A 71899-nucleotide genomic window follows, 5' to 3' on the forward strand; every position below is an offset into this window, starting at 1 on the left:
CCCCACACATTAATTAAAGAAACTTTTTTGACTGAGTGTGCACACACACACACACTCCAAAGGAATCCTATTCCAGGGTGGAAGATTCTTCTTGTTTTTCCCAGAAGACCAGAGGCATGAATTATGGCTCCTGGGAGCAGCTAAATCTCTTGTGTAATGATAAGTTAGCTGACCAATTTGTCTCGGCTAATTCTTGGACTATCACCAGTCATGGGAGGTAAGTTTGTGGCAAGATTCTTGCTGTTTTTAGGGAGACAGCGTCACCCTGCCAGCCTGGCTTGGCTGCGGCCTTGTTTGTGCCCCAGATCCTCAGCTCCCAGGAGAAGAAAATCCTAAAACCACCTGGACAGCCCTGAAGCTATTGTCAATGCATCTAGATGATCAAAAAATGGATTTGATTTGCATAAAGCCTGTGATTTTAAGGAAAATCAAGTAACACTTCTATACAGTGTCACACTTGAAACTTGATAAGATGGTCTTATGTTCCTCTCACAGGAATCTCAGAGGCAGCCTGGTCACCTACCACAGCTGTCCCTTGTGGGGAGGGGGTGGTGAAATACAAAGGGGAAGATTCATCTCTCCTGGTCACCTGCTGAGTGATGGAGGGTGGGTTACAATTCAGGTCTTCCGTCTCCTGGTTAGTGCAGTTTCCTCATCTGCAAGGTTACCTCATTTCCACTGGAAACACCCTTGTTCACGTTCACTTATTAAAAATAAGATGTATTCAGGACCACACCGTGCCGGCGTCCAAGGGAATAAACAAGTGATAGAAAGGATTTCTGGTCCTTCAGGGTTTACAATCTCCTTGGGGAGCCTGATAGAAAAGGAAAATTTAGTAATGATGCAAACAATGCTGCTTCTTCAGAGAACTCTCTTCATACTCCTGTGATTTTATGAGGAACAGCTAAGTGGTATGGGGTGGGGCAGAGAGGGTGGAACTGTGAGGAAGCCAGTGACTCCTTTGGCTTCTGGGTTGTGAAGTTGATGGTTTTGGCTTGTGTGTTACATACAGACTGGCAGGCACTTTGGTCTCCAGTATTCAAACTACATGTGTGGAAAAAGCCAGATGACTATTCACCCCGAATACTCATCTTTCTCAGGCTACTGCATAGAAAAGCTCTTTCAGCTGCCATGTGTGTGGCGTGCTAAGTCACTTCAGTCATGTCTGACTGTCTGCAACCCGATGGACCATAGTCTGCCAGGCTCCTCTGTCCATGAGGTTCTCCAGGTAAGGATACTGGAGTGCGTTGCCATTTCTTTCTTCATTAGTTGCCATAGTCAACTGAAAAGACAGAAGAGTCCAGATTGCTGTCTATTAAAAATAATCCAAGTTCAAAGTGTTTTTTTCAGTCCTAGATTCTGGAAATGTTCTGCGTCTTTAGTTCACATAAGATGGGCCACCTTTATTTGGTTACATTAAGTTTTTATTTTATTTTTTTAATTTTTGAAATTTGGACATTTTTCAAGTTTGATTTCTTTAATTACTTTTTCTGAGCCCCTCTCCTGGAATTTTGGTTACATGTATGTTAGACTGCTGGACAGTAACCACAGGGGCACTGAGGCTCTGTTCTTTTTTTTTTTTCGGCTGTGCTGTGCAGCATGTGGGATCTTAGTGCTCTGACCAGGGATTGAAACCGTGCCCCTTGCAATGGAAGTGAGGAGTTTTAACCACTGGACTGCCAAGGAAGTCCCTTAAGTTTATTTTTGATGAAGGAGTTCCTTGGCAGTTCAGTGGTTAGGGCTTGGCTCTTTCACTGCTGGGGCTGGGGTTTCATTTCTAATCAGGGAACTAAGATCCTGACGGCAGCAAACACTAAAGTGATAAATTCACAAATTAATACTTGAAAGGAATAAGCTTAATTCCACTCACTCATACTTTTCTTATTTAAAAGGTGCATTAAATGTGAGGGGAAAGTTTCTCTTTACAGAAGTGTTCCAGCCAATAAATGAAGCAAAAACAATAGAATATCGTTGTTTTGCATCCCCCAATGAAACAGTGAATCTAGGCAATGGTTATAAATAACTTCATATCACACAAATATGCAACAGACAGAGTGAACTTCTGAGAGACATGCATATCATCACCTAGGAGACAGTCTTGCCAATTGAGTCTAAATCTGCTCAAGCCTTTTGATCTAACAACCAATTCACAGGAAATAACAGCAGGAAAGGGGAACATGTTAAGTGACACCATGGAGATGCAATCTCATGGAGAAGCAGATTCCAGACCACAGAAAACTCTGTAGCACATGTGATTTGATTTTTTCAATAAGTAACCAGCAAAGAAAAGAGGAGGGGAGGTGCAACTGATAACTGTAAAGAGTTTTAAGGACATATCAATCAGTCACAATGTATGAATCTTTTTTCAAGCCTAATTCTAACAGCAACAAAATAAAAATAAAAAGGAGAGTTAAATGATAACCTCATTTGTATCTGTGCATCATATATATATATATGTCATATGGCAGGCCAGCACCATAAGGCATAGTATGGCATATGTATGTGATATACCCTCTAGTCTTCCTGGTCCATGACCTTGATGAGGGGCAGCAGCTGTGGGCTTTTTCTTTTTTTCAGCCATCCTTGATATTAGCCAGTACCCTGTCCTAGCTGATCGTACCAAAAACTAAGCATTTTGAAATTGTCTCTCCATAAACTGAACAGCAACCTCTCTAACGGGGGCTTCTGATTGTATAAAAGCAAACAGAAGTTATGAAGTGCAAAAACTAGAAATGGGGGAAGGATGCCAGCTGTCCGTTAGAGAGGCAAGAAGCAAGGAGAACCCTGGGAAAAGGAGACCCAAAATGTTCTAATTTCCGGTTTCAGCGTTACTGGCTTCCAGGGAAGATAAGTAATGCTTATAAATGACCGACTAGCCATATACTTACAATAAACCTATTGTGTCTTCCCAAGAAACCCCTCCTAAAAGAACGCATCTTTAAGTGTGTCTCTTATTCTTCTAATTTAACAAATTTGACTGAATTATAAATGTGCACATTTTAAATGATATCTTTGAAATCATAGGCTAAAAATCTAGGCAAGTGACCCCAAACTATGAATGGGCCAGTGCTGGGGGGAGTTACTTGTGTTTAAACAAATGCACAGCAGAATAGGAGCTGATGTGTTAGGTGACCAAGGGGAACAAAGGAAGACTATTGAATATGGGGGAAAACGCATTGTAAGTTCTTCCTCTGATATCAAGGATGTGAGCAAGAATTGTTCAGTGATGTTCTTAGGGCAGCTCAGGGCTCTCTTCACAACCTCTGCCCATAGGGTACATTTCCCTGAAATGCATTAAATATTAGAAGATATGTTCATCTGGATGGCATTCCATTTCACGGGTTGAAGGCATACATCATATTTAATGTGTATCTTAATACTTTGTAAATGGTAAGACAAATGCTGTATAGCTCATTATTTCCTTGGAAACCGTTATGAAATAAGAACAGTGGCAGGGACAGAAACATGATGGCAAATATTAGTCATTTCAAAGTTCCACGGCAAAAGACATCATTCTGTTCTGGCAATGAGATTTCAGTTTGGAAGATCCAGCATTAGAGGAGAATAACTGGAGGAGAGACGTCATTAATGTAGTCCCCGCCTTGTCTGCAATTCTGATATCCACCCAAGGTTTTAGTTACCTGCTGAATTGTCCAAAAATATTAAATGGAAAATTCCAGAAATAAACAATTCAAAAGTTTTACCTTGCATGCCATTCTGAGCAGTGTGATGAAATCTCCTGCTGTCCTTCTCACCCTGGGATCATTCCTGTGAATTATCCTCTAGTTCAGGGTGTCCTGTCTCTTAGTTACTTAGTAGCCCTCTCAGGGCTTCCCAAGTGGCACAGTGGTGAAGAATCTGCCTGCCAATGCAGGAGATATGGGTTTGATTCCTGACTCAGGAAGATCCCTTGGAGTAGAAAATGGCAACCCATTCTAGTATTCTTGCCTGGAAAATTCCATAAACAGAGGAGCCTGGCAGTCTAAAGTCCATGGAGTTGCAAAAAGTTGTACACAATTCAGTGACTGAGCACACACACATACACACAGCCCTCTCAATTATCGAATGGACTGTCATGGTCCCAGTACTTGTGTTCAAGTGATGCTTACTCTTAATAATGGCCCCAAAGTGCAATGAGAGTGATGCTGGCAATTCAGATATTCTCTTACTGTGCCTAAATTATACATTAAACTCTTTTCTAGGTATGTATAAAGAGGAAAAAAATCCCCATAGTCTATATTGAGTTTGGTACTATCTAAGGTTTCAGGCATTCACTGAAAGTCTTGGAAGCTATTCCCCATGTATAAGTTTGAATAAATGTAGAACCGTGGAAATACAGGCGGGTTTTGGAGAGTAGGCAAGGATGCCAAACGTCAAGCAAGAGTCTAAATGTTGGATTGTCTAATGAAAGTATCAAAGCTTTGAATTTCAGTGTTTTGCTATTGTTGTTTAGTTGCTCAGTCATGTCTGACTGTTTTGTGACCCCATGGACTGTAGCCCTCCAGGCTCTTGTGTCCATGGGATTTCCCAGGTGAGAATACTGGAGTGGGTTGCTATTTCCTTCTCCAGGGGATCTTCCCAACCCAGGGATTGAACCTGCGTCTCCTACATTGCAGGAGGATTCTTTACTGACTGAGCCAACAGGTAAGCCCTCAGTGTTTTGTACATGAACAGTAAAAAGAAAAAAGAAAATCCCCCAAAAAGGCAAATGAAGTATTGCCAGTTGAGAAGATAGAACCCCAAATACTATTCATTGAATGAATTTGAACAGCGTTCTGGGTCAAGGATGTTCCTTTAAGCAGGAATTTAAGGTAATTTCTCTGCTTTAAAAGATTAACTTACCATTTTAGTTAAAAGAACAAAAGGGATCAGTCTGGTTATTTGACATCAGGTAGGCAAAACCAGTATAAATTATTGAATAACTTCCAGAAGTTCTACTGGCTGAAGTGGAGACTATATTAATATAAGTCAATAGAACAAAGACTGTATCAAGGATCACACAGAATATATTTGATACTATTTGATTATAAACGATGTCCACTGTTAAATTCATAATGTTCTTTTAATCTGTTTCTCACTGTATTCTTTCCTGTAAGTCTTTATTGAATTTGTTACAATACTGCTTCTGTTTTATGTTTGGAATGTTTGGTCTTGAGGCATGTGGGATCTCAGCTCCCCAACCAGGCATCGAACCCTCATCCTCTGCACTGGAAGAAATCTCAGCCACTGTATGACCAAGGAAGTCCCTGTTACTTACTGTATTCTAAACTTAGTTGCCTTAAATTTTTTTTAAGAAAACCTCAACTCAACAGATACTCCATGGATACTTTATAGAAATAAAGTAGACAGTTAATGTAATGCACTTGAATATTCTGGAAACCATCCCTGCCCCGGCCCGTGGAAAAACTGTCTTCCACCAAACCAGCCTCTGGTGCCAAAAATGCTGGGGACTACTGCTCTAGATTATCTGTAAGATCTATGGTGTTTGTAAGACTCGACAGCATTTTTGCTAGTTTGTGGGAGAATGGACGTTTGGGAATCTTCTTCTTTTTGTCTAGGCCCTATCACACTACCTCCTGGACTCTGCACCCTATTCTTTATCTCCTTTTCCATTTTGAAAGAAAAAAGAAAAGAAAAACTTTACACTAGACAGTCATTCCTTTGAGCTGGGCTAATCTCTCACCTTTGACCATATTCCAAAGAAAGTAAATTTTAGCCCTGCCCTCCTAACTTCTGAGAACAAAACTTCAAAAAAAACCCTGCTACTGGGAATTCAAAGTGTTATCTAACCTCCGTGGATTGTTGGTTGGTAGGAGATTTGTATAACAGGCAGAAATGTTAGATTCTATCTCTAGACTGCAATAGTTTGCATGCTAGCCAGGAGCTTGAACACACTGCTTCTGGATAAAATGTACGAAGTTATTTTTCATCTGCATCTTGGAGAAAGGCATTGCTGAAATGGGGAATCTCGTATAATTTTGGGAAATAATGGCATTATTTGTGTAAGCAGAGATTGCAAGGGTACTTATATCTTTGTTAAAATGAGTTAGGACATAAAAACCCTCGAGGTTTTTTTTCTTTTTTCTCCTATTTAATATAAGAAAAAATTGTTTTAGTGTTTTTCTGTGGTATAGGACAACCATGAAAATGTATCATAGTGGCATATTGTGATTATATAGTATATAGTTCATATATATCACATTTAGAACACTGTTAGAAAGTATAAAACTATTATAATGTTTAATTAGTGCAAGTTTTCCATCTCAAATCAGCTTTCTGTTCTTGGGTATAGATAGCTGGTTCCCAGCTTATATTTTCAGAATTCTCTTCATAAGGGTAAAAAGAATTTTGGTCACTGATTTCATTTGTTGATTTAAATAAAAGAAAAAGCCCATTAGAGTTTACTATTTTCTCCTTATCAACCTACATGTGGGAAAGTAATAACCAAATTATATACAAAACAAGTAAAATTCTGTAGAGAAGCAATTTTTCTTGAGCCTTAAATTAAATTAAAATTGTTGTTCATCCTCTCAACTATTGATATAGCCTCATAATTGACATATTATTCCTAAACTGATTTTGATTTTCCATATTGATTCAAACACAAGTTCATTTAGTTGAAAAGTCCATGTCTGCTCCAAAACCATTAAAGAGCAGACTTGTTTCTCTTAAAACTAATTTTTAGCCATTTAAAAAGCTTGCCCATTAAGCTAATAATGAAAGCAAAAGAAGTAGAATCATTGCCTGATCATGACGTTCTCATTCTGAATTGTACTTGGAACAAAAAAATTATACATCCTGGAATAACAATTGATATTAATTCAGCAAAATATAAATATCAGTGTTTGAACCCTTTGGGTCAAAAGTAAAAGAGCTTAAGTAACAAGAGGACCTTATAGTTAACATCTGTGCCACCTTACATATCTCTGTCATTTTTTTTTCCTCTTGCTTTGCACACAGATGGACTCTGAATTTGTATTCCATGAAGTGACCTCTAGAGATTGACTAGCATCTCAGTCTAAAGACCCAGAAGAGAGAACCTAATTTGTCCAACTGTCATGTGACAAGCTATCGTCAGAGGGGCAGAGGGCCCTAGGCTGGCGGCCAATGCCCACTCCAGAGAAAATGGACAGTCTCTGAACAGGGCTGGGAAGGCACTCAGAAAGTGTTTACTACAATATGACTTTCATCAACACATCCCCCTACACCCTCTTCCATTAAAAAGTTATTTTTATCTGTATCACAGGTAAATATGGTTATTTCCTGGTGCATCTCTGTCCACTCCTTGCTCCACGTTTCATGCTCCAGCAATAAAGAATTGCTTGTCCACCCATCCACCTACCCCCTCCTTACCACCCACACGCTCCAGTGCGATCAATGAAAATCATGCCCAAGTTCCTGGAGTCCCCTGTGCTTGTAATGGTCCCCTCCCAATTCTTTCAGTCTTTAGGAGTCATGGTGCATGTCACTGCTTCCAGTAGAACTTCTGGACTTGTTTGTCTTCCTGGGCTGATTCCCTCTGCTTTCTTTATGCATCACCACTGTGCTCATAATCTCTATTATCTGCCAGCTCCATTGTTTGTGATTTACTTTTTAGTTTCTGACTTTTAACGCACAAACTGTGAGGCTGAACTACAATGGGTGGTCCAAAAGTTGAATGAATATACTCCAAGTTTCCTGTTAGCTAATAATTGACTCTAGAGTTAAAGGGAGTGTGTCATTACAAGAACAGTATTGTCTGCATAAACCCCTTAGAACTGTTAACTTGTCAAGGAATTAGATGTCAGGAAGTGCTAATCAAACTCCTTCTCAGGGCTGCTGGGCAGCTCCCCTCCTCGACCACTCCCCCAACTAAAGAACCGCCTGCTGTTTACCTGGTGCCCTAACCAGTTTAATTTCCTCTTTGACCTTCTGCTGGACCAGCCCTCTCCTCTTTTAGATGCAATTTTGATCTAGTGAAGTAATGGGCAGAACATCAGTTTATGAAATTATTTTATTTTTCTACATATAGACATTCTTTTTCAAAGGCAATTTCATTAACTACATTCTGAAGCTCTGTGGACTTCCAGCAACTTTTCAAGGTTCGCCTGGATTTTCAGTCCTAGAGACATATATACATAAATATATATAGTTTTTCTTAGTCTTAAAGCTCATTTCTGCACTCTAGTCCTCAAGGTTTGACTGCTCCTCCTGCCTTAACTTTAAATGCGCCTTTCTTCCCCGCCCCACTCCTTGACATTGTTATCAGGTCGCAAAATGTTGGCTGATCCTAAAAGGAAATTTCGCTAATGGTTGACTTTTGTTAATCCCAGGTTTTGGGGAGAGAGGAGGAAAGAGCTGCCCTCAGATAAGAGTTTTAAACTGAATTTCACTTCCACAAAAATAAAAAACAGCATCCTGCCACCCCCCCAACCGCCTTTGGGTACGCTGGGGCGGGCAGCCCCCCAAGTTCTAATAAATGAATTAGCATCTCAGAAAGATCACCGCCAGGCTGATATTGATCAGGGTCAGCCGCTGTGTTTGCCTGCGACTGTTTGGGGGGTGGTTAATTGAGTGTCAGTCTCGGCCTGTGTCGTCTCGCTGGCGCCGGGTGCTTTTGGATTTGCTAATTTTCGTTAAGTGTCTGTAGCCAGCTACTCGTCCCGTCTACCCAGGAGAACTCGGCGGCTCCTGCTGATCAACAGTCTGTCTGTCTGGGCTTTATTGATCACAGGGCGGGCGAGCGAGGCGGATGCGCAGAGGGGAGGGGGAGAAAGGCGGAGAGCGCCCCGCGCCCTGAGGCCCTCCCCGGGCACAAGCAGGCCGGCAGGGCTCACTCTAGGGTCCGCCACGGCTTTCCCCGGGCTCCCGAGGCAGCCGCGCGGCGGGACGGGTCCAAAGGCGGCCACGCGGGTCCCTCGCGAGTTTCGGGGAAACGAAGAGGAAGCCACACGTTGGGGCGCGCCGGCCTGAGGCCGGGTGGGGAGGATCCCTGAAGCAGGGGCCAAAGGCAGGGCCAGAGGCCGAGCTCGACCCGCGGCTCCCTAAGGTCACGGACGCCCGGCCTCCGCGAGGGGGAGCGCGGGAGACGGCCGGCGCCGCCCGCAGCCCAGACGCCGGCGCCGCTCGGAGCCGCGGGGCAGAGCTCTCCGCCCGCGCCCGGCCCGCCCCCCGGCGGAGCGGCTGGAGCCCTGCGGCCAATCGCACGGCGCCAGGGGCGGGGCCCGGGCGGAGTCGGAGTGGGGCGGGGCCTGCTGGCTCCCCGCGCGGGGCGCTATTTACGGCGCGGAGCCGGTCGGACCCAGGCCGGCCCAGGCGGGAGCTCGCGGCGGGCGGTGTCTGCGCACTGGGTTGCTGGTTCCTTCTGCCGAGTGGCCGACCGACGAGAGCAGAGCCTGAAGCCCATCCAGCTGTCGGGCCGAGCGGAGGGAGCCAGGATTGCGGAACCGGACTGTGCCCCTCGCGCCCCTCCAGCCGCTCTCCATGCTCCGGCCGCGGCCCGGCCCCGCGCCCCGGGCATTACCCATGCACTACGCGCGCCGGGAGCCGTAGGCTGCAGCTGAGCCGCGGCTCCGGGAGCCGACGGGGGCGCCGGGGCCGTGGAGGGGGGCGTCCATGGATCGCCACTCCAGCTACATCTTCATCTGGCTGCAGCTTGAACTCTGCGCCATGGCGGTCCTGCTCACCAAAGGTGGGTGCCCGCCGGCCGGCGGGGCGCGAGCTCCCCGGGGAGGGCCGCGGGGTCCCGGGGCTTTGTTAGCGGCGGGAGAGGCGGCCTCCCGCGCCGAGCCAGCAGGTCGCGACAAGTTGTCTGTTCTTAGAAGTCGCGGCGGTGGCTTCGGGTCCACCCGCCCACCCCGGTGTCCCGAGGCCGGGCGCGTGGAGGTGGTGTGAGACCTCGGGGCGAGTGGTTGTCAAACTGTTTGTGCGAGTCTGTCGGTCGTTAACTTCTGAGCGTTTGCAGCCGCGGCGTGGGGCGGGAGTGGCCGGGAGGGACCGCAGTCTCCCGCCCCCCGTTGCACCGTGCCCGAGTGTTTCGTGTGTGTGTCCCGGTTTGAGTCCGAGTGTCTCGGTTTGTGTGCGCGACTCTGTATTTGAATGTGTCTCTGCTGTGAACGTGTGTCTGTATTTGAGTGTTTTTGTCCATGAGTGCACTTGTGTGTCTGTTGTGTGTCTCTCTGTATTGGAACATCTTCACTTGGGAATGTCTCCGTGTTTAAATGTCTCTGTCTGTGAATGTCCGTGTGTGTGTGTCTTACTGTCTTTGTGAGCCCTCGAGTGGTGCCTCCCCGCGTGTAGGTGTCCCAGGTGTGTGTCCGCGTGCAGCGGTGTGGGCAGCGCTACTGCTTGGGGGCTGGAAGGTGTGGACTCCGTCAGCGGTCCCTTTTCCCACTCACATCATATTTTATAAACGCTACTCAAAAAAAAAAAAAAAAAATTGCAGCGGTCAGTTTCTTTTTTTTTTCCTTTGCAGGCTTTCGCCTTTTAGGTGGAAATAACCCAGACAACTCTCTTTTGAATTTCAAGGGCCCTCCACCTCCCCTGCCACGAACTCTGCCTACTGTTTGTCCTGTGAACAGATAATTTTTCTAAAAAATAGGAGGCATTTTTAGCTTTTGCACCACCAACCCCCCCGCCCCCTTTTCTCTAATTGCCATGTAGCAGGCATGAGGTTGAAGGATCAGCCGGGCCAGCAGAGATGATGTGCTACAGTATTTATTTATTTTGGAAGAAAGGCTGTAATTAACCCTAAATAACAGCCCTCGTAGCAGCCTGCAGAGGGAAGCCTCCCGGTCTATCAAAGACCGGCCGAACGGGGCCGGACCGCGGCTGACATAAGTCACAGATACCGAAACTATGCGCCTGATAATGATATAATTAGGGGATCAGAGGTTTCTGACTGCTGCGGACTTCAAAAGCTTTAAAAGAAGCCAGCAGCCTCTCCTGTAGCCGTCCTGACTGAAGCAGACATTTTTGTTTAATCACCACGTACAGTAACCAGAAAGGGGGGCAGACAGAAGAGCATTGTTCCCTGCTTCAAAATACCAGTCCCCTCCTGGCCTTTTCGCATGCCACAGGAAGAAACTTTATGAAACGGCAGAAATATAGTTTTAATACAGTAACACAAAAGTCTATTCAACTTGCTCCAATGTGGCTCCAATTAAAAAAAAAAAAGTTGTTAGAACTTTCCTAGTTACCTGTCAAATTTTTATTAGACTGTTTTAGGTCATTGAAAATATAGTCTTTAAAATAGGCTCTCATAAACATTTAAGCAGCATTTTGCTTGTATTCAGCTTTCTTTTTTTCTGCATGAGGTCTGAAGTGCATGGAATCAACATGGACTTTTAATCTGTTTTATTTCTTCTTTCAACCTATATGTGGAATTTGTCAGACTTAGGGATATTCAGTCATCACCCGCTTAAAATCAGTGAGCTTTCTGCAAAAAAAGCGGGTAAGCTTGGAGAGAGGAGTAAAGAACTTGTGCAAAGCAGGATTCTAACTGGAAGGTCTTATTTACTGGAGAAGGGAAGGGACCCTGGCCCAGACCTAGGACAGGAGGAGGACCTCTGGCTTTGCACGGTGAAACTCAAGTTGGCAAAGATCTGTGTTTAGTTGGCTGGGTTTTCTTTCTTTCTTTTTTTTTTTTTAAAGAACTGAAGCACTAGGAGCCTTATGGTGGCATGGAATTTGGACAGATAATTAAATGAGACATCTTACTCAGGCATTCACGAAAGGAGGAGAAAGAAGAAAGGTGAGGCTGGGAGGAGATTTGTAGAGCAGCAGTGCCTGGTGTTGGTGTTTAGTTTCAGAGCTTTGGTTTCAGAGCTTTGGTTTCTGTAACTAAGACTTCAGATGGAGAAGCTGGGGAGAGGCATGTACCTGAGTTCAGTTCACAGCAGGCTACAGCCGTGGCCTGTGACAGTGGCCGAGGTCCACCAGGTCAAGTATCATGTGAGTGATCTTTCCCAGCCCCAGATTGTTTCAACCAGAAATTGACATGGAAGTCTCAGATCTTGTGGCAGAATGTTAACCCGCTTGCAACTCACAAACTAAGTTTTATAAAGGAAACTTTTAATCACTTCCTGTAGAAAAATTTGAGGTTTCCTTAAGGATTTTTCATTCAAGCAGCAGAGGATTTTCAGTTTCAATGTTTCCCGTTTTAGATCCCATGTTGAATTACACATAAAACTGGGGAGTTGAGGGGTGGGGGGAGGAGGGAGCCTTGCAGTTTCACCCCCTCCTCCCTGCCCCCAGTTTTATGACTTTCCATTTGGGCTGAAAGAAATTGACTTTGGCAAGCAAACCACTAATTGTAAACTGCCTAGTTCCTGTTTTACAATATCTGACTAAAAGCTCCCCTGCATGAACAGATCTTTATAGGCAAAGTTTGCCTTTTCTAGAGAGGTTGCAAATAGCTGCCCAGTTTCATAGTTTTAAAACCTCCTGACCAGAGCAATTTCTAGATTGTTGTGTTTCTAGTTAATAACTTTATAAGGTGTTAGCGAAAGCTCTTAAACCTTGGCACAGCCCTTCGAGGTAGTAAACAATTCAGCAGTTCCGATCAAATATTTATACTGACAAAATCAAAAAGCCTAGCATTTTACGTTGTATGGTCATGTAGGATTAAAACAAGTCAATAATGTAATTTACCTTACGGTAGGAGAAATCCTGGTGATGATTATTTTGCTTCAAAGACAAAAGTGTTTTTAATTACTTGCTAGCTTATCCTACACTGAACTTTCATCCTCTGCTATGTGGATTAATACATTTCTAAGATGATATTTACCTGACTTGGGATTCGAGCACTGACTTGCACAAGGGGCTCTAGGGATCCATGTGGTCAGCCCTTCTAAGCCCTCAGCTGAATATTCCCTAAAGTGAATGTCTTCGAAATTTGGGGTCTGGTGGCGCTAGCGGTAAAGAACCCACCTGTCAATACAGAAGACTTTAGAGACACAGGTTCAGTCCCTGGGTCGGGAAGATCCCCTGGGGGAGGGCATGGCAACCCACTCCAGTATTCTTGCCTGGAGAACCCCATGGACAGAGGAGCCTGGTGGGCTACAGTCCATGGGATCTCAAAGGGTCAGACATGACTGAGCGACTTAGCACAGCACAGTTGTTGAAGCTGATGCTTTATCTGGTCTCTGAAGCCATTTGATGCAATTGCCCATCATTTTCAGGTGAAATCAGATGCTACTGTGATGCAGCCCACTGCGTGGCTACTGGTTACATGTGTAAATCTGAGCTGAGCGCCTGCTTCTCCAGACTTCTGGATCCTCAGAACACCAATTCCCCGCTCACCCATGGCTGCCTGGACTCCCTGGCAAGCACAGCGGACATCTGCCAAGCCAGACAGGCTCGCAACCACTCCGGCAGCCCCTTGCCCTCTTTGGAGTGCTGTCACGAAGACATGTGCAACTATAGGGGGCTACAGGATGTCCTCACCCCGCCCAAGGGGGAGGCCTCAGGTAGGAGTGGCACCCCCCTGACCAAACCCTCGCTTGGCCTCTAGGCTTGTGACAGCCGTGGCTTTGTCTGTCTGCTATTGATTTTGTTGTTGATGTAATTAGAGACGGCTGAGGGAGAAGCCAGGCTGGGTGCAAAGATGCATCTCCATTGAGTGACTTTCATGTCTGCCTGAGCCCTAGATATCTGTCTGCATAATAGGTTTTGCCTGTTTTTTTTCCCAATATTTTGAAGCCATTAAAAGGCCATTAATAATCAAAATAAACAAATGTTTTTGGAAGCACCTCTGCCTCGTTGGGCAGCATTTCTGTTCTAAATGTTGATTGAATCGGAAACCTCTGTTTAAAGGGATTGCTGTTGTTCAGTCACTCAGTTGTGTCCAACAGTTTGTGACCCCATGGACTGCAGCACGCCCGGCTTCCCTGTCCTTCACCACCTCCTGGAGTTTGCTCAAACTCATGCCCATTGAGTTGGGGATGCCATCCAACCATCTCCTCCTCTGTCATCCCCTTCTTCTGCCCTCAATCCTTCGAAGCATCAGGGTCTTTCCCAGTGAGTCAGCTGTTTGCATCAGGTGGCCAATATATTGGAGCTTCAGCTTTAGCATCAGTCCTTCCAATGAATATTCAGGGTTGATTTCCTTTAGGATTGACTGGTTTGATCTCCTTTAAGGGGGGGTACTGCATTTAAAAGGAGAGATGCTCTCACAAAGCTCCAGGAAAGGGTGACCATGTTTGATGGGTTTGCTTTTGCCCCCTCTAGGACAAGGGAACAGGTATCAGCACGATGGTAACAGAAACCTCATCACCAAAGTGCAGGAGCTGACGTCCTCCAAAGAGCTGTGGTTCCGGGCAGCAGTGATCGCAGTTCCCATCGCTGGGGGGCTGATCCTGGTGTTGCTAATTATGCTGGCCCTGAGGATGCTGCGGAGCGAGAACAAGAGGCTGCAGGAGCAGCGGCAGCAGATGCTCTCACGTTTGCACTACAGCTTCCATGGACACCACTCCAAAAAGGGGCAGGTGGCGAAGTTGGACTTGGAGTGCATGGTGCCCGTGAGTGGCCATGAGAACTGCTGTCTGACCTGCGATAAGATGAGACAAGCCGACCTCAGCCACGACCGCATCCTGTCGCTTGTGCACTGGGGCATGTACAGCGGGCACGGGAAGCTGGAGTTCGTATGACTGGGCCTCACGGAACTGGATGTCTGGGACCCTCTTGAGTTCTGCTGGGTGGGAGCACTTTATCTGAAGAAAAAACTAACTCGCGTCATCATCTGCGAGAGATGGAATGACCTCTGCAAACAGCATCTTGGCTATTTCTTCTGAAGGATTATTTGCACAGACTTAAATACAGTCAAAATGTATTATTTCCTTTAAAATTATTAAAAAGCAAAGAGAGGACTCTGTACACTGTTACCAGGGTTATTTGCATCCAGAGGGAGCTAGAATTGAGTACCTAAATAAACAAATGTGTTCTCTGTAAGCTCCTACATCTGGATTTATTGTAAAGATTTAAAATATATATATATATATATTTTGTCTGAAATTTAGTGGTGTCTTGTCATAAATTAAAAACTAAGCCGGAAGGGCAAGGAACTACATGTTAATTATACAACTGAAGACCTATGATTGCTCAGTGTAGGATCTCAACTATAGATTTTGGCTTGACTCTTTTTTTCTTAACAAGACCAAGATCTTGTTTGTTCTTACATGGCCAATGTGTCATTTTCTTACAGCGTGGAGAATTTCTAAATGTGTACTGCCCATCATTCAGTGTCTTACCCACAGTTTTTTGTTAGGATAATTCTGGTTTTAGCTTTCATCAAAGAGAAATTGGAAACTTATTTATACCTGAGTCAGATATCATTGATCAATTTCCGAAGTTGCCTTAGCAAAAGGTGATATTTATCAGCTTGGTCCAAGTGCTCTGGAATTTGTTTTTAAATGTGTCTCTACCTCCCATCAGAAAAGGAAAAAAGCCTACTAAATGAATCTTTTTTTTTTTTTTCAAAGTTAATCACTGTCTACTTTTACTGTTAATTAATTCATCAGTTTATTCTGGACTTAATTAAATATTTTGGACCCCAAATTAGCCAAACATTATTGTCTCATGCTTGTAGTTTTTAAACCTTCCTTCAACAGAGTGTTATAATGATAAATTTTTTTTACTTCTCAATCTTAGAGTTTCAATAGTGAACATTATACGTCAGTTAAGATTTAAATAATAATTTCTCCCCCAAATGATTCTTTTATTAATATAATCAAATAGACTGTTGATTTTAGCCACTAACACACTAAATAATAGTGTTTCCACTCCTGGAGGACTTTGGCAATAAAGCCCAGCCTGAATTTAAAGCTATGCCAGATGTGTACTTTTCCTCTAAAATGGGTCTTTATTATTATCTTAAATATGAGAATAATTTGTAGGTTCTTTTCTTGATTCTTTTGTATATTTGAAACTTTTGCTTAAAAATTAACCTATAGCCTGCATATTTGAGTACCTGTGGGGTTTCCTTTTATGAATGTTAAAAAGGATTTTTTGCATATATTCGGGGATATTTTATGATCAGCATACTTTGGGTCCCTTAAGACAGGTGCCGTCACTCAGTTGATGGAAGAATCTGAGTTGAAATGAGTAGTCTAAAAATGAATACCTAGGTTATTTAATAACTAATAAGCCACAGCCCCAAATAAATTAGGCTATGGAATAAATACGCGTTTTAATAAATGACGGCATTCATATTGTGCTTTTTGAGACTGAGAATTCTTGCATGTGTGACTTACAGTTCATAAAGTGTTACATTTTCTGTGCATCCATTTTTTTTGAGAGAGTTAAAGAATTTGGGGGCCTAACTCTCCAAACCTAAGGGAAGAGAAGGAATCAAAATGGCCAGTTAGTGAAATTTTTGCCCTCACCATCTCTTTCAAGCTTTAGATCAAATTACAGTAGTTTTGGGGCTTGAAGATTAAAAGGCTTCTTGTCTCTTCTGTGTTCTTATGTCATGAGTGCATCGTGCAAGTACCATGGATTCTAAAGTGGCCTCTCCTTGCTCACCCTGCTGTTTCTTATTCATCACATTTCTTCCCAATACCAGTTAATTAGGAGCTCAGGAATTCATTAGGAAATAAAACCATGAAGGATTGAAATTCATCCTCTTTGAAACAATTTGACAACAGTGAACTCCAGGGAAGTTACAGGAACTTCCTCCGGAGAAGACCCAGGGAAGCCCTGGTGTGTGTGGGTGCTAAGATCACAGACCTTTAATAGATGAATAGAAAAGCCTCCACCTGGTTCTTTTGGGCTGAGCTTAAATCTGCAAGGCTGTTCACACTTCCCTGTTGGGTAGGCTGCTGGCTCTGTGCCCACAGTGGGGCTCTAGTTGTAGCCACGTAATAGGTGGGCCCTGTCTCTTTTCCTAACAAATCCTCTCCCTTATTTAATATTTGTGTATTGCTGCCACCAGTTTTAAAGTCAAATCTGCACATAACTTGGCCTTTCAGCAAAAATATTGTAGGTTTCTCCACTTTGATTTTTCTAAGAGCTAAATATAAAGTCTACTTTTGGTTCCCTGTGAGAATGTAGAGGTTGCCAAGAGTGGAGATAAAAGACCCTTCATGAAATTGCGACCTACCTGATTCGGTGATGTAAGGAGGATGACGGGTTTGTTTGTTTTTCCCTCGTAGAGATGTTTGCCGTTCCTTGGAGGTGTCAGTGCATGGCTGGGCTGATCAGGAACAGTCCTTGTTTAATGTGGACATAGAACTCCCCCGAAAAGTGATTTTCCCTTTTTAAGCGGAAATTTGCCCAAACCAGAGATAAATGGTTGTCATGATATTTCTGTATCTGCACCCCTTAAACATTCTGCCCCTTCTGAAAAAACTCTGTCTGTGGTTACATCTTTTATGTTATTCCCCCCTCCCCCTCCCCGTCCCGTCCCTTCCCTTATTTTGAATGGCTCCGAGGCTTCCTAGAAATTGACTGGTGTGTCTCTAATTTCTGCTGAACTGATTTTATTAAAAACACTGCACCATAGGGGGTTTGACCTCCCTCCTAAAATACCAAACATGTCTGCTTTAGAAAATCACAAAGGTCTCTTCTGAAGATCTTGTAAATCTGGTTTCAATATGGCTTGATTATAGACTAAAAGCTTGAAAGCGGTGGCATCTAGTATCGAGTCTGGAAGTAGCCTTTTTGGGGCCAGGACAGCTTTTTTCTTTAAAGCCTTTAATTGGTCCTCTTCTGTGTCTCTTCACCCACATAACTTTAAACCTTCAAAAGCTACATGGTGTGATGAGGTTGAACTTAGCCAAGGGAGCAATCAAGAGCACTTGGGCATCTCGCAGCCTGGATTCCTATGTAGACTCCATTCCCATCAGCTGTGTGAACTTGGGCACTTAGGCTCTTTGGCTACTCAAGTTTGGTTCCCCATACCATGGGGGCAGTAATTACACTTTATATGACAGTTGTGGGGAGGTATGGAAGTAGGTCGGAGAAGGCGATGGCACCCCACTCCAGTACTCTTGCCTGGAAAATCCCATGGATGGAGGCACCTGGTAGGCTGCAGTCCATGGGGTCGCGAAGAGTCGGACATGACTGAGCGACTTCATTTTCACTTTTCACTTTCATGCAGTGGAGAAGGAAATGGCAACCCACTCCAGTGTTCTTGCCTGGAGAATCCCAGGGATGGGGGAGCCTAGTGGGCTGCCTTCTATGAGGTCGCACAGAGTCTGACACGACTAAAGCGACTTAACAGCAGCAGCAGCAGCTGCATGGAAGTAGGTATTCCTACCAATACAAGAGTCTTGGATGAACTCAAGTGGCCCCTAAATCCTCAAAATTGTCCTGACAAGTTTTTATTTGTCCCTACTATTTATACAGTGAATATTTTTGTTTGACTTTTTAGTGTTTCAGATAACACATTTGAGGTTTGCAAGCCCTTCAGTCACCTGCAGACTGGATTTAACTTTTTAAAAATTTGTTTTCAATTGACTGCTTTTATTGAATGGCATCACAGACTCAATGGGCATGAATTTGAGCAAACTCTGGGAGATAGTGAAGGACAGGGAAGCCTGGTGTGCTACAGTTCATGGGGTTGGTCATAAAGGGTCGGACTCGACTGAGTGACTGAACAACAGTCTCTCCTAGGTACAAATTATGTTGGTTTGTAACTATTTACTTTTGGAATAATCTATATGGCTACTTAGACGCTTACTTCTTGGAAGAAAAGTTATAACCAGCCTAGATAGCATATTGAAAAGCAGAGACATTACTTTGCCAACAAAGGTCCATCTAGTCAAGGCTATGGTTTTTCCAGTGGTCATGTATGGATGTGAGAGTTGGACTGTGAAGAAAGCTGAGCGCCGAAGAATTGATGCTTTTGAACTGTGGTGTTGGAGAAGACTCTTGAGAGTCCCTTGGACTGCAAAGAGGTCCAATCAGTCCATTCTGAAGGAGATCAGCCCTGGGATTTCTTTGGAAGGAATGATGCTAAAGCCGAAACTCCAGTACTTTGGCCACCTCATGCGAAGAGTTGACTCATTGGAAAAGACTCTGATGCTGGGAGGGATTAGGGGCAGGAGGAGAAGGGGACGACAGAGGATGAGATGGCTGAATGGCATCACTGACTCGATGGACGTGAGTCTGAGTGAACTCCAGGAGTTGGTGATGGATAGGGAGGCCTGGCGTGCTGTGATTCACGGGATTACAAGGAGTCGGACACGACTGAGCAACTGAACTGAACTGAACTGATAGAACCTTTCCATTGTGTGTACCTATTCTGTTTTTCCATATTTGACAGAATGAAGTTCTGTTAGAATTTCAGCTGCTCCGGGTGGTTAGTCCATTGAGAAGATCACAGGAGCCAGGTTAGGTGAGAGAAGGTGTCAGAACTGCTTGAACAGTATGTGTCTGATTGATGCATTCAATTACATTTGGCCTCATAGGTAGTCCCAACAAAATCCAATGATTCTGTTGGCTTGGGGGACTTTCTGAATTTTGGGGGGGCACCCTACTTAGTGAGCAACTTAATTTCCCTGGATGAAGTTAATTTAGTTACTCTGTGGATCATAGTCATCATGAGAAAATAAGTTGCTCCAACATCCACATGCTCCCTCCCCACCTCACCTCCTGCAACTCATTCAGTGCATGTTGCCCTCACTCTGCAGACTTAAAAAAAATCAGATCATTGATCTGAGAATTTGAGATCCAATGAAATAATGAAATTAAACACTTTCAAGTTTTGACATCTCTTTACTGGAAGTACAGTTTTAGACTTTAAACACACCCTTGTTGATTTGCTAACACTGCTAACAGTTCTGTGGTGTGGTGGTATCGTTCCCTGGTCTGCCATTCCAGAAGTTTGGAGATGGAACTGAGAAGGGGGAAGGACTGAGTTTAACCAGATAGGGGTTTACTTTTAACAAGGCAGCAATTTTCCAATGGTTCTGCTTTGTAGAGTTTACAAGTATTTGTTACTAAGGGAGGGCTACCAACCATTCCATTCGGCTGCAAACTTTCCCCTTTGTATGAATATGAACGGTGGTAACCAGATAGGCATTGATGAGCAATCTTGGAAGATTCTTTGGATAAGCAGTTAGATAGTGTCTCAAGGCATTTAAGGAGATTGTCAAGACTTTAAGGAGATTCATTCTTCCTGGTAGCCAGTGGCCAGATGGCCTCTTGGGGGCTATTTCAAATTTGTATTTAGCTGCCTGTATCTTGCAGATTAGATTGATATTGGACTAAGCCTGAACAGAAGCCTGAGAAGATGAGTTGATAACTATTAGTATTTATCACACACTGTATGTATAAACAAAGGCCATTCCAGCCAAGGGTCTTAGTAATCCTGGAATGATTTTATGTTTAACAAATTTCAAGACAGTGTGAAAAAAAAAAAAAAAAGACAGTGTGTAAGTAGATGTTGGAATTTGTCAGCGGTTTGTTTTTAGACATGTGAAGACTGAAAGATCTTGCGTTACAAACCTAATGGAACAAAAATTGTTTAAGCAGTGAAAACCAAGCGAAATGCATGAAGCTCCTTATCCTGGGTCTCTCCCTCTCGGAACTGCCCTGGGTCTGATGAGAACAGTGGAGAAACACCACACTTCAAGCAGTTTATCTCTTTTCAAGTGTTAGATGTTCAGGTGGAAACATGTTTTACTAAATGTAGTGGATGTGATTTTTTAAAAAAATTATTTATTTTTAATTGAAGGATCCTTGCTTTGATACCACAGATTTTAACTCACTGTTGCCTTGGTGAACTGGGTATTTCTCACCTGGACTTAAGGCTTAAACTGTGAACTCCCAGCAGGGAGGATCTAGGATTAGTCACCTATGTAGATTTCCAAAATCCAAGGGGAGAAGGAGATGAAGGAAAGATCAAGGCTTCTTGTCAACAGGTGCCTGAGTTTAGATTGTCAGTAAATAAACATTGTCTTTCTGTTTGTTTCTTTACCCCAAACTATTGTTTCTACCGGCAGCCTAAAGGAAAACGAATTACTTATGAAGGGTTTGAGGTGTGGCCAGCTTGTAAAGTTAGCGCAGCCTCTAAGCTCACTGAAGGAAACAGACTCACCAAGAAGTACGTCCTCACTGCGCATGAATCCAAGAGTTGTATTTTCATCTTATTATTTTAAAATATTCAAAGTTTCGTCAAACATGGTTTCTCTCAGGAGTTAAGAACAAGCCCCTGAGAGCTGTGGTCGTCACAAAGTTCAAGGATCCGGAATGTGCGGGCAGACACACCATTTCATCTTTAATGGTTCGTCTCAGCCCCACTGGGGCAAGTTCAGCAAGTGCTTTTTTCTTCTCTTGGAAATGAGCCTCTGACCAGAGGCTGTAATGAAAGCAGTGTATAGTTTGCTGAGTCTTTCATTCAAGAGCACACCAAAAGTTATAAATAAATCCCCTGCCCCCCTCAAACATTTAGCATTTTGATTTGAAAATGCTTTCACTTCAAAACTCAAGTGGTTCTGGTGCATCCATTTACAGTTTTATAATTTAGACTTTTGCAGGGCTTTCTTTTATTGTATTATTATATAGTTTATATTATTTTAATATAATTATTATATCACTATGATGATATAATTAATATAATATCATAATGTGCGTGTTCCGTCACTTAAGTTGTATCTGACTCTTTTGTGACCCCATGGACTATAGCCCACTATGCTCCTCTCTCCGAGATTTCCCAGGCAAGATTACTGGAATGGGTTGCCATTTCCTTCTCTAGGGGATCTTCCTGACCCAGGGATTGAACCCATATGATAAAATTGATAGAACATCAATAGCATTAATTTATTGATATTGTTTATGTATTTCTACATATATCAATAACTTATTGATATTTATAATTTATATATAAATATACCAATAATTTATTAATCATATTAATATAATACCATAATATATAATATAATTTATATATACCGAGTGTAGCCAAAAATATTCTATGTGTGTGTGTTAGCTGCTCAATTGTGTCTGACTCTTTGTGACCCCATGGATTGTAGCCCACTAGGCTCCTATGTCCATGGGATTCTCCAGGCAAGGATACTGGAGTCGCTTGCCATTCCCTTCTCCAGGGAATCTTCCTGACCCAGGGACTGAACCTGGATCTCCTGAATTGCAGACAGATTCTTTACTGTCTTAGCCACCAGGAAATCTGTAAAAAACAATTCTATATTATATTATTATTTTATTATCATATCATTTATTATATATATATAATTTTTCTTAAGAAATAAATAACCAAAGGTAAATTTAAAAAAATGTATGGGTAGAGGATGATCATTTGTGCCTTTCCAATCTTTGCATTATTTCTAGTTTCCCACAGTCCCTTTATTTATTTAGCAATATTTTGTATGTACATGTATTTACATTTTCCATGAGACCTGGCTCAAACCAAAGTCAACCTGCCTCCAGTAGTGTTTGCTAAAAATACAGATAAAGTGTGGAAAGGAGAAACCCCATTTCTCCAAAAGCAGCACTGTTGTTGTCTGTCAACATTTTCAAAGGCAAACTTCCCTGCAAACCTGGTGTGGCTGCCAGCCCGCTGGACTCCCCCGGACTCTTCCTGTCCGTAAGCTTGGAGGGGGCACTGCTGTCGGAGGCTGCCTGAAGGCAGATAGTCCGTCCCTCTGGGATGCTAATGTCAAGGGTCATTTCCCAGGCCTGACACTTGATTGTGAAGCAGGTTCGGAGGTCAGCCTTTTCTGGCGCTGGTTTGTGACAAGCACTAGGAGTGGACCATAAACCCCCTCGTCCTTACCCATCTTGTTTAACCACAGGAGGCTGTCGGTTGGTATTTATATGCAAATTGGGGTGAGTACCTAACAGGTGGCTTTGAAATGTTCAATTTGTTTATCTCATCGTGGGAAGCCCCGCCTTTTCTCGATGGGGGAAGATTTATGGGGCTGTTTTTCCTGGCTCTCAGCAGTGAATTAAGTCCAGCGGGGCCCTTGGCGTATTCATTCACTCAAGCTGGCCATCAGGAGTGGAAGCTCTGCTGGCCCTGGGGACTGACGTGGACAGAGGGGCCCCTGGGAAGGCACTTGCTCTCAGGTGGGGACAGCAGGCAATGGAAAAAGAAAAAACTCCTATTTTCAGAATACTACCACACAAATATCTCATCTGGAAAAAAAATAAACTGGCCATTTCCCTTGGCCTCCTCTCCACACCTGTTCCGGGAAAACGTCCGTCCTTCCTGGGCTTGAAGAAGGTCTGCCAGAAGTCTCTCTCTAGGAGGGTCTATGTAGGAACTTGTTTTAGTCAGAGGTTCAAAGTGCTCATTGTTACGTGTTAACAGTCCTTGTGGACCTAGGAGCCTGGTGGGCTACAGTCCACAGCGTCGCGGAGTTGGACACGACTGGAGTGACTGAGCGGACACACACACAGGGGTCAGGGTGGGTATGGTTTTGGCTCAAGGGACCTGGCTTGTCACGTGTGGTGTGGTCTCAGCCTAACCGTGAGCTCTGTTTCCTCACTGACACAATGAGGATGGTAATGTTATCTTACATAGATTGAGATTGGGTTGTTGGGAGGATTAACTAAGATAAAGATTTAGCTCCATTCCTTGCAGAGTTGTAAATGTTAGCCATTACTGCAAGGTATTGTTCCTTCACAAACCCTCTCAAAGATTAGAGTGCCCTGGGGAACCCCACGCCTACTCTACAGACCTGGAGCCAGACTGGATGAATTCACAGATCTAGTGATGTTTAATCATTTGTATTACTGAGTGTCTTTAATTTATCCAAGTTAGCCTTCCGTGTTTATAGTTTGCTCGAGACAGTAGGAAAGGGGCTTCCCTTTTCCTGGCGGTCCAGTGGTGCTCCGGCCACTGCAGTGAGAAGTCCATGCACTTCATCTGGGGAGTAGCCTTTGCTCACCACAACGAGAGAAAGCCTGAACGTAGCAATGAAGTCCCAGTGTACGGAAAGAAAAAAAAAAAAAAAGAGTAGGAAAGCAACCTCATTTTGATGTAAAAATATTGAAACTACAATATCCTTGGTAGGAAAAGGTGACTTATTAGGAACCACTGTGATGTCCGCATTAGCCCAGAGCCCATTGTGGGAACACTCCCCACAGTCAGGAAGGGCATGTTACCTGCTCCCTTGGACAACATACGCCTGTTTTTGCATTTGCATTCTGTTAATGAATACACACCTGTCGACTGTGCGACTTTGCCCTGCTGACCTGTTGACGGGTGACCAGCCGCAGTTCACCGCTTCAAGCCCAGGTAACTCAGACTCGTGGCCCAACCCCCTGTCTTGCCACTTGGGAGTCCATGTGCTGGTCTGGTGAGGGTCACTCCTATCAAGGCAAGAGGTGAACTAAAATGTTGTACTGGAACATTCCTGGATTCTGTAAATAGAGTAAGGACTGTTCTCATGAGAATCCGTGTTTTTTTTTAATTTATTTTTTAATTGGAGGATGATTGCTTTACAGTATTGTGTTGGCTTCTGCCATACATCAACATGAAGAATCCGTTTCTACGAAATCTGTTGGTCCGACACCATACTGCAGTTTTGATGACGGGAGTGCTCAGTCGCTTCAGTTGTATCCGACTCTTGGCAACTTCAAGGCTGCTCTGAATTCATAGGCCTATGAATGACTAGCTGGGCCTTGTGGCATGAGATGTTACAGGTTTTCTGACCAAACGGTTGGCCCACGAAGGCAGCTGGTCAGGGCTGACAGCTACTTGCTCACCTGCAGAGGGTGAGCGGGGGGCTCCACCCAGCCTGTCAGAGAGGGTCATCGCCTCCCTGGCCAGGCCGAGTGGGGATGTGCAACCCCTAGTGGTGGTCTCTGGTTGGTTGAGGATGCGTCACAGCCTTGGTTGCACATGGGGAAGAGTTGCAGAGCCTTCCTGCACGTTCTGGCCAGTTCCTAAATCCCCTGCATTGGCAGGCAAATACTTAACCACAGGACCATCAGGCAAGTTCAAAGTCAGTTTTCAGTGTTTGAAAAAGAAGCCATTTGTTCAAAGATTCCATACTGACTAGTGAGACTGAGTTAATCATGCCACCTTTTGCCTTCATGTTTTTCATTTGTAAAATGAGAGTCACAGTAACACTGTTTTCCTCCCAGCTCAAAAGTGAACTATGGGAAGTCTGTGCTGCTAGCAAGGTCCTCTGAGCTCCCTGGAAAGGCAATGAAAAATAAAAGTTATGGTGAAGATACTATTTTGAAATAAGGATAAGCTGTTTCTTGTGTTTCTGTATTTTTATTTCCTTTGTACTTTTCATTCTGTTACTCTTTCAGTCTTGGTTTTGATTCATTTCTCCTCTCCCTAATGTTTATAGTGGTTTAGGGGGTAAGTTGTGTTCCATCTCTTTGCAACCCCGTAGACTGTAGCCCACCAGGATCCTCTGTCCATCTCCAGGCAAGAATACTGGAATGGGTTGCCACTTCCTCCCCTGGGGGATCATTCTGACCCAGGAACAGAACCTGCATCTCCTGAGTCTCCTGCTTGGCAGGCGGAATTTTTACCACTGAGCCACCTTGGAAGCCCAGTTGTTTATAGTGAAACTATAAAGCTTACTTTATGAAGACACAACATGGTTTACACAGCAGTTACAAGGTTAAGGCCATCCTTCCTTTTTTTTCTACCAATATAAGCATTACCTGTTTGGAATAGTGTTTGAAATTGAATTTACATTCACCGAAAAACCTCAGGCTTAGAATTTGGGCCAGGGTAGGTAAAGAGAGAAGAGAGAAAAGTCCAAAGAGTATGATTATCAAAAGTTGCGTGGACTTCCCTGGTGATCCAATGGCAAAGACTCTGTGCTCCCAATGCAGGGGGCCAGGGTTCAACTCCTGGGCAGGGAATTAGATCCTAAATTCCTCAACTAAAGATCCTGAGTGCCTTGACTAATACCTGGCACAGTCAAATAAATAAATATTTTTTAAAAAATGAATTGACTTCTAAAAGAAAATTGGCAGGAGCACTGTTGAATATTGTTGAAAACAAACATGCCGAGTTTTCTTAATGTCCTGAATGAAAATGAAGCAAAAGAAAACATCAAGTTCAACAATAACAGCAACAACAAAAAAAGAAGGAAGGAAAGATAAAGAAAATGACACAGCAAAATTAAAGACCTTAGAATTCTGCTTTAAAATGACCTTAACCTTTGTACTTTTTCACTACTTAAGACAAATATTATATACTGATGAAATGGTTTTTTGTTTTTGAAAAATTTGTACATTAGCTGAAATGTTAAGATTGGTAACCTGTGTCATGGTTAGAGCATCAAGAAGAAGTATTTATGTTTCTTGTTCACCTAGGCCTTGTGTTTAATATTTAAATATTGCAAATGGGGGCCTTTTTCTGCCTACCCCACAGTGGGAAGAAATTGGCTAAGTGATTTGCCTGAGGCAATGCTGTGAACAGGGATTTCTGCCTCAGACTACATTCCTGGGCTACATTCTCCTAATAGAGCCTGAAAGCTTGTGAGAAAAATAAAATCAAGTTCACAACATTTTATTTCTGAATGGAAACTGGACAATGGCACTTTGTCTGAAATCGGGTCTCTACCTTTCAAGAGGGCGAAACCACGTTAAACCCAAACCACACTCTTTCTGCCAAGTCTCACCTCATTCCTCCCAGTGGGGCCAGAAAGGAATTGTCTGCCTAGCTGACTTCTGGTGCTTGTAGGGGGCGGAGTGGGTGGAGGTTGAGAAGAAATTTCTTCTCTTCTTTCCAGGTTTATTTCCTCAAGGGAAAAGCCCATGTTTTATATGTTGTTCTGGCAGCAGTGGGGAAAAATTTTCATTCTTTTCTCTGATGACCGCCTGACGATGGAAAGAAGGAGAGGCCGTTCCTCACTTGCCTTTTTCTGGCCTTTGGGTGAGGCAGAGAGAGGGAGTGAAAATACAGTCTCATCCGTTCTCTTACTTCTGGTTGCCTCTTACCTTTTTGCAAACCACCCTTCTAGCCAAAAGGAGCAGAAATCAATTGATTTGTGTGACCTTTTGTGGTTACTATGAGTGAACCTTTCTGAAAGATCTCTTTTTGTTTGAGAGAGAGAGTAATTTTTCCCTTGGAAGCATAGATGTAGAAAAAAAATGATGTGTTGAATTTACTCTCTTACTAGTCTTGATTTTTAATTCTTTGTTAAGAACCGGGAGTTCCTGGTATGATTTCAATAAAAAGTATCTGAATATATTTTGCAAAGTTGTAAAATGTCAAACTTCATGCAAATTTTATTTCTAAAGCCTCAATACCACTTGGACACTGTAATTAAATCCGGACTGTTTCTTTTTCAGCAAAAGAGTCACAAACAGCTTTCTTTACCGTCATGCTTTGACATCTTCATTCATTTTACTTATGACAATATCTGATAAGAATTTTCTTTCAGATTGCAGTCAGTGATCACAACATAGGTAATTTTTTTTTTTGAATTTATTTATTTATTTTTTTAAATTTTATTTTATTTTTAAACTTTACATAATTGTATTAGTTTTTTACACCACTGAACTCATGGAAGAGTAGCTTTCTGTTCCAGAATAATCAAAATGTTGAGCAACACTTAGCCTCTCAGAGAAAGATGAATATTTGATATTTCAGAACTTAAGTTGGGCGGTACGATAGGAATTGTCAGGTGCTGGTAACATGCTAGACTCAGAAAGTTAAGACATTAGGTTACATGGAGTCTAGCCGACAGAGGGTCAGTAGCATGGCAAGCATATAAAAGGTCAATGTTTAACTTCTCCAAGTTTTGTTTAAATTAAATGTCTAAGAGAGAGAGAAAAAAAATTCTTGGTTGGTTATATCAAAGCTTTCAAAGGTGCCCTGGACAGAGAATGAGAAGGACAAAGAGACGCCTTGTCTTGGTTTTCTATCTTACACTGTTGCAAATACATCCAGAGAGAGAGATGAAATGTAAACAAATAAACTAAAAGAATGAGGGGGGAGAAAGAAAACATACAGGAATATTAGAAGATGGGGAAGAGATTAAATTTTTTTCTCGGGTGTGGAAAAGGGATTAACATTTAATAAAATAAGCCCCAGGGTCACACGTGGGCTCCCAGGCAGCAATTAAATCTGGTGTCTACAACTTTGAGAGATAAGACCTTGGCATAAAGAGACAGAGTGCTAACAAAGGTTCTCTCCCCAGGGTTTGTACAGCAAGTCCCCTACATACCAACGAGTTCTGTTCTGAGAGCATATTCCTAAGTCCAACAAAGTTAGCCTTGGTACCCAACTAACATAATCGGCTGTATAGTACTATATAGTAATAGGTTTATGATACTTTTTACACAAATGATACATAAAAAACAAGCACAAAATATAAAGAAAACATTTAAAATCTTATAGCACAGCACCTTGAAAAGTACAGTAGTACAGTACAACAGCTGGCACACAGGGACTGGCATCCAGTGAACAGGCCAGAAGAGTTACTGACTAGAGGAGGAAGAGGAGGTGGGAGATGGTAGAGCTGAAGGGTCTCCCACAATGCAGGAGACATAAGAGACACAGGTTCGATCCCTGGGTGGGGAAGATCCCCTGGAGAAGGATATGGCAACCCACTCCAGTGTTCTTGCGTAGGAAATCCCATGGACAGAGGAGCTGGGTGGGCTACAGTCCGTACGTAGGTTGCAAAGAGTCGGACACGACTGAAGCAACAGTAGGAGACAGAGGGCAAGCTGATGTTTCACTCACACCTGACGTTGATGGCACAGGTTCTGGTTCCTTGCTGAATAGAATTCTATCTACCTTCTTGAAAAACTGATCCAGTGATGTCTGGATAGCAGCTCTTCTTTTTTCATCACAGATGACACAGTAGCACAGAATTGCATTCGGAACAGCTGCTGCAACCTTTGTATATCGGTCTGCATTTGGACCCTAAGCCTCAAAAAGTAACAGTGCCTCCTCAAGTAAGGAAAATTCTCTTGCCATTTCCTGCTCATGAATCTCTTTGGTTCTTCAGTTACTTCTTCCTCTTGTCTCTCTTTGTCCTTTCTGTGGGCCCCCAATTCCATCATGTCTTCATTAGTCAGCTCCTCCTGTTTGCCCAGCAAGGAGTTCATTGAAGTTGTCCTCTTGTAGACCTAGCTCCAGCTTCTCGCTGAGGGTCACTAAGTTGCTGGTGACCTCTTTGGACTTCTCATTCATCTTCTCAAATCCATGAAAATCAAGAACAAACTGTGGGCAGAGATTCTTCCAAATCCCATTCATGATGATGGCCATAACTTTACTCCAATGAACTCAGTTTTTTAATTTTTTAAATAACTTTTTAGATGTCATAGTCCTGCTATCTGCCATCTATCAATCAGAGAACCAGAATCACTGATGGTGTAAGCCCCAGTCCAAAGCCAGGAGAGGACCAATATCCCCGATCAGCAGGCAGGCATAGAGAGAGCAAATTCACCTTCTTTATACCTTTTTGTTCAACTCAGACCCTCAGTGGATTGGATGATGCCCACCCACCCCCACCGAGGAAGGTGATCAACTTTACTCAGTCTACCAGTTCAAAGGCTAATCTGGACACCCTGTGACACAGTGAAACTGACACATATAATTAACCATCGCAAGGGCAAAATAAATTCTAGGCTTCAACAGTACATGAACGAGAACTTTCAGATGTTCAAACTGGGTTTAGAAAAGGCAGAGGAACTAGAGATCAAGTTGCAAACATCTGTTGGATCATAGAAAAGGCAAGAGAATTCCAGAAAAACATCTATTTCTGCTTCACTGACTATGCTAAAGCCTTTGACTATGTAGATCACAACAAACTGTGGAAAATTCTTAAAGAGATGGGAATACCAGACCACCTTACCTGCTCCCTGAAAAATCTGTATGCAGATCAAGAAGCAACAGTTAAAAGTGGACATGGAACAACAGACTGGTTCCAAATTGGGAAAGGAGTATGTTGAGGCTGTATACTGCCACCCTGCTTATTTAACTTGTATGCAGAGTACGCCATGCAAAAGGCCAGGGTGAATGAAACACAAGCTGGAATCAAGATTGCCACAACAAATATCAATAACCTCAGATATGCAGATGACACCACCCTTATGGCAGAAAGTGAAGAGGAACTAAAATGCCTCTTGATGAAAGTGAAAGAGGAAAGTGACTAAGCTGGCTTAAAACTCAACATTCAAAAAACTAAGATCATGGCATCCAGTCCCATCACTTCATGGCAAATAGATGGGGAAACAATGGAAACAGTGGCTGATTTTATTTTTTTGGGCTCCCAAATCACTGCAGATGGTGATTGCAGCCATGAAATTAAAAGATGCTTGCTCCTTAGGAAGAAAAGCTATAACCAACCTAGACAGCATATTAAAAAGCAGAGACATTACTTTGGCGACAAATGTCCATATGTCAAAGCTATGGTTTTTCCAGTGGTCATGTATGGATGTGAGAGTTGGACCATAAAGAAAGCTGAGGGCTGAAGAATTGATGCTTTTGAACTGTGGTGTTGGAGAAGAGAGTCCCTTGGACTGCAAGGAGATCCAACCAGTCAATCCTAAAGGAAATCAGTCCTGAATATTCATTGGAAGGACTGATGCCGAAGCTGAAGCTCCAATTTTTGGCCACCTGATGTGAAGAACTGACTCCTTGGAAAAGACCCTGATGCTGAGAAAGATTGAAGGCAGGAGGAGAAGGGGATGACAGAAGATGAGATGGTTGGATGGCATCACCAACTCGATAGACATGAGTTTGAGCAAGCTCTGGGAGTTGATGGACAGGGAAGCCTGGTGTGCTGCTGTCCATGGGGTTGCAAAGAGTCAGACACGACTGAGTGACTGAACTGACTGAACTGAAGGCAAGATAAATTCCAGATTCTAACTGCTGCTGGACGGGGCTCCTGAAGGGGCCTCATTCTGATCAGACGTGATGCAGAAATGGCAGGAGGTCAGCAGAGAGAACTCAGGGGGACAAATCCAGAACTTGTGACATTCAGTTTTGGTGTACCCCAAATCATCTGGATTATATAAAAATCATAAAAGGAACACTGGGGCATGGGATCTTCATAGGTGGCCAAAGGGTACAACTCTTCAGGTAGAGAAACTGCTTGAAAAAGAAGAAAAACTCAATAAGAGAAAAATGAACCAGCTGGTTGAGTGTGTGCTGGAAGGGAATGGCGCTGTCTTCCTTCTTGACAAGCCTGGAATGGAAAAAGCTGTCAGTGTGGTGATAAATCGTCCATTACTGGAGCTGACAGGCGGAGGTCATCTGAGGTGGGAAGAGAGCACAAAGTCAGATGCTCAATGTAAATAGTAACATCTTTGCCTTTGGTGCCATCTACATGGTGAATGAGAAAGGAACCAGGGAAATGAAAAGATGCTGCAGGGGGCAGGGAAATTAGTGCTGATGTTTCTCATTAAAGCAGTAGTCATGGCAATAACAACTGGATGTTTATAGATGGCATTTCATCTATAGCTCTGGGATTCCACCGGGCTTTTAAACAGGAGGATCTGGTTCCCACCTTTTACCAGGAGAATGAATTACCTTCCAGCTCTCAGGAGTGGTGTGAAGGACATCTCCAAGGATCTTAGATTCATCAAACTGTAGAGCTAAGTATGGTGAGAGGTAAACTAGTCTGATATCCTTTTCTCATATGCCCAAAGAGGTTAAAATTACTGACCCAAGATTACACAGCTACTTAGTGGGATTGCTGGGACTGAAACGCAGTTCCGTTTCCTTTGAAGCTCAGCTGTCACTTTCTGTGTGTCTTTGGAAAAGTTATCTAACTCTGATGAAACTTTGTTTCATCATCTGTAAAATGTGGATAATGATAACACCTACACGAAAGGGCTCTTGAGAGGACTAAATGAATTAGCACATACTTAGAACAATGCCTGGGCAGTGGTGGTTGTTCAGTCCCTAAGTGGTATCCTACTCCTGTGACTCCATGGACTGTCAGCCAACAGACCGCCAAGCTCCTCCGTTCATGTGATATTCCAGGCAAGAAATACTGGAGTGGGTTGCCATTTCCTTTTCCAGGGGAATCTTTCTGACCCACGGATGGAACCCAAGTCTCTTAAGTCTCCTGCATTGGCGGGCAGTTTCCTGCATTGCAGGGAGATTCTTTTACTGACTGAGCCACTAGGGAAGCCCTAGAACAATGTCCAGCATACAGTAAGTGTTAAATTCATGATAGATAGATATTATGGACAATTTTTCTTTTTAAGAGTTCAGTTCAGTTCAGTTCAGTCGCTCAGTCGTGTCCGACTCTAAAAAGGCTGATGTAACCTCTTTTGAGTGCTAGTGATGTAAAAGAATCAATGGGGATGGAAATGGCAGGTAGCACCAGTGGTCTGAGTCCTCTTTTGCCCCAAATCCTGGACAACAGGGATGTTGGATCACTCTGAGCCTGAAGCAGTCCTGGTTCTCTGGACCCCTTCAGTGACAGGGCAGTAGAGATCTGGACAGAGCCTGTGGACTGGCTCCTGGCCAGGTCTCCACTGGAGGTTCCGCATGGCAGCCAGGTTGATTCTGGGGGGAGGTGTGCTTCCCAGGATTGGAGGCAGAGCCCCGGCTGGTGCTGGACCGTGCTGTCAGCAGCTGTGTGTTTGGTAACTGCTGGAGCTCTGCTGCCCTCTCCCCTGCATTCCCCCTACCCTCCTGGCTGAGGGTCTTTGGAAACCACTCCTTTAGATAAGACATTGAATTTCTATTAATAAACAAACTGGGGCCAGAGAAAACATTCTGGTCTACTGCCAGTTATTTAACTTTAGTGCAAATAAGTTCTCTCCTTTTTTCATTTTGGCTGTGCTCGGTCTGCATTGTGGTGAGTGGGCTTTCTCTAGTTGTGCCAAGTGGAGGCTGGTCTCTAGTTGTGGTGTGCAGGCTTCTCATTGCGGTGGCTTTTATTGTGGACCTCGGGCTCTAGGCAAGGGGGCTTCAGTAGTTGTGGTACGCCAGGTTAGTTGTCCTGTGGCATGTGGAATCTTCCTGGACCAAGGGTTGAACCCATGTCCCCTGAATTGGCAGGCAGATTCTTAACCAATCGGCCACCAGGTAGGTCCAGGTTCTCTTCTTTCTTGAAAGTGAGCTTTAAGGGGAGCAGAGGGTAGAGGAAGGAGCCGGGGTGGGATGGATATTGGAGATACTGAAATGGGGAGAAGAAAGGTCAGAGTTCAAGGGCAGATGTGTTGGAAGATGATGCTTCCTCCCTGGTTTAGCCTAATGTAGGAGCTTCTGGAAACCGACATACTGTACAATCAAGTGGCAGTAACCTGTCACCAAACTGAATTCTTTAACAACCAGCTGAGCCATCCCTACAACTTGTGGGCCTGGGTACTCTCTGTAAGCGCCCCTCACACAAATCCTGACCCTAAGCTGAATAATTCATTTCCTTCTACTTCTGCTCAAGGTAATTTATCAAATGTAATAATTTATGGGAAAGAGTTCTTTTTTTTTTTTAATGTGTTTATTTGGTTGCACTCGGTCTTAGTTGTGGCATGTGGGATCTAGTTCCCTGACCAGGGATTGAACCTGGGCTTCCTGCTGGAAGCACAAAATCCTAGCCACTGGACCACCAGGGAAGTCCCGGGAGAGAGTTCTTGGACATGTGAAACACGCTAAAAACGTTTTGGTGGTACTCTGTTGATAACTTTTCATAGCAGGCATGAGTGTGGCCTGCTGGTTACAGATATACCTCCTCAAGGCATAATATAGCCTTGCGAGGAACAAAAATAAAATAAATGTAAATATAAAGGAATAAAATAAAATAGCCCTGTGTTTCAGGCTTTAGGGGTGTGGGGTGAGAGTGGGGAGGAAAGTTGCTTTTGGCCATGTTGCTTCTGGAAGGACCTCTGAAGAATTCTACTTCTTCGCTGATGAATCCATGAAGGAATGAAAGGATGTCTCTTTGAAAAGTGAAAACGTGAAAGTCGTGTCCGACTCTTTGCAACCCCATGGACTGTACATAGTCCATGGAATTCTCCAGGCAAGAATACTGGAGTGGGTAGCTGTTCCCTTCTCCAGGGGATCTTCCCAGCCCAGGAATTGAACTGGGGTCTCCTGCATTGTAGGTGGATTCTTTACGAGCTGAGCTACCAGGGAAGCCCGTTGCTCAAGGGCAGGTGAGCTAAGCTGACCCCGGTGGGTGGAGCCAGCACAGCGTGGGACAGGGGCAACAGGAGGGGACCTGGGTGGCCTCCTGCATCCAGCAGGCCTGGTTCTGCTCCAAGGACTCATTGCTTACCCTCCTCAGGGCTCATCCCTGCCATCTCAGAAGGTTACATGAAAACACACACACACACAGCACTTGGCACAGTTCCTTGGACAGAGCAGCTACTGAAAAGCAGTTATTATTATTACTATGGAGGCAGGATTTGTACGTCTTTTCACCATAGTTCAGATTTCAAGCTCTCACAAATAGACACCATTAGCCAACTTGCTTCTTTAGCTTCTCTCAAAGATATCCCAACCTCTGATGGATTCTGCTTTTTATTTCCCCTTCAGGATTGAAGCTCTGACTGCTAGGAATTTAGGTGAGTGAATCATTCGGGGTCCATTTGGCACAAGGAAAGTTCCAACAATGGCCTTGGATCTTGTTTGTATCAAACTCACAGCGGCAGTGATGCGCTGTCACGATAAAAGCCGAGAAGCACGGTACACTCCATGAAAGGAAACGGGCATTAACTTTCTTCCCCAGACTGGTTACTCGGGACATTAATCAGCCCATAAAAGTGGGATTAAGTCAACTCTCAATTTAGGGTTTGTAGTTCACCTTTAAAACGTAACCGTTCTTTGTGTTTTCATATCAGGTGATCACATTTTAGACATAATGAAAGAGCAGGGGTATTTTCCCACAAATGTTTGTGGGGTTCGTGCCTACAGATGGAAACCTCCCTGAAGACATTTAATGAACAATTATTCAATCTGGGGGATGGCTTTGGAGGAGCCGTGCCAGCTGAGGGCACATTAAGCGAGTTTCCTAAAAGCTGTATAAATGAGAGGCTGGAGCAACCCTCAAACATACAGTCATCCAGTTTATCCTTTATTGCCTAATGAATATGTTATAATATCATGGGCCCATCAGCTTGAAACTGCACTCTGGCTCTGAGCCCCTGAAGGCAAACAGATGGATGCTTAAATCCTTCCTCTTAAAGTCTTACTGGATCGCAGAGCGTTTGCTGAGATGGAGAGCCTGAAATTTTCTCAAGTTCTAAGGCATCCTCCTGGGCTTTGAAGGTACTGCTCTGATGCTGCCCTAAAGGTTCGCTTGTCTCTTTGTCATTTTCCTTTCTCTAGGACACAAAGCCGGAAGGGTCTCTAGGGGTCATTCCAGGCCAGAGTGTCTACGGCTCCCAACTATAATAAAGAGAAAAATTCAGGCTGCAGTGGGTTTTCCCAAGCAACTACGTTTATTCAACTCAAAGAACAAAATCTCAGAGTCCAAAATCTCTGGACTCTGAGATTTTGTTCTTTTTTCCTTTTCTGGTATAAAATACTTCTTTTCTTAGATGATATTTTTAAAGTATCTTTTTTGAAATAAAACATTTTCCAAAAAAACCTTCCTTTTAAAATTTTTGCTTTAAAAGCCAAGAGTCTGGGGGTCAGGAGTTTAGCATCAACCTTCCATTTTTGGGGTCAAGGGTCTAATGTCAAGGCCATCGGGTTTTCCTTGGTCACTCCCTAGTTAGTGCAGGGGTGGGTGAGCAGCTGGCATCTGCCTCCAACCTAGTGTTTTTCCCTCCACCATGCGATCCCCCTGAAGTGGACGGAGAAAGACTGGCTAAGTGTGCCATAGCTCCTGGCCATGGGAAAGGCCATCAACGTCCTCCCAGGCATCTGGCTTTGCAGCGAGTGTCTGAAGTGACCATGTCCAGGGCAGGACACCTAGAGGTTAGGGTCCCACTATGGTTTGCTTCCAAGGGTCCTGGACCACACAGGCATGCAAGTGTTTCCTCTACCCACCTGAGATGCCCACAACCTCAGCCACTCCTTCCTTAGGCTTAGGCCTGGCCCTCCTGTGTGCTGTGCTGTGCTTATTCACTCAGTCGTGTCCAACTCTTTGTGATCCAATGGATTGTAGCCCACCAAGCTTCTCTGTCCATGGGGATTCTCCAGGCGAGAATACTGAAGTGGGTTGCCATACCCTTCTCCAGAGAATCTTCCCAACCCAAGGATTGAACCCAGGTCTCCCACATTGCAGGCAGATTCTTTACTGTCTAAGCCACCAGAGAAGCCCAAGAATACTGGAATGGGTAGCCTATCCCTTCTTCAGGGGATCTGCCCAACCCAGCAATCAAACCGGGGTCTCCTGCATTGCAGGTGGACCCTTTACCAGCTGAGCTCCCAGGGAAGCCACTGGCCCTTTCTAGTTTCCCATTTTTCCTCTCCCTCCCAAAGCAAGTTCCCTAGAGCATGTACCCATGAACCTGCATTGTCATTAGCAATTTCAGGATGAACAAGTTTATTGTTTTCTTTGGAAGTTACCTGAGAGCTGGAATTCTGAGAAGGGGAAAGAGATAGACCCAGGGGAGTTCAGACAGAGCAATAGTAGCAGCTCTAGGTCTAGGATGTACAGAGTGGGAGGGGAGGGCAGAGATGGTGTCAAGGCTCTGGTGCTAGTGATAGAAGGTGTCCAGACGGGAGGAGGCTCCTTGGATGAGTGGATGAGCAAAGTGGATAACCTTGGTCCTCTTTCTGGAGTCCTTTACCCGGCAGGAAGGATGACCCTGATGATGGGAATTTCTGAGCTTGATCTTGAGCTGGAGACCATCAAAGAGCTTGGTTCTATCCCTAAAGAGACTGCAAGCCCATCAGCTTAGATTGGGGCTTCAGGGGGCTCAGAACACCTCTTTGCTAGTGCTGTCACTCATTCTTTTTATTGAAAGACTTCCTGAAGGTAATCACAGAGCCCACAGTGAATGAATCCTTATGGAAGAAGCCAAGCTCCATACCCAGGTCCCTGACTCAAGTGGCTATTTTTGTCATTTGGGACATGGAAGGGAAGGGCCCTGGGATCCTGGGGGTGAGTGGGGAGGCTTTCTGCTTGATGTGAGCATGAAGGTGCCTCCAGCAAAGTTTCTCTATGAGAAATGAGGGAGCCCCCTCCATTGAAAAATCGGTTTCCAGAACTAGATCTTTTGGGAGTCTCAAATGAGAATTTTTAAGGCTGCCTAGTGGGTGCTGTGTTCCACTTTCCTTAAGTGTCATGGGATAATGCTTTAGCCGGCATCAACAGTGAAATTTTTGCAAACTCTAAAAATCTCAAGGTGCCTGTAAACAGCTCCAACCTGAAGTATTTGGCCGGCCCAAACTTCCATGCTAGGGACATTTCTCAATAGGTAAGAGAATTTTTTTTTTCTTATTACAAAGGTATTACATGAGCATTTGAACAAATTAGACATTACAGATACATAAAAAGAAGAAAATTAGAAAAAAAATTGCTTTTGAAGTGCTTAGCAGGAGTTCCTGTCACCTCTCATAATGTATTGTGAGTCTCGAACCTGAACTGAACTGGAATTCTGCTGAGCAGTCCACGGCCCAAGACAACATGATTCCATCTCAGATCAATTAGGAGAGTCTCTCAGGTCGAAGCAGAATTTCCAAAGGGCTAGAGGCTCCTGAAGGAACTTTTGGTTCCCAGTTAAAAACCCCGAGGGATCAGACAAGGATCCCAGATGGAAGAAACTGATGTTGCTTTGCAAGCGTGAAGTAAGAGCCTTGATGCACCTTCCAGGGGTCAGGCCGATGACTGCAATGAAAAAGGAGCGGCCAGGTTCATCCTGTCTTGTGCTGCTCAGGGCATCTTCATTCTGGACTGATTGGGAGCTGGTTCTACGTGGGTAGGCAGGTGAACAGGACCCAGCAAGGCTGCTTCCCCGTGTAAGAGGAATTGTAGAATCCACACCAAGCTGGGAGATGGGCAGGATCATCATCAATCCCCACGGGTGAGGATGCTGCTCAGATTCTGTGTTGGCAGAATGAACCACCAGGTGAAAGGAAAAGGCCTCTGATCATAAGCTTCAGACAGACCCAGAGTGGCTTTTCGGTCAATAGTTTCTAGAAGAATAAGAGTGGACAAACTCTGATCTCATTTGATGTCTGTGATTTTTAATGTAAAATCCTTATCCCCCCGGGGAAAGCTCTCTCAAGCCCAATGCCCTTTCAGACAAGGAGGTGACAGAAGATTCAATTCTTATTCATCTTCAGCCTGCAAAGTGCATTTCGCTCAAGTTTCCACTGCTCTTATCACTCAGACTTCCAGACCAGCAATTGCCCAGTAGTTTATTCTAGACAGAAGGCTATTTTTTGTTTCAAAGGAATGCTATTCAGAAAGATCATCAAAAGGTCATCAGACCTCTTGTTTATTTACTGGTTTTGGAGATCGAATTTCCTGTTCCTAGATGTGGGGTCTAAAAGAGAGCAGGACTCCCAGTCCACCACAAAAAGGATTGAAATTCACCAAGTAGCTTGAAGGGAAAGGGTAGTTTCTCCTTTAAGTGGAATGAAGCAGAATTTAATCCCTTACAGTTCCCGAGGTCTTTTTTTTTTAATTTTTTATTAGCACTGAAGCCCTTCAGAAATGGTCCAAGATCCAAATAATATTCTTATCTGTAGTTTTCTTTGGAAATCATTCAGCAGTAGATATAGATGTCCAAACATGCATTCAGCCCTGTCTTAGGGAGCTATATATGGGGAAGCTGCTGCCAGCTGGTAACACCCACCTCTTTTCTGGCTCCTCTTTCATTCTCCAAGTTGAAAACTTTTTTGGTTCACAGACTTGATCTTAAAAATGCCAAGTTCAAGGATGCCAATTCAAATGGTATCTATTTTTCAACAAAGCACACCCAGATTCACTTTGATCATTCTTTACCTTGCCACTGAAAATGGGAGCTTGAGTGTGGACTCCTGGACCGTCAGGATTCTCCAGTCTAAGACTCTGGACACAGCAGCCAAGACAGTGTTTCTCGAAGCCCACTTATCTGAGTGGGGAGCACCTAACTGAAGCATTTAGCCTGTGGTATGGGCTTGCACTTAACAGCATCCAAATGGTTGTTCTTTCTAGTTTTATTAAAGGAGCCGGATCCTTCTCATAAGTTTTCCATTAATGGGATTATAAATTGATATAATTTTAAGTCCAAGAATGCAGAACTGGTATGTGGTAAACATAAACATGTGTTTGGTGTTAGATGTAAACGAGCACAGCCAAAGTGGGCAAGTGTCGTAAACTTCAAACATGAAACAGATGGAAGGTAATTAGAGGCATGAAAGTGATGACAACAGCAGTGAACTGTAGCAATGAAATGAATTGTTAGTTTAGGCAGGAATCGCTGTGGCCCTGGCGGATTTATCACGTTTCTAGCTGCTGTATGAACTTGATGTTACCCTTCTCTAGAAGAATGCAAGAGTTGCTTTTTTTTAAATTCCCAGGCAGGAAGTACAACTTGGAAGCATGTGGACCACAGTACTGGTTTTCCACGTCTGAAATAAATGGATTGTTTTGCCTATTGCAAGACAATGGGTTCACTAGTTGGTGAACAACTTAAAATTTTTATTTCAACTCATTCTCTAATCTTAGTCGCAGGCTCTTAGACTCTGTCTGGTGATGTTTGGTTGGATCACAGATAGAAGTCTGTGTGATAGGTTCCCTCCCAAAAATGTTGTTTGGTCACTAAGTTGTGTCCAACTCTTTGTAACCCCATGGACTGACTGCAGCATGCTAGGCTTCCCTGTCCTTCAATATCCCCTGGAGTTTGCTCAAACTCATGTCCATTGAGTCAGTGATGCCGTCCAATGATTTCATCCTCTGTCACCCCCTTCTCCTGACCTCAATCTTTCCCAGCATCAGGGTCTTTTCCAATGAGTCGGCTCTTCACATCAAGTGGCCAAAGTATTGGAGCTTCAGCTTCAGCATCAGTCCTTCCAATAAATATTCAGGGTTGATTTCCTTTAGGATTGACTGGTTGGATCTTCTTGCTGTCCAGGGGTCTCTCAAGAGTCTTCTCCAGCACCAAATTTGAAAGCATCTATTCTTCAGTGCACAGCCTTCTTTATGGCCCAGTTCTCACAATGGCATATTTTAATGGCAAAACTTAGCCCTGGAGCAAGTGTCACAGTTCAGTAAAGCTAAAATGAAAGACACCCTCACTATCATATTCTGATGCCCAGAAAGTAAAATTTTAGCTAATAGGAATTTGAGAAAGAGTAATGGACTTTTCCTTCAAGGGTATCAACTGAGAACTTTTTCTTTTTTTTATCTAGCTATTTTTGTAATGACGAATCACTGTTAGGCAGCCAAAGGATCATTTTAACAAGTTACTTTTGATTTAGTGGGATCCAAATCAAACCCACTCCAGAGTCACTGGCATGGGCTACATTTGTTTTAAAAATTGTTCACGTCACAGCTGATAAAGGGCTTAATTCATGTTTGCATTGATTGATACAAAAATGTGTCCTGTGTCTATCTGTCCAGCTCTTGAAGGAGGACGACTGATGAATGATGAAATGAAGAAGCGCCTGTAGGTGCTGAGGAGCAAGTGAGGGGTGGGTCACATCAAGTCAGCTGGTTATTGGATGGGCCAAAACCAAGAAAGGCATTGACTTAAAAAACCACCTTTTGTTTCAAAGCGCAGCCTCTTCTGGGGACTCTAAAAACCTGGCTGATGAAGTAGTCCTCCTTTCGTTTATGAAACCTGGCTTTCGAGGTCAGGCAGCTGTCTTCCCTGAGACTCTTTCCCCCACCTGTAGCCATAACATGATTAAGTGCCATTAAATTATGAACACTCTCTGTCCCTCCACCATGGACAGGTTCCAACTTTAAAACATTTAAGGTGGTCCTCTCTGGAATGTTTCCTCCTTTTCCTCAGAGGCTCACATCTATCTTTTTAAAATGGTTTATCTTTATTGTTTCTCCTTTTGTCCAAGCCTGACACAGCGAGGGGTCAAAAGAAAGTTTAAAAAAAAAAAAAAAAGAGAGAGAGAGAGGCTCATACACTTGCTGTTATTGGCCCGCTGCTGCTGATTTTTAGGAAAGTAAAGTGCTCTGGCCCTCCACTTGTGACTTTGTAAAATGAGGATAGTAACGTTTGTCCTTTCTACCTTCCCAGGTGCTCAAGCGCATGATCAACATGAGGGTGCTTTATCAGCGTTCTTCTCGCTTTGTGTTTATGCTGCTGTCTCTGTCTGGAATGCTCTTCTCTCCTGCTCTACCAGGCCAGCTCCTATTGAGCCTTTAGGACCCTATTGAGGGATTTCCCTGGTGGTCCAGTGGTTAAGAATCGACTTTGCAATGCAGGGGATGTGGGTTTGATCCCTGGTTGGGGAACTAAGATCCCGCATACACTACTGAGCAACTAAGCCAGCGTGTGGTAACTAGAGAATCCACGTGCTGCAGTGGAAGATCCCATGTGATGCAAGCAAGATCCCAAGTGCCACGACTAAGACCCAACACAGCCAAACAAATTACTAAGGATTAAAAAAGACCCTATTAAATTTTCCCCTCCGCTGCCAAGCTTCTTACTGCACAGGGGATCCTCCCCTGGACTTTGAGGGCACTCTGTTCCATCTCTGTCAACCAACCACGTAGCGTTGTCATTGTCTGTTTTGCGTTCATCTCTGCCGTAGGGCTCTGAGCTCCTGGAGCAAATGAGGGTGTCTTATTCTTGCTGTGTCCCCACCTTCAGATGTCATAGCTGCCTAGTGGATGCTTGAAGAAGTTTGTCTAATTAATGCATAGAGGACATTGTGTGGGCTTCCTTCAATCTGTATCTTGAGTGAAGGATTCTAGACCCCTGGACTCTAGTAATAACACACAGCCTGCTCTGACTTCCATGCCAGAAGATGGCCAAGGAATAAATCACCATCAGTGTCAGATTCAGATACTCTTTGGAAGCCACCATGTTCACGCTGCCACGTCACACTGGAGAGGTCGGCTTGCACTTGCACGGAAGTCAGATAATAGGAAAGGGCTTTGTAAACATGAGAATCGTGTCTTAAAAGTCTCTGCACCCCCTTCTATGTGGAACACACAGTTAATGATTAATACACATGCAATAAATGCCCAGGTCCTTCCTTTTACCATTACTGGTGTGTTGTTTAGTCTCTAAGTCTTGTCCAACTCTTTACGGACCCCATGGACTATAGTCTACAGGCTCCTCTGTCCATGGGATTTCCTAGGCAAGAATACTGGAGTGGCTTGCCATTTCCTTCTCCAGTTTACTTTTATTTTCAGCCACCAGAACATACGAGGGCAGTACCAAGTGCCTAGTGCTCCCCCCTTTCACCTCTTTCTGCTTTTTTCTCCATGGAGGTCAATGGACTATTAGCATTTCATTTAGTGTGCACAGGCTTGAGTGCAAATTTTGGTAAATATTTGTGGCTGAAGTTATTGGACTCTCTCCATATCTTAGCCCCCCCAGATCTAAAAGATTACCATCATGTAAGTAAAAAATGAGGACATTTATTTGAGGGTTTCTAGCACTGGTTCCCGGAGAAGGCAATGGCAACCCACTCCAGTGTTCTTGCCTGGAGAATCCTAGGGATGGGGGAGCCTGGTGGGCTGCCGTCTATGGGGTCGCACAGAGTCGGACACGACTGACGTGACTTAGCAGCAGCAGCAGCAGCACTGGTTCCAATTATTAAAAATGCTGGGAAGCTCTCTTTATTAAAAAACAATTTTTTTTACAAAGACTTAAAAATTTATTTATTTTTATTTTTGCACTGGGTTTTTGTTGCTGTGTGAAGGCTTTCTCTAATTGCAGCGAGCAGGGGCTACTCTCTACTATGATTTTGGAGATTAAGACATACAAATAAAGTATAATTTGCTATTAAAATCTGTGTATGACATAGCTATGTAAATCTATCAATATGCATATGCTGCTGCTGCTAAGTCCCTTTAGTCGTGTCCGACTCTGTGCGACACCATAGACAGCAGCCCACTAGGCTCCTCTGTCCCTGGGATTCTCCAGGCAAGAATACTGGAGTGGGTTGCCATTTCCTTCAGTGCATGAGAGTGAAAAGTGAAAGTGAAGTTGCTCAGCCGTGCCCGACTCTTAGCGACCCCATGGACTGCAGCCTACCAGGCTCCTCCGTCCATGGGATTTTCCAGGCAAGAGTACTGGAGTGGGTTGCCATTGCCTTCTCCCTATATGCATATAAACATACACATATCTGTATATACATATATATGTTATGTGAGATATATTAAAAACTCCATGAGTTCAGGGAAGGACGTTTCTTTGAGGGAAAGAAATAGTTCTTAGGTCTAATAACAGCAGTGTTGTTTGTATGAGGCTTCTCATTTAAAGATGCATAACATTATACATATATTTAAATGTAGAAGATAAGAAAGAGGCAGGATCAGGGAGGGAGAGAAAGAGTAAGATTTTTTAAAAATTATTTTACTTGATTCAAGTATAGTTGACCTACAATGCTGCTGTACAGCAAAGTGATTCAGTTATACATATATATTCTTTTTCAAATTCTTTTCCATTATGGTTCATTCCAGGATATTGAATAAAGTTCCCTGTGCTATATAGTAGGACCTTGTTGTGTATCCATCCTATATATACTAGTTTGCAATAATGTTTTGGTTTAATAGCAGATTGCTGAGCTGAATTTCCTGAGTTCTATTTCCATTTCCAAGTGGATGTTGGCACATTTTCAAATTGCTCTAAGTCTCACTTTTCTTTTCTGTAAAATATGAACAAGAATAGAATCTTCTTCATAGTATTGTTGCAAATATTAAATAAGATACTAAGCAGAAGGCACTGGACACATAGCTTAGAGTCGCTGATGCTTACATGTTAACACTGAATATTTACTGGGGTTCTCTGGTGTGGGCAGTGGTCCAGCTTTCCAGGCATCCTCCCATCTGGTCTTCCAGCAGCCCTGCCCAGGGACACGCTTGTTTCCCAGGTGAACTGACACAAGTGACTGTCTTGCAGGGTGCTGCCCAGGTAAGTAGGTGCTTGGTGTATCATTCATGCGCTCATTGAGTGAATTGTGTGAATTAATCGAGTTCACAGCTAAAGTACCTAGAAGGAGCACTGAGCCTAGAGTGAGGGCTGCATCCTGTTTGCTGTGCTTTCACTGGTGGCTGTCCCCGGGGGGAGGAGGAAAGATCCCCATTGTTGTCTAATGACAGTTTCCCAAGTCAGGGCTGCTGATGCTGGAAGCAGTGTCTGTCTTGTAATTAACCGTTTGGCTGCTGAGCTGCTGGTGACTTTGGAAGACCCAGGTGACAGTGGGTGCCTGTGGTCCCAGACTGTGGAATTACACTGAGTCAGGAGCTCAATGGCCTCTCACAGCTACTCATTTTCTCTTAAATTACATATGATTAGGAATATAATTACCGCTCCTTACTCTTCCCCCCAAAACACTATTTTTCTTTGCTCAGGCAGTACTTTGCGGGGGGCGGGGGGGGGCGGGGGGGCGGGGGGGGGCGGGGGGGGCGGGACAGAACACATGTTGGCGTCGTCGGCGGTGGGGAAGGCTGGGGAAGTAAGTGAGGAGAGAAGCTGCCAGGAGGTGGGGCGGGAGATGAAGCCCACCCTTTGTGGCACTAGGGCGCTCTGAAGTTCAAAAAATTCAGGGGTCCGAGTGAGCGTCAGAAAACGTCTGCAAAACGCTTTATTGAAATCGTACCTGCCTAGGGTTCCCTGGACAGCCTGAAATGATACGTGTGCTTACGTTAGAATTAGAAAGCTCGGCTGGAGATCTTTTTTATTTTTGGAATGTCTATCCCTTTAATTACTTTACAGTCCAAATGATTAAAAAAAGGAGCAGAGAGCAACAGATGATCCCAAATTGCCGTGTGTAGAGGAAAGGGTTGTCTGTTTGCGTGGGGCCCTCCCTGTAATGACAGCCGCTCCCGGGAGCTGTTTAGACAAACTCCTAACAGGGGGTCAGCGCTCGAAGCGGCCCGGGCTTCCAAGGCCAGGCTGCTTCTGCTCGGACCGAGCTGTGTTTGGAATTAATGGGTTCAGCTTCATTCTGAGCACCGGGGAAGGCTATTTTAGAAAGCAACTTCCCGGGCTGCGACTGGTCTTCACTGATGTGGCAAACCCAACCTCTGAGCAGACGGTCTTCAAATAGAACTGGCCCGGCGTCTGGAAGGCACAGCGGGGCTGCCCCTTTCAGGGCGCAACCCCTGGTGTCCCCCAGCCCTGGGTGACGTCCCGCCTCGCCCTGCCCCCATCCTGGCTGGCTGGAGGTGTCCTCCATCCACAGTAGCAGGAAGGCGGTGTGGGGGCGGGGGAGGGCGAGATCCCTCCGAAATGTGACAAAGGGAACAGCGCCAGGCTTCTGCCCAACAGCACGACCAAGCGCATCCCTCCCCCAGGTGCGTACCTCCAAGCCCCTCCTCCACGCCGCCCTCTCTAGCGCCAGGTGCGGATGCTCCGAGCTCCCGCTCCATCCCTGGCTGTAATGACTGCTCTAGGCTACCCCGCTTGGGGTCAACGTTCACCCCAGCAGAGGAGCCTCTCCTGGGCGGAGGGTCTATAGACAAACCCACCCAGGAGGGGCTCCTTGAAGAATCTGGGTTATTATTAAAGATAGCTTAGCCCTCACACATTTCCTGGCGTCTCTTAGCGACTGGAAGAGAAATTAGACCAAAGGCATTTCGTCCTTACTTTGACTTCTTAATTAAAAAATATCTTTCTTTTCCTTTGACTCAGGCCAAAATTACCTTCCATTTCTCCCTCTAAATTCTGGGGGATTTTTCAGGGTGTTGAAATCACTTTACTCTGGTAGCTTGAAAGGCCCCCCACTTCTTGATGACTAAAAAGGCCAGACTGGTTCCTTAGTTGCATAATCTTTAATGTCTCTAACTCCTACTGGAGGGGTACAGATGAAGTCAATACAATCTGGCCAGAGAATTAATTTTTCAAGTTGATACACTTGGCCACGTTTCAACTAAATCTATAGATTTCCCTTTGATGCTTGGAAAATTAATTTCTTCCCATGTAAAGCAACTTCGTATGTTATTAATTAATTATCAAGGGGAATATTTTAAAAACTTTTTATTTTATATTGGTGTATAGCCGATTAACAATGTTGTGATTGTTTCAGGTGGACAGCAGCCATACGTGTACATGGATCCATTCTCCCCTAACCTTCTCTCTTAAGGGGAATATTTTTTTTGAAGATTTATTTTTTTATTTATTTATGGCTGTGCTGGGTCTTCCTTACTGCATGGGGGCTTTCTCTAGTTTCTGCAAGTGGAGGTTACTCTCTAATTGCGGTGCATGGGCTTCTCATTGCCATGGTTTCTCTTGTTGCAGTGCTGGGTCAGTCACTGTGACACGTGGGCTCAGTTGCTCCACAGCATGTGGGATCCTCCCCGGTCAGGGATTGAACCCATGTTCCCTTCATTGGCAGCTGGAGTCTTAACCACTGGACCACCAGGGAAGCCCTTAAGGGTATATTTTGACCTAGCAAACTTAAAACCCACATGAGCAATATGCTCTCTTTATAAGGTACAATGAACTCCATGCAATATTAATTTTTATTCTCAACATAGATGACACAATACGTGAATCCTTCCACTTTTCTCCATAAGGAATAATGCTTTTGGTAGTTAAGTGGTATCATGAGTTTCAAGAAGAAGTCATATTTAGTATTTTAACCTCCTATCTTCCTCATTAATCTTCTTAAAAAGTTGTTTTGTCCAGTTTATGCAAGAGATGGTGAGATGTTTGGGTGTTTGAAGTGAGGTTTGAAACTACCTGTTGATTGAATCTAGTTTGGTATTTATCTCCACCGGCCTGTGTTGCCAGAACCTGAATAATTTCTGAGACCTGTAGCAGCTATTCATACAGTTCTTGTCGATGGACACTGACAGTCTGTCAAAGACAGATGTAATGCTGGGTGCAGGTTTTAGCCAAGAAAGAATTTTGCAGTGCTGTGTATTAGATCATTAAATACTTGGCATAAGAGAAAGTTAAGCTTAGAAGATAGTACTTTATCTCCTGTGATGAGACAGAAATTTATTTTTTTTTAATTATTTTATTATTCTTATTTATTTTTATTTTTTTGGCTATGTAGCTGCATGGGACCAAACCCACACCCCCTGTGTTGGAAGTGTGGAGTCTTAACCACTGATTACCAGGGAGATCCTGAGGCAGAAATTTAAAATTTAAAGGAATTTTTCTAGATTACTAGACAGTAGAAAATTTGAAAATTGGAGAAGGAAATGGCAACCCACTCCAGTATCCTTGCCTAGGAAAACCCATGGATGGAGGAGTCTGGCAGGCTACAGTCTATGGGGCCGCAAAGAGTCGGACACGACTGAGCGACTGATACTACACTACCTAGCTAAGCTAATTTGCTTTCTTTTTTTCCTCACAGGAAAAAAAAAAAAAAGAAAATTTGAAACTGAATTTGACATCTATGTCTGATTTTAAGACCAATAGACTACAACTCTTTTCTCTCCTTCTCCTTGTCCCAAAACAAAATGAACAACAAAATTGCTTTTAAATCATAGATAAAGGGTATCTTCCCTAGTGACTCAATTGGTAAAGAGTCTGCCTGCAGTGTAGGAGACCTGAGCTCAATCCCTGGGTTGGAAAGATTCTCTGGAGAAGGAAATGGCAACCCACTCCAGTGTTCTTGCCTGGAGTAGTCCATGGACAGAGGAGATTGGTAGGCTACAGTTCATGGGGTCACAAAGAGTCGGACACAACTGAGTCAGTCACACTTTAAAGAAAAAGATAGATTAAGACATTAGGTTGGGAGTTTGGGACTTTGGACATTTGAGAATTCTACAAAACAGACCCAAAGATGCTGTGTCACCTGTTCTGGTCCTAAATTAAGAAGCATGTTCCTTCTGTTTTATGGTAGACTTTGAATCAAGAGGGGCTTCCCTCATGGCTTAGAGGGTAAAGCGTCCGCCTGCAATGTGGGAGACCTCGGTTCAATCCCTGAGTCGGGAAGATCCCCTGGAGAAGGAAGTGGCAACCCACTCCAGTACTCTTGCCTGGAAAATCCCATGGATGGAGGAGCCTGAGAGGCTGCAGTCCATGGGGTCTCAAAGAGTGCGACTCACTGAGTGACTTCACTTCACTTTGAATCAAGAATAAAAGTTCTTGCCCCTGTTTTCTGGGACTGGCTTTTCTCCTCAACTGCATATTTTAGAGGGGATGAGACTGACCCCTCCCTCTTCCCTCCCCCACCCCCAAGGTAGAAAGAGCCACAGGACTTTGGCATCTTTTTTGCATAAGGAAACAGAATATACTGTGGTAAAAATGGGCTCGGGTAAAACCATCATAGAAAGTAGTTCACAAGGAAGGCCTGTAAACTGTAACTGTTTGCAGGATTTTGGCACCTGAGCAAAGAAAATGCCAGCAAGGATGGTTAGCCGGTTACCAGGTCTGCAGTCAGGCACTGGGAGATAATTGTTACAAGGGGCTGATTCCACGGGAAATGAGTCTTCTGGTGCCACATATTGTCATGAGGGGACCAGTTCACTTTTGTTTTTTCTGCCCAGGGCAGCACAATCTTACCAAGAAGATATGTGGAAACCTTGACTGCAGAGCACAGTTTCAGAAATAATGAAACAATAAGCAAGAATCTGGTATTAATAATATGTGGGTTTTAAATTTTATGTCATTAGAAGATGTAAGGATTAGTAATTTCGTGTAGCCTACAGAGTAGAACAGCCCTCAGGACACATAGATCAGTGATTCACGTGGCGTTTTACCGTCCATCGGTAAATACTCTGCACATGGGTCGAGTTCCTGGCACTCACTGGTTGGAAGATGATAATGCCTCCCAAAGCCAGATTTGGGGATGAATCAGGTTGAAAAGACGTGGGGCTGAAGCTGCCGTTTGCATATTTTACAGCCTTTGCTGAGAAAGCCAAGGAGTTGCCGGTCATGGAGGGGAGGGTGATTAAAGAGGACACACACACAGGTTTTGAGAAAAACCAAACACAGATAGAGGATGGCGAGACTGCGTGTGATTTATATCACCTCGACATCAGAACAGGTTTCCCGCAGGCCTCGACGGAGCAACTTTTTGTTAGCCTACAGGGGGTTCTAGAAAGGACACGAGAGCTCTGCCTTTCATATTGAATAACTGTTCTCCAGAGCATCTACATTATCAAACATTTTTTCCCCTACTCATTCATCTTTTATAAAGGTCACAAGTGGGATAAAACCATTTGAAGAGATATTTTCATAAGGGTGACCAAGGAAACTGGCTCTGCTGTCTGCTTCAGGAGAGAAGGGGAAGGATTTTCTTTCCACAGGCAGATCAATTGCTTCAGCCAGACGCCTGCCGGCCACAGATCTCCACCTGTTAGGGGGACAGTTTGCCAGCCTTTCTTTCCACTGTTGAGGAGGACGAGGATGATGAACGTGGCTGGGATGTTCTGGATCTTGTCCTTTGATAAATGCATCCAGAAGTCAGCCAGGCATGTTCTATGACCCAATCAGAGAGAGGAGGGAAGGAGTGCCCAGGCCTTGACATCTCAGGACACATCACCTGCTGGCCTGGTGGCCCGTCTTAGCCATTTGTGATTGTGCTTGTTCTTGTTCTCAAGCAATGTAAGTGCCTTGGTGGAAAGTTGTTACAGAAACACGCACAGGTTTATGTGCTTTCGGTTTGAGGCCGGGGACCGCAAGGCCACTGCCTGTGAAATATAAGCTCTCAGCAAAGCACACAGAAGGCTGGGAACTCTGTTTCTAGCAACACTTGTGAAACTCCGAACAAACCTCTCTTCCCTCCCCGTGCCTCGATGGGACTCCAAAATGCTTCTCAATTGATAGCAATCGATTTACTTTAAAAAAAAAACTGCATTTATTAATTTATGTATTTTTGGCTGTGCTGGGTCTTCATTGCTGTGCTCAAACTTTCTCTCGTTGTGGCAAGCAGGGGCTACTCTCTAGCTGCAGTGCGTGGGCTTCTCACTGTGGTGGCTGCTCTTGTCATGAGGCACGGGTTCTAAGGCACACGGGCTTTAGAATTCTGGCTAAGTGGCCAGTGCTCGGGCTGAGTTGCTCCTTGGCATGTGGAATCTTCTTGGATTAAGGATCAAACCTGTGTCTTCTGTATTGGCAGCCGGTTTCTTGACCACTGGACCACCAGGGAAGTCCTCAGTTTTACATTTTTTGCTAGCCATGGCAGCGTTTCAAGGAGAAGAATCTTGTCATAGTGTAAATCCATGTGAATCTTCTCAGTGAATTAATTGTGCAAATTTCTGCTCCGCTAGAGAAATAAATACTTCTTTAAAAATTTACCTTGCCCAGTAGTCTAACCTTATGCCAACAGAGCAGTAACACCTGCCAAACAGAAAACTCCTGATAATCCAGGATTAAATAGCATAATATTATTTTTGGGGGAGCCCAGCGGGATAGTCCAGAGGAGCCATGATAACAGGGATTTGGTGGGTGGCAAACTCTGCAGAAGATCACATTAGAACAACAGTCCGTGTTTACAACAAAGGGGATGCTACACAATTTAAACAAGAGCAAAATTCAGAATGGAACATTCGAATACCTTGTATTTGAAAAGATCACTTCAGCCTATGAGATGTTTTTATACACAAAAACTTGTGGGACCGTCTTCCCCATCTGTAATGATTTCTGGGTGGGTATAATTAACCCCTCTGATGGCTGAGAAAACCGAGGTTCAGAAATATTAAGTGACTCAGCTGGTAGGTAGGAGAAATGGGCTCACAAATCTAGGTCTCTTAATTCTGACTTCAACACAATTTTGACTACATTTCTAATAATAGGGAAAATTTTGGATGAATTGGTTTTGCTCTGTTTCCGGTTAAGACCATTTGGAGAAAACTCTGGGAGACAGTGGAGGACAGGGGAGCCTGGCATGCTGCAGTCCATAAGGTCACAAAGAGTTGGTCATAACTTGGTAGCTGAACAATAAGAACAGCAAGAACAACAATAAAGACCTTCAAAAATAAAATCTGTATCACACGCTACTAAGATCCTGCATGCTGCAACTAAGACCCAGTGCAGCCAAATTTAAAAAAAAAATCTGTATCATAGAATGAAACATGGAGTCAGCCTACAAGGAGGCTCCTCCCGGGGGTTGGTGAAGAACCTCCAGAATGTTATTTGCCTCAAGAAAGAACATCTCTAATGTATGTGTGTATAAAAAAACACAAGAAGAGGGAAAGAGAATAGCCCAAGAAAAGAAGAGAAAAGAGAGGCCCAAGGCAAGGCTGGTGGTGACCAAGAGCAGAGGGCGGGGTTTGGGAGCCTGGCCTTTTGTGAGTGGTCCCCAGGCTGCCAGATGGAGAGCCTGAGGGGGTCGCCCTATTCAGTAAGGAGGGTATGAAGCATGCCAGATTGTAGGGGACTTCTAAGAATGTGGGTTTTAAGTCAAAACAGAAACTTTTCCTTACATTCTGACTCACAAGGGATTAGAACGTAGTGGATGGATTAGGCAAAAATGCTTCAGTTAAGAATTTAATCCTGTTAGGCAACAGTAAGTCACTTTTCTTAAAGACTGTCTTGCCAAAGAGCAGAAAGAAAAAGGTGCCTCCACAGTTCGGGAGATAATTGTTTCTGAAGCACTGCCTGCCTAAAGCCTCCGAAGGCCAGGTTCCCTCCAGTTTGCATGACTTTCTCCTCTAAAGAGAACAATGGATGTTGTCCTGGAGTGTGAGCTGGGCTAATGCAGGGCCTCCCAGCTGGGAGGTGCCTGATTATTGTCTGGGTCTGGGGGAGGTGCTGGGATACTGAGAAGGGGTGGGGGTGTGGGGGTGGGTGGGAGTGGTAAGGAGGGACTCTGGCTGCCTGTTCCTGTGGTCAGAGTTCAATTATGCAGCTGAATCAGACAGAATAAAACCGAATGGTTAAACTGATTGTTACTCTGTAGACTTGAAAGTCAGTTCAAAGCCTTCTGGCTTCTTATTTTCAACTGTGGTGTTGGAGAAGACTCTTGAGAGTCCCTTGGACAGCAAGGAGATCCAACCAGTTCATCCTGAAGGAAATCAACCCTGAATATTCATTGATGGTGAAACTGAAGCTCCAATACTTTGACCACCTGATGTGAAGAGCGGACTGTTTAGAAAAGACCCTGATGCTGGGAAAGACTGAGGACAAGAGGAGAAGGGGGCGACAGAGGATGAGATGGTTGGATGGCATCCCCGACTCAATGGACGTGAGTTTGAGCAAACTCCGGGAGATAGTGAAGGACAGGGAAGCCTGATGTGCTACAGTTCATGGGGTTGCAAAGAGTTGAACATGACTTAGCAACTGAACAACAACAATAAGCCTCTTATTGCTTCTAAAGACTCTTCTTAAAGGATGAGAACTTTGCATGGAATCTGGATTGTTCTGTTGTATTTAACCTGGGTGGAGAAAGCAGATAGATTATTAGCATGAAGGAGCCAGTGGAACCTGTATTCCTTTCCTTCCTTCCTTTCTTTTTTTCAGTTTAAACAGCAAAATTTATTCCTCAAAGTTCTGGAGGCAGGAACCCGTATTTCTTGAGTGACTTTTAACATCATAAAACCCCAGAAATTTGTATAAACACTGTGTGGCTATAACTCTTGTATTGCTTATGGGGTCTCCTACAGCAAGAAGTCTGTGAACAGATTTCAGAGAAAAGCCAATCCAACTTTAAATCCAGAGAAATACTGGAGACTGCAAATGAGTCTCCTGTGATTTGCTGGACCCCATGCTGAATCCTGGACTTTCCTGGTGGCTCAGACGGTAAAGAATCTGCCTGCAATGCAGGAGACCCAGGTTTGATCCCTGGGTCAGGAAGATCTCCTAAAGAAGGGGATGGCAACCCTCTCTAGTATTCTTGCCTGGAGAATCCTATGGACAAGGGAGCCTGGCAGGCTACAATCCATGGGGTCGCAGAGTATGACACAATTGAGCAACTGACACTTTCATATCGAATCCTAGAGTTTTGCACAAGCTCTGAGATTTGACGCCTTTTTCCAAGCTGTTCAGAATCTAGTTGCGGAGACAAGACAGATGATTCTGCCTCTACTGGCCACAAAGGCCATATCTGACATCAGCTTATAAAGATAGTTCAAGGTGAATAACCAAATGTCACGAGGCCAAAAGACATTTGCCCTTTTGTCATGTTGTCCTCTTATACTAGAGATGATTTTCCCTCTCATCTACTACTATGGGAAACATACATTATGATTACTACTCACTTGGGGTTGGTGTGAATTTTATGTCAGTCTGACTGGGCTAAGGGACGCCCAGAGAGCTGGGTGTGTCTGTGAGGGTGTTTGCAGAAGAGATTAGCATTTTAATCCGAAGACTGAGTAAAGAAGATTGTTCTCACCAATGTGGGTGGGCCTCACCCAATCTGTGGAGGGCCTGAATAGAACGGAAGGACAGAGGAAGGGCAAACTGACTCCCTGCTTGAGCTGAGATATCCATCTCCTCAGCTCTCAGAAGCTCTCTGGGTTTGAACTGAAACTACTCTAGCTGCTTTCCTGGGCCTCCAGAGTGTAGACGGAAGATCCTGAGGCTTCCCAAGTTCCCTATGGGCCTGACCAAATCCCTCATAGTAAATCTCTTTCTATGAACCTATTTATATCCTATTTGTTTCTCTGGAGGACCCTGATATATATAATATACTCAGTTAACAGGAGGTGGATGTTGCAAATAGAGAGACTGGTTAGGATGACAATTATCCAGGTTAAGAGATGAAGATGGTGGCCCAGCAGGGCTGTGATGGAGGTGGTGGGAAATGGTCTGATTCTCATGTATTGTGAAGGTAGAGAAGAAATGATTTCCTGATGGATTGGATATCGGTGTGAGAGAAAGAAAGAAGTGGATGTAAGCTGGGCTGGTCACCCGATGCAATGGGGCCTCAAGAGACCATCGCCATGATGGGTTTCTGCTGGCAAGCCAAAGTGATAACAGCATGGTGTTTAAGAATAAGATAGGACTATCTCTTCTCTTATTATGTGTTTACTTCAAGGGAGCTAAGACAGGCTGGGGTCCCAGTTCTACAACTATCTTATCCTATCCTATTATCTATCAACTATCTATCTATCTATCTACCTATCTCATCTGTCTCTATCTAGGGCTCCCCTGGTACTTCAGCTGGTAAAGAATCCACCTGCAATGCAGGAGACCTGGGTTCAATCCTTGGGTTGGGAAGATCCCCTGGAGGCAGGAACAGCTACCCACACCAGTATCTGGTCTGGAGAATTCCATGGATTCTATAGTCCATGGGATCTCAAAAAGTCAGAAATGACTGAGCAACTTTCACTATCATCTACCTACCCATCTCTCTTGATATCATAATAATTTAAGTTTTCATACCCAACAGGCATAGAAAAAAGGGAATTTTTTCCATAGCTGGTTATAGGACAGCTCTTTATGTATTTACCAGTTCAGTGATTTTTTTTTTCTTTTAATTTATTTCTTTATCTTTACTAATTCCTTTTGTCTGCTTTCCCCTGAGTTTAATACAGATCAGACTAATACAGATCTACTTAATACAGATCAGACTCTGTTTGATCTTTAGGTGAGAAAAATTCTCTGGAGAAGGAAATGGCAGCCCATTCCAGTATCCTTGCTGGGAAATCTCATGGACAGAGAAGCCTGGTGGGTTACAGTCCATGGGGTTGCAAAGAGTCAGACTTGACTGAACTACTGAACAGGTGATTTCTATCCCCATTTTACATACAAACTCAGATGCTCAGCAAGGTGAAATACCTTACCTGACTTCACAGAGATGGGATTCAATTTCAGGTCTGCCTTTGAGTCTAGACCTCTTACACTATACTAAGTTGCCTGTTCAAAAGTTTCAGTTTTTGTACTTTATTTATATAATTGTGCCAGGAAATGATGAATCCTTTCTAAATTGTTTTTGAAGATAGTCAAAGTTTAGCCATTTAAGCACCAACAATTTCAAAACCACTGTAGATATAAATATCTCTAGATTGTGTTTTCTACCTTCTTAAACAAAGCACGCTGAACAGATTTTGGATTTTGCTTGGTGATTCACATCATCTTTATGAAGAATAATTATTATGTAATGTCATAATATAGGGAGTTTCAGTATCTTGCCCTGGGCTAGACAGCTGTTACGTTGGGAAGCCATTCAGACCCAGGCAGTCTGGCTCCAGAGACTGTGTTCTTAGCAACCATGCTGTGATGCCTCACCGAGGACTCAGAAGAGCCAGACATCACTGTGGACTGGATGTGACTTGTCCCAGTGGGGTTGGTTGCTCCTATAAAGAGAAAGGAAGCAAGACCTGAATTCTGGCAGAGAGTAATCAGTGCAGAGGGAAGGACAAAGATCTACTTTGCTGACGTTTCAAACCAGAAAAATGCCAGGTCATAGCCCAAGTCCAGAAAGAAGTAGGGCAGAATTTGAGATTTATTTTATTAAAAAACACAACATGGATATCAAGGAATCTATGGCTAGGAGCCCGTGATCAAGTCATATGTAAATGTTTCGCAGGAGGACTGAGAAAAAGCACCCCTCTAACCTGCTCAAGCACTCCTCTAACCTGAAGCCACTGAGACACTTGGAGTAGCAGATGGGGCCTCACTAGACCTATATTAAACACTAAGTTAGAAGCCATGGATCATCAAGAGAAGTAAATGGACCTGAAAAGTAATCCCCCAATTCCACATTCTTACCCCACAGTTGTGTGGGCAAGGACCAGGTGAGAGAGTGCAGAGGAGCAGGGAGCTCCTGGTACCTGTGTCCATGTCACTTCTGGGGGAGAAAAGGGTGATGCTGAGCCAAGCACACCTAGCATTGTTCTTCTCAGAAGTCACTACACCTTCTCTTGGACAGAGAGGGTAAGAAGTGGAGAGAAGCCAGAAATCACATGAAAGTCTTTTCACATGGGAGGAAACAGCGGAAGTCTCTCCAAGGCTACAGCAAGTAGATTTTAACCTACTTTAACTGTGTATCCTTCAACTTTTCGGCCATATCATGTCCAGGTAGAATTGATAATATGTGTCTACCCCATCCTGATGTTGATGGTCCAGAAATGCTGGCAGAAGAGAGAGATAGGAAGTAAACCTGGATTTCAAAGATGTGTTGGATTTAAGTAAGAAGAGAGAAAGTGAAAGCGTTAGTTGCTCAGTCATGTCTGACTCTTTTTGACCTCATGGAGTATAGCCCACCAGCCTCCTCTGTCCATGGAATTTTTCAGGCAAGAATACTGGAGTGGGTAGCCATTCCCTTCTCCAGGGGATCTTCCCGACCGAGATTGAACCCTGGTCTCCTGCATTGCAGGTGGATTCTTTACCATCCGAGCCACCAGGGAGATCCCAAGAGGAGAAGCAAGCATATTATTCCAGGCAGGAGGAAAGGATGTGAGCTGGGACATAGTCATTCCATACCTAAGGGACAAACATGTGAGCTGACTGGTTTGAAGAGGTTTTGGAAAGGCATGTTTGTATAAGCCATGGCTGCTGAAGAGGCAGGTTTCCCAAGGTCCTGTGTGGAATCAGTCCTAGAATTGAGCTTTCTTTCCAGAAAAAACAAACAAACAAAAAAAATAACCCACAGATGTATAAATGCACTACATGTCTATGTTGGTCATCTACTTGTTTAAAGAGTCACATTTGGGCTTTCCCTGGTAGCTCAGTGGTAAAGAAGTCTTCTGCAGGAGACATGGGTTTGATCCCTGGTCCAGGAAGATTCCACATTCTGTGGAGGAACTAAGCCTGTGCACCACAACTATTGAGCCTGTGCTCCAGAGCCTGAGAGCTGCCACTGCTGAAGCCTGTGCACCCTAGAGCTCATGCTCTGCAATGAAAGAATCCATTGCAATAAGAAGCCTGCACACTGCAACTAGAGAGTAGCCCCTGCTAGCCACAACTAAGAGAAAAGCCCACACAGCAATGAAGACAAACACAGCCAAAAATGAATAAATAACATTATAAAAAAGAGTCACATCTATTTTCTACTCTCCCCTTACTGTGCTCTGTATCACAGGGAGCTGCATTTCCCAGGTTTCCTTAGGTGACTTCTGGCTGGTGTGGCCAGTAGGAGGCACTGGCATGGGTTTGGAAGGAAGGAGCTGGGAAAAGCCAAGATATTTTCTGTTCTTCCTCTACTCCAGGTGGCACTTCCATCAGGGATCATCTCTTCTAGGCTCCCACCTGAGGATGTCCCTTCTGCCAGGTGGCCCCAGATTCTGGGCTCTCATCACATCACCTCCTTCTTGCTAACCCCTTGCTTGCCTCACTGTCTTCTGGATCCCCAGACCCTCCAACAGTTGTATAAGCACTTCTCTGTATTAAACCCTTGGTTTGAAATGTCTAGAATAGTTTCCATGTTCTTGGTTGGACCCAGACTGACCCACCACTCCCACTCCTGCTCACCTTCAATAAGATTTATGACATTATGACAGATGTAGACCCAAGCTTTATTTCCTGGTGTAGAGCTTCCAAGCAGGGTGAGTAAGGGCACATGGAGTTTGCTCCTTAGAATTACTGCTTTGGTAACAGTGGAGAAGGTGGTAGATGCTGAGTCTAGAGGAGATAGACCTTGTCTGAAGACAATTGTAAGAGTCCAGAGACAGGTGATGAGGCTGGAAGTCAGGGAGCTGCAGTGTGGATGTCAAGGATGGATGAACTTGAAAGACACTAAAGGGCTAAAAGAGGTAGGGCCGGGTCCCTGATGAGGTGTTGGTCCTAAATAGATGATAGAGGAGCACCAGGTGACAGGACAGAGGGAGAGCTCTTGGCTGAGCTTAAAGACCCAGGAAGATCAGATCAGATCAGTCACTCAGTCGTGTCCGACTCTTTGCGACCCCATGAATCACAGCACGCCAGGCCTCCCTGTCCATCACCAACTCCCGGAGTTCACTGAGACTCACGTCCATCGAGTCAGTGATGCCATCCAGCCATCTCATCCTCTGTCATCCCCTTCTCCTCTTGCCCCCCAATCCCTCCCAGCATCAGAGTCTTTTCCAATGAGTTAACTCTTCTCATGAGGTGGCCAAAGTACTGGAGTTCCAGCATTAGCATCATTCCTTCCAAAGAAATCCCAGGGCTGATCTCCTTTAGAATGGACTGGTTGGATCTCCTTGCAGTCCAAGGGACTCTCAAGAGTCTTCTCCCAGGAAGAGGTGCATTCAATTTGGTGGCATGTTAACTTGGGCGGGGGGCACCCTGTTCTGGTGCTCAGGGAGGCAGGAGAGACTTATCAACAGGAATGCTGTGTGAAGTCATGGGTGTAGGTGAAGACCTTAATGGTATGAGTAGAAAAGGGCTCAAGACAGAATACGAAGAGCATCAGCATGGCAAGAGGAGGCAGAGGACTGAGTCTGAGAGCTCAGGGGAGAATCAGGGAAGAGTATACCTCATAGAAACCAAGAAGGAAGCAAGTTCCAAGAAGGAAACGGTCACTGCTGCCAAATGCCACGCAGAGGTCAAGTGGGATTAGTCAATGGAATGGGAGGATGAGCATAGATGCAGGTACATGGCAGATGTGGGGGCTGGAGATTAAGTCTGTGCCTGATGGTTCAACAGGTGCACATGATAGTCAGCGTCTATTACACATCATATGACTGGTCTAATGGGAAAGAGAGAGTCAGTCTTGGGCTGTCTTTCTGCTCTCTGCTCCTCTTTCCTGCATACTCAGCCCCAGGGCCCATCAGAAGACCCCAGGAGTCAGACCCAGGCTGCAGAGAGCTCTACAAGTCCTAATGGATGGACCCAAAGCTGTTTGGCTACAAAACATGCACTCTCTTTCTGCTATAGGGCTCTTTGCTAATTTGAGGGCTTTGACCCTGTCTGTACCAGTTCTGAGAGTCATTCTGACTTTAATTTTCAATGTCCTATGGCAGCCTGGCTGGACACTGGCCCGCCCAGCTGAAAGCACCTCCTGGTGCACCCAAGAAGATGCTGCCAATGTCCAGGCGGAAACACCACTGTTCCCTGGTGTCACTGCTGGGAGATAGTTTTCTGGGTTGTTTGATAGCCAACATTGTGGGCTCATATTCTCCTGGGTGAGGCAGGGTGTGGTGGCAGCTGGGGGTTTCTCAGGGGCCAGGAAAGGAACAGAGCAGCAAGCAGAGTCTCCTTGCCTTGAGTCACAGCCAGTGTCTGAAAGGAGCCCCTTTCCCTCCAAATCGTTCCTTGGTCCACTAGCAGAGCTGCCAAGATACAGAGTTGAGCCCATCTGATGGATGAAGGGTTCACTCGAGGGTCATTACTTGGCAGGTTGAGGTCATGTCTGCAGGAAGCCCCTGAGAGCCTGTGGTCAGTGTAGTCAGGGGAATCCTTGCCGGCTGTGCACTGGCTCCCCAGGAACCCCAAACACCCTGGGTCCCCCCGTCTGCCCTACCACATCCCTCCTGTCCCTGAACTGTGAGTCTGTGGTCTGGGACAGGCCTAGGAATCAGTGTTTTAGAAAACCTGCCCCAGTGACTCTGCTGTGCAGTGGGAATGGAAAATCACTGAGTTCAAAATGATTCCTCTGGGCTCTTAACAAGCAGAAACCTCTGGGCACTGTGACCCCGGCTGTGTGTGGGTGTGTTTGATTCATGCCTCGTGGCCCAATGACTGGTTGAGATGAGCTGCTCTGATAGACGGTTTAGGGGAGGTGGAGGGGGGCAATTTCTTGTCAGGATGGAGGTGGATGGGCCACTGTAGGGGGGCATTCTGAGCAGAGACCTGAAGGATGGAGAGAACAAGCCTGAGAGCAGTTCAGGGAGAGGGAGTAGCAGAGGCAACAGCAGGTGAATGGCCCTGAGCCTGTTGGACATTCACCACATGTGGCTGGAGACACAGGAGGGAGGGGAGATCGGTAGCAGGGAAGGTCTTTGTGGCCATAGAGAGCCTGACATCAAAGACCCTGTATTAACCTTACCCAAAGAGGGGTCTGGCTTTGCCCTTGAATCCTGGGAGCTGATGATCTAGGTTGAATGTATTTTCAGACCTTGGTCTTGGTCACACCAATGGCCCAATAATGTAACTTAGGATGGCAGCTTCATTTCCTGAGGGAGTGGTGACTAAGCCCGGCCATGTGGGCAGTCAATCATGTCTATGTGATTGAGCCCCAATAACAACTCAGGACCCCAAGCTTTGAGTGAGCTTCCCTGGGTGACAGTACTTGATCTGTGAGGTCACACTGTCTGCAACTCCACTGGGAGGGATGAGTAGCAGCTTTTTGTGCTTAATTGTCTTCACCTCTCTCCCCTCCCCTCTTCTCTTGGCTGATTTAATCTGTATTGAAGCTGATAAAATCACTGTCGTAAATTGTAAAGGTGAACATAACAGCTGTCAGTGGGTTCCGTGAGTCCTTCTAACAAATCACCCAACCTGGGGGTGATCTGGAGTGTGCCCCCATGACTGGACAGACCTATAGGGTCATTTTTATGGATTTTGGCTTTAGTTCCATGTGAGTTGGGGTCCATGGAAGGCTTTTGAGCAGAGGGGTGACATGATCTGAACTATGTTTTAATGAAATTACAATACAAGCTGCTCTGTGGAGGGTAGCTTAAGGGGGAGGGGAGGGTAAAGGTGATGAGAATATTTTGCAGGCTTTTAAAATAGAGTTAGGGCTTCCCTGATAGCTCAATTGGTAAAGAATCTGCCTGCAGGATATAAAATTAACACACAGAAATCCCTTGAATTCCTATATACTAACAATAAGAGAACAGAAAGAGAAATTAAAGAAACAATTCCATTCACCATTGCAATGAAAAGAATAAAATACTTAGGAATAAATCTACCTAAAGAAACAAAAAACCTATATATAGAAAATTATAAAACACTGATGAAAGAAATCAAAGATGACACAAATAGATGGAGAAATATACCATGTTCACGAATCAGAAGAATCAATATAGTGAAAATGAGTATACTACCCAAAGCAATCTACAGATTCAATGCAATCCCTATCAAACTACCAATGGTATTTTTCAGAGAACTAGAACAAATAATTTCACAATTTGTATGGAAATACAAAAAACCTCAAGTAGCCAAAGCAATCTTGAGAAAGAAGAATGGAACTGGAGAAATCAACCTGCCTGACTTCAGACTATACTACAAAGCTACAGTCATCAAGACAGTATGGTACTGGCACAAAGACAGAAATATAGATCAATGGAATGAAATAGAAAGTCCAGAGATAAATCCACGCACTTACGGACACCTTATCTTTGACAAAGGAGACAAGAATATACAATGGAGAAAAGACAATCTCTTTAACAGGTGGTGCTGGGAAAACTGGTCAACCACTTGTAAAAGAATGAAACTAGAACACTTTCTAACACCATACACAAAAATAAACTCAAAATGGATTAAAGATCTAGACGTAAGACCAGAAACTATAAAACTCCTAGAGGAAAATGTAGGCAAAACACTCTCTGACATAGCAGGATCCTCTATGACCCATCTCCCAGAATAACGGAAATAAAAGCAAAAATAAACAAATGGGACCAAATTAAACTTTAAAGCTTTTGCACAATGAAGGAAACTATAAGCAAGGTGAAAAGACAGTCTTCAGAATGGGAGAAAATAATAGCAAATGAAACAACCGAAAAGAATTAGTCTCAAAAATATATAAGCAGCTCCTGCAGCTCAATTCCAGAAAAATAAACAACCCAATCAAAAAATAGGCCAAAGAACTAAGACATTTTTCCAAAGAAGATATACAGATGGCTAACAAACACATGAAAAGATGCTCAACATTACTCATTATCAGAGAAATACAAATCAAAACCACAGGTACCATCTCATGCCGGTCAGAATGGCTCTTATCAAAAAGTCTAGAAACAATACATGCTGGAGAGGGTGAGGAGAAAAGGGAACCCTCTTACCCTGTTGATGGGAATGCAAACTGGTACAGCCACTATGGAGAACAGTGTGGAGATTCCTTAAAAAACTGGAAATAGAACTGCCATATGACCCAGCAATCCCACAGCTGGGAATACACCCCGAGGAAACCAGAATTCAAAGAGACACATGTACCCCAATGTTCATTGCAGCACTGTTTACAATAGCCAGGACATGGAAGCAACCTAGATGTCCATCGGCAGATGAATGGATAAGAAAGCTGAGGTACATATACACAATGGAATATTACTCAGCTATTAAAAAGAATGCATTTGAATCAGTTCTAATGATGTGGATGAAACTGGAACCTATAATACAGAGTGAAGTAAGTCAGAAAGAAAAACACCAATACAATATATTAATGCATATATATGGAATTTAGAAAGATGGTAATGATGACCCCATATAAAGTGAAGTCAAGTGAAGTCAAGTGAAGTCACTCAGTCATGTCCGACTCTTTGCGACCCCATGGACTGTAGCCTATCATGCTCCTCTGTCCATGGGATTTTCCAGGCAAGAGTATTGGAGTGGGTTGCCATTTCCTTCTCCAGGGGATCTTCCCGACCTAGGGATCAAACCCAGGTCTCCTGCGTTGTAGGCAGACCCTTTACCATCTGAGCCACCAGGGAAGTCCATGACCCTATATACAAGACAGCAAAAGAGACACAGATGTAAAGAGGAGACTTTTGGACTCTGTGGGAGAAGGCAAGGGTGGGATGATTTGAGAGAATAGCATTGAAACATGTATATTATCACATGTGAAATAGATTACCAGTCCAGGTTCGATGCATGAGACAGGGTGCTTAGGGCTGATGCACTGGGATGACCCTTAGGGATGGGATGGGGAGGGAGGTAGGAGAAGGGTTCAGGATGGGGAACACATGTGCACCCATGGCTGATTCATGTCAGTGTATGGCAAAAACCACTACAATATTGTAAAGTAATTAGCCTCCAATTAAACAAACAAACAAAAAAGAATCTGCCTGCAATGCAGGAGACCTGGGTTCAATCCTTATGTTGGGAAGATCCCCTGGAGAAGGGAAAGGCTACCCACTCCTGTAATCTGGCCTGGAGAATCCCATGGGCTGCATAGTCCATGGGGTTGCAAAGAGTTCGATATGACCCAATGACTTTCACTTTCAAAATAGAGTTCAGTGGAAGGACAATGGTGGTGTGGATCAGGGTGGCGAGATGTGTCATGGTTGGAAGGTGGGGCTCACAGAATTTGCTGAAGGAACAGGCATGTGAAAGAAAGAAGAGCTGAGGGTAACTCCAGGTTTTTGTTGTTTAGTCGCTCAGTCATGTCCAACTCTTTGCAGCCCCATGGACTGAAAGGTGGCCCGCCAGGTTCCTCTGTCCATGGGATTTCCCAGGCAAAAATACTGGAGTGGGTTGCCTTGCCCTTCTCTAGGGGATCTTCCTGACCCAGGGATCGAACCCACGTCTCCTGCATTGACTCCAGGTTTGGGTTTGAACAATTGGAGGAGAGCAGGCAAATTCCACCTAGCAGGAAGCAGACAAGTGGAATGAGATGGATGTGATGATATCGATTAGGTGTTTTTATGAAATTCTCAGTTAAAGTTCAATGGCTGCAGGGGGGACTTAATCGCTAAGCACTAGCCTTACCCTCAGCAAAGTGGGGGAAAGATACATACACAGATGCATCCATGTGTACATACAAGCATACATTTGTATCTAGAAAACATTTTGTCAACTACAGATTGGCACTTGCCATCTACCTCTGTGCTTAGTCGCTCAGTCATGTCTGACTCTTTGTGACCCCATGGACTGTAGCCCGCCTGGCTCCTCTGCCCATGGAATTCTTCAGTCAAGAATACTGGAGCAGGTAGCCTTCCCTTCTCCAGGAGATCTTCCCAACCCAGGGATTGAACCCAGGTCTCCTGCATTGCAGGCAGATTCTTTACCATGTGAGCCACCAGGGAAACATCTACCTCTACAAGGATTAAATCACGTGCTGCTACAACTATTGACCTTTAACACCTGCTGAAAAGAGTTTAGAGTGGAGAGCAGAACGGAGGCACTCCGTGCTGGGGGAAGGGTATGAAGAACACTGACAGGACAGGTCTTCAGATAGTTTATTTTCAGGAGGCAATGTTATAAGCCTAATTATTTTATCTCCTCATATCTAGAAAAGCACTAAAATCCTTTATGGTGAAAACTGCTTCTCTTGACCAGCAGAAACTTTTAGCAAAAAAAATATGTGCTTGATTACATGTATTCCCCCTTCACCAAAATCACATAGATACTGTCCTTCCCCACCACCTCTTTGGAGCAATTTCTCAGAGCTGTCTGAAATGCTGTCTCCCAGGTTGCAGTCCTCATTTTGCCCCAAACAAAGCTTAACTTGCAACTCTCACATTGTGTGCATTTTTTTTTTTAAGTTGACAGTTTTCTCTGCTTTAAAAATCAGAGGTGTAGCTTCTTCCTAAAAACAAATGTTTGTCTCCACAGGTGACACAAGATGAATGCTGAATCCTAGAAAAATGGTCAGAAGAGGGACCAGAGTTCAGCCTGTCTGATCCGGGATGTGAATGGACCCCTTGCGCCTTCTGACATACTGGGTGAGCATTTACTTCGTGTGGTATGTGACCTGGATGTTGGGGGGTGAACTGAGAATATGGCTGCAAAAGAGCAGGAAAAAGAAAGTTCTATTTAGATTGTGGATAGAGATACAAGATACACAGAAAACAAAATCGGCTTTCCCAATTGTTAAATTCCCTGGTGGCTCAGACGGTAAAGAAGTGAAGTGAAGTGAAAGTCACTCAGTCGTGTCTGACTCTTTGCAACCCCATGGACTATACAGTCCATGGAATCCTGCAGGCCAGAATACTGGAGTGGGTAGCCTTTCCTTTCTCCAGGGGATCCTCCTGACCCAGGGATTGAACCCAGGTCTCTTGCATTGCATTCTTTGAAGAATCTGCCTGCAATGCAAGAGACCTGGGTTCAATCCCAGGGTCAGGAAGATCTCCTGGAGAGGGGAATGGCAACCCAGTCCGGTATTCTTGCCTGGAGAATCCCATGGACAGAGGAGCCTGGCAGGCTACAGTCCATGGAGTTGCAAAGTGTCAGAGTATCCCATACAAATAATTATGCAGGTAATCTACCACGATGGTAAATAACATTCCAAGTACGTATTACATGAAAAATTCGGAGTCCCAAAGGATATCCCTTTTCTTTTTATAATTGTCCAGTAGTAGAGTGAAATAAGAGTTAGGCAGTTTCTTCCTTTCTCTGTAATGAGGTTTGTGTGCAGTTGTTGACAGGAGGTGGAGTAAGGGCTGATCAGATGGCTCCACTGTAGGTGCAGTCAGTGAAGGAAGGTCTGAGGTCAGAACTGGCGCCAGTTACTTGTGCTGTGATGACCAGGTAGCTTGGATCCAGGGGAGGGACAGAGTTGGAGAAAGACAGGAAGGAAGAGAAATGGGAAGCCCTGAGTGTAACACCAGGGGACTCTCAGAGGCTAATGAATTTAGAGATGGAAAGGCTTAGGATTTGAAATGATGGTGGGGGAGGTGCATGTTGCTGTGCAGGCAAATGACGTGATGACATTGGTATTTGAGAAAATTAGTCGAGTTTCTGTTTCCATCATTTAAAATATGCAAAGATTGAGAAATCAGTGTGGTATTTGCTCAGCGTCTCATTAGGAATAAGCCAGAATTTATTAAATGTGCACGGCTATTCTTGTTATTGGCAAGAACTTGAGGGTGTCCTGTACCCTGCAAGGTCCTAAAAGGAAGAAAGTGAATTTACAGGATAAAACAGGGCCAAACACTTTGTATAAAGATGTAGATGAGGTGAAACTATACTGGCTGGGCAGGACCTGCCTATAGTAGCAGCCCGCCCATCAGGGGAGCCAGGCTGCTGTCTCCAGAGTAAAAAGGAGAGATCTAGATTCTCCTGTCCTTACTGCCTCTGCCCTCCTTCTCCTTCCCGGTCTCCCTCCCTCCTTCGGCCTTCTCCTCCCATCCCCTGGCCTCTCTTTCTCTCTTTTCTTTTTCTTCCCTCTCTCATTCACTTATTCCTTTGCATTCTTCCTTCTTTCTTTACGTCCAAAAAATGAGGGTTGCTATTTTTCAGGATCTTGAGAACATAGAAGAAACTTTGACCAGGTCTCTGTCTTCCAGAATGTGACAAAAGGAAAACTCAGGCAGTGATACAAGGAGATGGCTAATAGACTAGAGTCTTAGCCCGGGTTTTCCAAAAAGCAGATATGGCAGCATAGTCAAGGCTCAGGGGCACGTGCTTTGCTGGGGGAGTGTGATCCAGGAGCAGAAGTGACAGTTAGGGATGTGATGCAAAGGATGAGAGTCAGTTACAAAGGCGTGCTGTTGACCTGGGCACAGCCCCTGTGACCAGGCTGCCTGGGCTCTGTCTCTTGGGACCATGAACCTAAGGGAAGAAAAGAGGGGACACATTCATCAATCAGTTCTGTCCCCTCCGTGGTCAAAGTTTTGCCCCATAGGGCATTAATCATAGTCTCGCCACTCCCATTTGTACATGTGCAAATGCCAAGCTGGTTCTCACATGACACTCACCATGCCGGGGCTGGCAGTGGGATCCTTAGCCTGGGTTTTGGCTGATTGCACCTGCTGGTCAGATTCTACACAGAACTGGTCCCAGTAGCAGTGGTTGCAAAAGAAACAAGTGAGGCTAAGAGAATGTGGGGTGGTTCCCAGGGGCACTTTGACCATCGCAAGGGGCTTGATGCAAGTAATGACTTCAGGAAACCTCATTTCCTGGAGATACTACTGTGTTATTGATGGAAATTGGTCTGTGGGTTCTTTCCAAGTCTATTGGTAATATCTACGGTCTACTATAGACAGCTTTTGTCTATCATAGGCCATTCACTGCAGTGGACTTTGCCCAACAGGAAGGGGGTCTTCGTGGATTATCCTTAATCAGAGAGTCAGGGTGTGGCTGAGGTCTGGATTCAGCTAAGGAAAAGCAGATGTTCAGTCACCTTGAAATTTGACAGAGAATGACAATGTGCCAAAAGCCTAAGTGAAGCTTGGATTGGCCTGATTTGGGAATGGCAGATTTCTCAAAGTCTCTTTTAGACTCTCATGAGAAGAACTGACTCTAGGTGAGAAAACCCTTGGGTGAATCACTTTAGAAATTGAGACCTAGAGAAGCAAGAGTTAAATAAACCCTCCCTAATGTTCCTCACTCATTCTATATCCAACTGAGTCATACAGTTCAGACGGGTGAGAGCAAACATCTGAAGGCATAGAGTCAGACAAGGGCAGGATGAGCTTGTGCCTGGTGGCTCATCTTTGAAAGCCATCTGGTCCTGCTGCTTCCTCCTCCATGTCCTCCTGTAGCTCAGTATTCTGGAGACAATGGGTAGAAGCAGATGCTTTATCATCCCGAAATAACTCTGTATCCCTGCGATGGTTCCGTCATCACACTTTACAGCGGGACAGGTCCTGAGCCGTTCTTGTGATAATTTTTAGGCTATGATGCCTACACTCAGAAGGCTGACATCTTCCTAAGTGCAATATGGTTTTCGTTCAAATGAATACACAGTTGATGCATGCTTGGCTAGAAGTTATAATGATAAATATAACCCCACTGTCTGAACTGTCATCTTTATTTGGGTTAAGCTTGTTGATTGGAATTTTGTAGTATAAGAACCTGCAACTTGGTTCCAAAATCAGCCATGTTTGTGCAAAGATATAGGTGAATCCACTTGTTTATAGTCACTCATGTGCTCCAAAGTGATTAAGGCATCATCTTTCACTACGATTGTTTACCCCCAAGTCTGATAACAATATCTTATTTTATTCCTTGACTAGAAAGCCTGGAATGTCCAGAATGCGCCATATCTTTGGAAGATCCTTATTTTTGCCTAAAGAAGAAAGTCATATGTTTGAGATAATCACATGAAATGATGTGGGTGGTGGAGATTCAAGAAATTACACTTAAAAAATTTCTACAGACATGTGCTCAGGAAAGCCAAGTGATCAGTATTAGCATAAAGAGGCTCCAAGAGAGATCTCAATGTTTTGTTTATTACTTTAGCAAGCTATTATTTTAAGAAAAGTATGATATTTATGCATATGAAAACATTTTTCGGAGCTGAGGAATCTAATAAAGATTTATAGCAACCCAGGGAGTGTTTAATGAAGAACAAAGCAGCTGGATTTTGGTAAGAAAGCACTGTCCCGTTTTTGGTCATCTGCCTAACATCCTCCATTTCCCAGCATGGTGGCAGCCATGTGGATAGTGTCTATTGTTCTTGGTGTGACTTGCTGGTGCCAGGGACTTAATGCAGATTTTGTTCTTACAATAATGTGATTGTGTGAAAAACCTGTCTGGTAGTTCTCTGATGGACTGGCACAGAGGCTGGCCTTTGTTTTGTCCAACTTGGGCTGGAATGGTTTTCTGGACAGCAGCAGAATTTGTTGAAAAATTCAACTCTGGCTACATGCAGCAGCATGAGTGAATTTTGCAGTGTTTAGTGAAAAAAAGTTAAATGACATATGCTACCTATGGCCACCTGAATTAAGGGATGGTGGATGGAGCAAGCACCAGATAGACACAAAAGCCTAGAAGAGGGGAGACTGGGAAGGAAATTTCTTGGGAGAATAAGGTCTTGGAAAGAGTCTCATATACAACTGGGGAAGCTGGGGTGAAATGTGTATGCGTAGGGATGGGTAGTGCTCAGTGAAGATCTGAGAGGACCCTATTCTTGCACCTGTGGTTGATCTGTGGGGTACAAGCAATCAAGAGGTGAAGGTTAAGGAAGAAGTATAGATGGCCTGACTTAGTGTTGAAGGAATTCCCCAGAGCCACACTGCAAAGACTAGAGAAGTATGCTTTTTCTTTTTGGCTCCAAGTATTTAAGAAAATCTCTGTCATGTTACTGATTGATCTTTGAGATAATGGAACAGAGAGTTCAATGACAACATATGACAAGGAATACAATCTTTTTAATACTAGTTTGGAAAAGTCACCAAACAAATGGATAATTGCAGCTATCAGCAATCAATAACAGCAAATTTCAGGGAGAGAGAGAGAGAATCATATTTCCAGAGTTATCACATTATATTATTAAAAATGTCCAGTTTTCAAAAAAATTACAAATCGTACAAAGAAAAAAGAAAGTATGGCCCATTCACAGGAAAAAAAAATTGACAGACATGTTCATTGAGAAAGCCCAAATATTGGACTTACTAGATGATTCTAACTAAACTCTCTTCAGTTCAGTTCAGTCTCTCAGTCGTGTCTGACTCTTTGCAACCCCATGAATCACAGCACACCAGGCCTCCCTGTCCATCACCAACTCCTGGAGTTCACTCAAACTCATGTGCATCGAGTCGGTGATGCCATCCAGCCATCTCATCTTCTGTTGTCCCCTTCTCCTCCTGCCTCCAATCCCTCCCAGCATTAGGGTCTTTTCCAATGAGTCAACTCTTCGCATGAGGTGGCCAAAGTATTGGAGTTTCAGCTTCAGCATCAGTCCCTCTTAAATAGGACCAAAAATCTGAAGAGAACAGGAGAATATATGAACAAATAGAGAATATCAATAAAGAGATGAAAATTATAAAATAGAACTAAGTAGGGATTCTGAAGCTGAAAAGTACAATAGCTGGAATGAAAATTCACTAAAATAAATAGTGAAGAATAGAAGAATAAATAATTAGAAAATAATTAGAAAATCTGAAGATAAGACAATCAGAATTATATAGTCAGAAGAGAAGGGAAAAGAATGAAGAAAAATGAAAAGGATCAACAGCCTCTGGAACACCATCATGCACAGTATAGTATTCCCAGAAGGAGAAAAAAAAGGGGCAAGATGAATGTATGAAGTCATAGTGGCCAAAAACTTCACAAGTTTGGAGAAAGAAATGAACCTACACATCCAAGAAGATTAGTGAACTCCAGATAGGATAAACCGAAAGAGATCCACAGCAAGATTGTTGTAATCAAACTGTCAGTTCCAAGTAAAGAGAGACTCTTAAAAGCAATAAGAGAGAAGCAACTTATAGCACGCAGGGAGTTCTCTATACTCAGTTTTTCATCAGAGCTCACAAGAGTGGAAGACAGTGAGATGACACAGTGAAAATATTCAGAGAAAAAGAATGTAAGTCAAGAATTTTATACCAGGGCTTCCCTGGTGGTCTAATAGATAACAATCTGCTTTACAATGCAAGGGACACAGGCTTGATCCCTGGTCTGAAAAGATCACACATGCTGTGAGGTAACTAAGCCTGAGTGCCACACGTACTGAGCCTGTGCTCTGGAGCCCTCAAGCTGCAGCTACTGAAGCCCAAGCACCACAGAGCCCATGTTCCATGACAAGAGAAGCCAGTGCAATGAGAAGCCTGCACACCACAATTAGAGAGTAGCTCCTGTTCTCTGCAACTAGAAAAAGCGCCCCCATGCAGCAACAAAGACTGGCCCAGCTCCCAAAAAATAAAAATAAGAAATAAATATTTTTTTAAAAAGAATTTTATATCATTGTTTTTAATGAATGAAAAGGGAATTAATACATTCCAGATTAAAGCTGAGGGACCTTACTGCTACCAGCCCTGTCTTACAATAAATGCTTTAGGGAGTCCTTCAGGTTGAAATGAGAGGATTCTAAACACCGACTTGAACCCATGTAGATAGATAAGTTCTCTGGTAAGTAAATGTATAGGTAAATAAAAGGACAGTATTTACTTCCCATAGTTCTCAAAACTAGAAAAGAAACAAACTACCAAACTACCAAAAGGAATGAAATAATAAAGATTAGAGATAAACAAAACAGAGAACAGAAAAATGATAGAATCAATGGATCTAAAAGTTGATTCTTGGAAAAGATCAATGAAATTGACAAGGCTTTAGCTAGTCTAAAGTAAAAGAGAGAAGATGCAAATAACTGAAATTGGAAGCAAAAGGGGAGCTTTCTTACTGACCTTATAGAAATTAAAAAAACGAAGAGAGAATACTATGAATAACTGTTTGCCAAAAAGTGAAATAACCTAGATGAAATAGACAAATTTCTAGAAACATAAAAACTATCAAAACTCAAGAAGAAAGAGAAAATCTGAACTGAGCAGTAACAAGGAGAGATTGAATCAGTAACCATAAACTTGTCAACAAAAAAAAGTTCAGGATACATGACTTCACCGATGAATTATACTAGACATTTGAAGAATAATTAACAAACCTTTTCAAGCTCTTTCAAAAAAAAATGATCAAAGAAGAGGAAATACTTCCTAGCTCATTCTATAGCCAACTGTTATGAAATCCAAGCAAAGACATCACAAGAAAACTATAGACCAACATCCTCTATGAATATAGATTAAAAAACACTCAAAAAAATACTAGCAAACCAAATTTAGTAGCATATTAAAAAAAGTAGCATGTTATTTACCATGACCAGATGGAATTTATCCTAGGAATTCAAGTCCTGTTCAACACAGAAAAATCAGTCTATGTAATACATCACATGAATAGATTGAAGGAAGACCTCAAATAATCATTTCAATCAATGCAAAAAGCATTTGTCAAAATACAACACATTTGCATGATAAAAACACTCAAAAACCTAGTTATAGAAGGGAACTTCCTCAACTTGATCAAGAGTGTTTATAAAAAACCAGCAGTTAACATCATACTCATGGTGAAAGACTGAAAGTTTTACCTCTAAAATCAGAAACAAGAGAAGGTTGCCTGCTTTCACCTTTGTAATTCAACATTGCACTCACAGTTCTAGCCAGAGACGTTTGGCAAGAAAAAGGAAGACATCCAAGTCAGAAAGGAAGTAAAATTATCTTTATTTGCCAATGACAAATATAAAAAATCTTAAGTACAGAAAATCCCAAAGATGCAACAACAAAAGCCTACGAGAGCTTATAAATAAGTTCAACAAAGTCACATAGTCCAAGATTTATACACAAAAATGAGTTGTTTCTAAATTCAGCAATGAACAATCCAAAAAGGAAAGTTAAAAAAAGTTTTATTACAATAGTATACAAATGAATAAGGGTTTTCCAGAAGGCGTAGTGGTAAAGAAATGCTTAAGAATCTATGGAAGAGAGTGACTTGTACACTGGAAAAGTATAAAATGTTCCTCAAAAAAGTTTAAGAAGACCTAAATAAATGGAAAGTCACCCTAGATTCATGGGTTGGAAGACTTAATATTTTAAGAGGGCAATACCATTCAAAGCAATCTGGATATCCAATGTAATACCTACCAAAATTCTAATGGCTTTTTTTTTTTCCCCCAGAAATGGAAAAGCCAATTCTCAAATTCATATGGAATTGCGAGAGA

The 71899-nt window shown here is 43.8% G+C and overlaps 1 protein-coding gene across 2 annotated transcripts; it reads left to right on the forward strand.

Moving 5' to 3' along the window:
* Window positions 1–9283: 9283 nt before the first annotated feature.
* Window positions 9284–16173, forward strand: BAMBI (BMP and activin membrane bound inhibitor). 2 transcript variants are annotated; one of them, XM_086331210.1, is made up of 3 exons: window positions 9284–9670; window positions 13161–13448; window positions 14209–16173. In XM_086331210.1, the coding sequence occupies exons 1-3, from the start codon at window positions 9595–9597 to the stop codon at window positions 14625–14627; spliced, it is 783 nt and encodes a 260-aa protein (XP_086187336.1). In that variant the 5' UTR covers window positions 9284–9594; the 3' UTR covers window positions 14628–16173. The 2 variants fall into 2 exon arrangements, with proteins under 2 accessions (XP_086187336.1, XP_086187337.1); XM_086331211.1 differs by lacking the exon at window positions 9284–9670 and adding an exon at window positions 9971–11731.
* Window positions 16174–71899: the final 55726 nt, after the last annotated feature.

Source organism: Bos grunniens, chromosome 13 (genome assembly GCF_055505025.1).
Source record: "Bos grunniens cultivar Pamir isolate PY7600 chromosome 13, Bosgru_T2T1.0, whole genome shotgun sequence".
NCBI classification, from domain to species: Eukaryota; Metazoa; Chordata; class Mammalia; order Artiodactyla; family Bovidae; genus Bos; species Bos grunniens.

What these genes read in the sequence shown, in the direction of transcription:
- BAMBI (XM_086331210.1), top strand. Translation starts at nt 9,595, where the DNA reads ATGGATCGCCACTCCAGCTACATCTTCATCTGGCTGCAGCTTGAACTC. An exon ending in GGCGGTCCTGCTCACCAAAG is followed by an intron (nt 9,671 to 13,160) that starts GTGGGTGCCCGC and finishes CATCATTTTCAG; the next exon opens with GTGAAATCAGATGCTACTGT. An exon ending in GCCCAAGGGGGAGGCCTCAG is followed by an intron (nt 13,449 to 14,208) that starts GTAGGAGTGGCA and finishes TGCCCCCTCTAG; the next exon opens with GACAAGGGAACAGGTATCAG.